Raw genomic sequence first — 72,089 nt, 5'->3', positions numbered from 1 at the left:
ACATTGTTGCAACATGAGGTTGTTGCAATAGGATTTATGACTTAAAGCATCAGCCATGACATTGGCTTTGCCTGGGGTGTAGGTGATTCCTAAGTCGTAATCCGAGATCAACTCCAACCAACGTCTCTGTCTGAGATTCAGATCCGGTTGAGTGAAGATATACTTGAGACTCTGATGGTCAGTGTTGATTTCGCAACGGTTACCAAGAAGGTAATGTCACCAAGTCTTAAGTGCATAGACTACGGCTGCAAGCTCCAGATCATGTGTAGGATAATTTTCCTCATGTGGATGCAACTGTCGAGATGCATAGGCAATCACATGACGTTCCTGCATAATAATGCAACCTAGTCCTTGACACGAAGCGTCGCAATAGATAACAAAGTCTTTAGTGAAATCCGGTGGCACGAGTATGGGCGCAGAAGTCAGGCGTCTTTTCAGTTCCTGAAAACTATGCTCACACTGTGGGGTCCACTCAAACCTTTTATCTTTGTTGAGAAGCTCTGTGAGGGGTTTGGCCACTTTGGAGAAGTTTTCAACGAAGCGGCGACAATAACTCACTAGACCAAAGAAACTCCTAACTTGTTTGACCGTTTTGGGTGGAGTCCAATCGAGAACGGCTTTGACTCTCTCGGGATTGACAGCAATGCCCTTACCAGATATTACATGGCCTAGATAGGTCACTTCTGGCAACCAAAATTCACACTTGGAGAACTTGGCGTAAAGGAGGTGCTCTCTGAGTTTTTCTAACACGAGTCTAAGATGTTCGACATGTTCTTCCTCGTTCTTCGAGTAAATAAGAATATCATCAAGATAAACCACAAAGAACTTATCTAAGTACTCCAGAAAGATCGAGTTCATCAAGCGGGAGAAAGTAGCTGGAGCATTGGTTAGGCCGAAAGACATCACGGTTTACTCGTATTGACCATAACGAGTGACAAAGGCCATTTTGGGGATGTCCCCATTTCTGATCTTGATTTGGTGGTAGCCTAACCTCAAATCCATCTTGGAAAAGACTGAGGATCCAGCGAGTTGATCATACAGGTCGTTGATCCTGGGGAGCGGATACTTGTTCTTTATCGTGACCAAATTAACGGGACGATAATCTACAACCATCCGATCCGTACCATCCTTCTTCTTGACGAAGAGGACAGGACAAGCCCAAGGAGAAGAACTGGGACGGATGAAACCCTTTTGCAAGGACTCCTCAAGCTGTTTCTTAAGCTCGGCTAACTCCAAAGGTGCCATCTTGTATGGTCTCCTAGAGATTGGAACAGTTCTTGGGATAAGTTCTATGACAAACTCAACATCTCTGTCAGGTGGGACACTTGGCAGTTCTTCTGGAAAAACATCCGGGAAGTCACGGACTACCAGAATATATTCAAGGTCTGGAAGAGGGCTGGCATTAAGAGAATAGAGTTGACGCCTTGCAACTCTAGTAGAGACAGTGACTATTTTGCCAGATGGATGTGTAAGTTGAACAGATCTGGTGTAACAATCGATCTTGGCATGATGAGCTGTCATCCAGTCCATACCCAAGATGATGTTAATATCTGAGGACTTGAGAGATATCAAAGAAGCAAGGAATACCAGTCTGTCAACAAGGATTTCATTACCATGGCTTACCTTGGAGGTTTGCCATTTGGAACCAGGAGTCTGGATTATTAGTGGAGTTGGCATATCACAAAATGACATTTCGTGCAACCGAGCATAACCTTCGGATATGAAAGAGTGGGATGCTCCAGTATCGAACAGAATTGAAGCTGGGTGACAATTGACAAGAAGCGTACCCAGTACGATGTCGGGATCATCTTGAACTTCTGAAGCTGAGACATGGTGCACACATGCTCGTTCAATGGAGGCTGGCTTGGTACTGATCATCTTGACTGATGGCTTTTCATGGCCAACAGACCTCTCAGACTGGGGTGGAGCATAACTGGACTGAGGGCAGTCACGTGCATAGTGTCCTGGTTCTCCGCAGGTGAAGCAAGTTCCTGAGGTAGGACGTGGACCTACATTGGCAAGTGGTCCACTAATAGGCCTGGGTGGAGCACGTTGCTGAGTTGGGTGAGGCGCCACATCGGATGGCCTCGGTGCATATTGAGGTGGCAGAGCTGAGTTCGGAATCCAAATCCGTCGCTTTTGAGAGCCAGAGCGGGAGGAAGAACCCAGATCACGGTTGTGCTTACGAGACTCCTCGTAAGTGAGCTAAGTTGTCTCTGCATTAATGGCCTTGTTCACAAGAGCCTGGAAAGTATCACAATCATGCAGGTGGAGATCACGATGCAACTTAGGGTTGAGACCCTTCCGGAACCTAACCTGCTTCTTAGCATCCGTGGACACTTCTTCTGTAGCATAGCGGGCGAGGTTTCCAAACTCTCTACTGTAAGCATCAACAGGCAGCTTACCCTGGGTAAAACTACAGAACTCTTCGCTCTTGCAGTCAATGAGAGCCTGAGGAATGTGGTGCTCCCGAAAAGCCTCGGTGAAATCCTTCCAGGTAGGAATCTGGCCAGCTGGAAGCATCGCCTCATAGATCTGCCACCAAATACTAGCAGGACCTTCCAGGTGATAGGTAGCATAGGTGACCTTGTCACCTTCAGCTACGTTCGCAGAATGCAACTTGTGAGTGATGCTTCGGAGCCAGTCATCTGCATCGAGTGGCTCAATGGAGTGATGGAAGGTGGGTGGTTTCAGACCAATGAAGTCGGTGATGGAAACCAACTTCTTACGCTGATGTGCAGTGTTCTGCTCAATCTGTGCCAGCAAGCGGTTAGTCTCACGCTTATTCCTCTCGGACGCTAACAAGAACTCTGCCATCAAAGGCAGGTTAGGAGGATCCTCGTCCCTACCATCTCCGTGGTTCTTGCTATGAGCAACTGAACCTCGGTTAGCAGACGACATCCTGGCACGGAAACCAAGGAAACAAGGATGGAATTAGCATCGACATAAGGATGCGGGATGTAATGCAAAAGCATTGGAAACTCCTGAAATCCTAGGACAATTTCGGCAGCATAACGGCTGTAAATGCTCAAAATAATTTTTGAGACATTCATCAAAGGAATAGCATAATCAATCAGCATCATAATATCAAGGTTCTGGGTCAAACTGAGGACACACTGAAGTAGTAGAATTGTACGGAGACACAACCCAACAATCCTATGACTTTACGGTTTAGTAACACGTCATCCTGAGAGATAGAGGAGAAACCTAGGCCTTAACCCTCATAGAAAAGAAGAGCCTGACTCATAAAGAATGACATGAGGTAAAGGAGTAAAAAAGAGCCTTACGTTCCCTTACACAATCAATTCCCTTATATAACTAAAGCATTTCTAGACTCAACTTCGACCAGTTTGGCTTGGTAATCCTACAGTCAGTCAGGCTCTGATACCAACGCTGTCGGGACCCTAATCCTAAGTCACACCGATCTAGCATATAACACTTAATATCACTTTGCGGCCTCACGCATGGTAATCCCACGGGTGACACCTTACCTGGCCTGGGACCATTTGCGCCTTTTGGCTCACGTATATGATAGTGTCGCTAGCATCCATATGACAGAGAACCCGGGCCGACATGACTAGTCGTGAACCCAAAGCAGCACTAACTTACAGGGACATGCATACATGAATCTACCTCGAGCATGTCGGTCAACAGTGTATGAATCCGGGCTGTAGCACTGGGCTAACAGGACTCCAGGAACCCAGGCTGTAGCAGGCTAGGTAGGACTCCGAATGTCACCACGTGACATTTCCCCGAAGGGACGGACACAGGAACGAAGTGAATCACATGCCGGCCAGTCAAGTGTTCTGGAGCAGTAGTGCTAGGCTAGCAGGACTCCGGTGAACCGGGCTGTAGCAGACTACTATGGCTCATGGAAGCACAAGACTACATTTCCCCATAAGAGAGACTACCAGAGGTAAACAACTAGGTTGTCGGATCCCACACATAGCGATACACGTTACACGTACGCATAACATGCAAGTATGTGCTGTACAACATGGCATCATAACATAACTCAAACTCATATAGATAAAGGCCCAGAAGAGCCACATAGCATTCAATACAAACAGGGGTCTCATGACCCATCATTCAGAGCATACAAGCAACGGAAGCATTACATGTCTGAGTACAGACAACTACAAAAGAAGAAGAATAAGAAGCCTGACTAAACACGACCCTCCCAAGGGTACAAGATCGTAGCTGGGATACAAGCTACTCATCAAAGTCACTAGTGTAACCAACTGCAAAACATAAATAAGCAAACGTGAGTACAAAGGTACTCAGCAAGTCTTACATCAGAACTATCTACATACGCAACATTATCAACAAAGGGGGTGGTGGAGTTTTAACAGCAGCAAGCCAGCTTTGACTCAGTGGCTAATGTATACTACGGGTATCAGAAACTTCTTTGAGGTGAGAAGACGCACACGAGTCCACATATTCACCATATCAATACTCCACTATGGATTCGTTCCCGTCTCCCTACGAGAAGGCCATCCATAGCACTCATGCTTATCTTGCGGATTTTAGAGTATCCACTTCAAGTTGTCTATGTACTTTGAATAGATAATATTGACCCTGCAGGGGTGTAATTCTTCACACACGCTCTCGCCACTTATAGCCCTATACACGTCATGTACCTCGGCAACCTTTAAGCGGAAGCCGGGCGAGGGTGTCGGCCATGACCTGACTAACCACACAAGTCTCTCGTCTAGGTTTATCGCCTATTCGGGTTCCATCCGCAAGGAGATCCGGCCGGGGTGTCGCTCATGGCCCCAAACGATGTGTGCAGGGTTCCCAAGCCCACCATCGGGGTGCCACTTGGTACACCGTGCCACGGTGCCTAGTCTGTCCCAAGCCCGTCCCGTCGGACACCACCTGGTACACAAATAGCACTACCTACAAACGCCAGAGACTAGTTGCAACTCCTGGACAGAGATTAAGTGAATTAATAAGCTGAGAGGAGCCGGATAACCGGAACCCAATGTGTGGTAGTAACTGGACTTGGATAACATACACAGAACTCAGTGCTTAGGGACGGTTCCAATGAGACAACCCACCATGTACTCCTACATGGCCTCTCATCACTACCTTCACCAAAACGTGTTCACACACTTAGCCTTTGTCGGTAGGACATGTTCACCACTCCGATTCATTCCCGATGAATCAGACCTGACACAACTCTAAGCATAGCTGGCATAAAGAAAACAAGCATGGATGAGCAGGCACATCAATGCTCAAGCAACTCCTACTCATGCTAGTGGGTTTCAACTATTTACTGTGGCAATGACAGGTCATGCAGAGGAATGGGTTCAGCTACCGCAGCAGAAAGTAGCAGTTTGAATCGTTGTTGTCCTAATGCAATAAAAGGAGCAGGAGCGAGAGAGTGGGATTTATCGAGATGCTCAGGGGGGTTTGCTTGCCTGATAGATCCATGAAGAAGCACTGCTCCTCAGACAGGTACTCGTGACACCTTTCGGAGTAGAACCTATCGAGAAGGGACGGTGCCGGCAATCAATAAACAACCATATGCAACAATATGATGTATGAAGATGACATTTCAAAGATGCTACGATTTTCCCTAATGCATCTAACATCAATTTGGTTGAAGTCCATATGAACCAAGGGTTCATATGCAAACCCCAAATTAAGTATATAACATGCCATTATTATGTTTTCACTTATACAGTGGGTATAAGTTGGATTTTTCTGATAATTTTTCATATATAAATTATTTCATTTGGAGTTAAGGTTGAATTTCTATGATTTTTAGAAGTTTTAACTATTTTCTGAAATTCTCCGAATTATTTAAAATCCAGAAAATCAATTACTGCGTCAGCGTGATGTCACAGAGGCGTCAGCAGGGCTGACCAGGTCAAACCTGACATGTGGGGGCCACACGTCAGTGACACAATGGTTAAGACCGGGTCAAACCCGCACTGACCAGGGTTTGACTTGGCCTGGGGCCCACTATGAGCGGCTGGTGGGGTGGATTAGGCTGCGGGATTAGCGCTAATGACAGCCACGTCGGCGCCCGCCAGAGTTGGCCGGCGGCGACCAAACCGCGCGGTGGACGCTCGCCGGAAACGCTGCTCCGGCGTCCATTCGACGTGCGGATGGGTGCTGAGGGTGGCTGGCGCTCGCGCGCATCTAACAGAGCAGGTGGGAGGCCGTGGGGTGGACGGAGCTCACCGGAGCAGGGCTCGCGACGGCGCCCGGAGCTCGGTTGATGCGGGTTAGGCACTGCAGGGCGCTAGGGGGGCTGCGATTAGGCGCGTTGGACTCGTGGGGGTGCGGTGAGCTCAGTGGTAAGCTTGGACGTGTGCTTGCACGGCTGTAGCTGCGGTGGCAACATGGCCGGCGGCGAGGAGCAATCGGCTCCGATGGCCATGGTGGCTAGAAGGCGCGGACGAGCACGGGAAGAGAGGGGAAAGAAACAGGAGCTCACGGCGAATCCAGCAGAGTCAACGGCGAGGCCGGGGAGGGTCTAGAGCTCGCGAATCCACGCCGGCGAGCTTCGTTGGCCGATGATGAAGAAGATGGAGATGGCGTTGATGCAGAGCTTCCGAGGTCGCCTTGCTCATTGAGGACGTAGCAGGCGGCGAGGCGGAGCTCTGGGACAAGATGAGAGGCCCAGAGGGGCACGGTGGCTATGGTGAACGGCGTCAGTGGCGACGAGCAGGTTCGGGGTGCTGCTGGGAGAGGACAGAGGAGGGGGAGGAGCGAGAGGAAGTGAGAGGGCGGTCGGGGAGACTGCATGGCGTCGTCCTGGGCGTCGAGGCAGCAGCGGGAAGCAGGAGGTGGCGTGCGGCGGTCGTGCGCGTGTCGGGCACGCGCCGTGCATCCGACTGGCGGGAGGAAGAAAACCTCCCTGCCCCTGGTGGGCTGGGCCGGCCAGATGGGCTGCCAGGTGAGCGCCAGGTAAGGGTTTTCTATTTTTTGTTTTTCTTTTTTGTCTTCTGTTTTGCATCTAAAACAAATGTTAAAACATTTCCATAAATGTTGAAAATATTTGTGGCATCTAGATATAATATTCCAGAGGCCCTACCAATTCCCAACATTTTTGGAGCCATTAAAATATTTATATAATTTAAACAGCTCCAAATCAAATATTTATGCATTGATTAAAAAAATCCAAAATGTGTAGCAAAAATGTGCATCACCTCTGGTTGTTGTTCCCAACATTATCCAAAGACCATGAGCATTTTTGAAAAGCATTTTGGGTTCTTTGAAATTCCATTTTTAATTTGAACCTATTTGAATTTGTTTTGGTGCTAGGGTTTGAAACATCCCCATTTCAACTTCATTTGAAATTTAAACATGATGCACAAAGCAAGCCTAGGTCATACCAGCACTAGGGATGTGACAGCGGAGCCGGCGATGTCCTCTGTCTCGTTACCGGCAGGCGGCGCCTCGGCGGAGCAGGGGAAATCCCCGTCCCCCCTCGTTGCCGGAGGGTGGGGCCTCGGCGGAGCCAGCGGTGTCCTCTGCCTCGTTGTTGGCGCCACGGGGCCTCTGCGGAGCAGGGCCTCGTTGACGCCAGCGAAGCGGGGACTCGTCGGAGCCTACATTGTCCTCTGCCTCCTCCTTGGTCTCGCCAAACAGTGCATCGCCCACTTCATCACCCTCTTTGTAGGCGGCCGCAGACTCCGCCACCCACATGCGGTACCGCCAGCGCTCGAGGCGGCCCTCGCGGGCGGAGCAGTATGAGTCGAGCAGCGCCTCCTGCTCTGCTCGCTCCGCGGCGATCTGCTCCTTTGCCTGCAAGTACTCCTGGAGCAGATGGTGGTTGTAGGCGGCGTCGGCCTGCGCCTGCCGGAACTGCTCCTCGCGCTTCTGCCTCATCGTGTCCATATATTGGGCACGGGCCTCGCCGATGGTCATGTTGTAATGCACCGGCAAGGATGGCGTTGAGGAGGGGGTTGGCGCCGGATCATCGACTACCATGTTCTCCATTGGGACGTCGTCGTCCTTCGGCTGCCTGCCTACCAGCCAGTCTACAGCAATGGCTGCCATCTCCTTGTGGTCCGTCGTCCGCCTGTCCCGAAGAGCACTGGAGCGTGAGGAAGCCATGGTGGGGAGTAGTGGTGTCGACAGGAGAAAGTGAACAGATGCGGATGACTGCGGCTATGGCTGGCACAACAGTTTATATAGCAATGGTGGACGGCGGAGGGACGGACGTGTGGTGTCGGAGTAGCCTCCTCGTAACCGTGTATCATTAACGTGGGTGGCAGAAGAATGGACAGACGACGCTTTTGTTGTTTTAAGGCGGAGAAATAGCTTGCACTGGGAAGCGGGGCGAGAGGCGCTGACCGTTTCGGGCGGAAAGCGCGTGCGGGCGAGGGAGGTGGTCTGTGTGGGCCAGAGCAGTCAGACTCGTGCTTGGCAGCGGGTCGGTCCAGCAGCTGGACATGCTGTCTTGCCAGCTAGCTCGCCGAGCTGAGCAACGACAATCAGATGATGGACGTAGCTTACGACCAGGAGCCGGCGCCACTGCCCAAGCCTGTTCATGTCGTGTTCACCATAGAGCAGGTGCGTCCGCACTTCAACGCCCTAATGGCGGAAGAGCTACCAGCGCAGGAGGACCTGTGCTGCAACCTCTGTCTCCTCAACGAGCATCGGTGATCAAGCGAACAACAATGTCGTCGCGGACATGTCGCCCTATGATTCAGGCTTCCCGAATTAGCAGCGGACGCTGTATCAGACCATCCGTAGGGCCCGTGAGGCCCTCTCTGTCGTCCTACGAGTTGTTGTAGTCGTTGTGGCGCTGTCGTCTCACGTTGTCAACATGGTCAACGGACATTGGTAACCCACAAGTATAGGGGATCGCAATAGTTTTCGAGGGTAGAGTATTCAACCCAAATTTATTGATTCGACACAAGGGGAGCCAAAGAATATTCTCAAGTATTAGCAGCTGAGTTGTCAATTCAACCACACCTGGAAACTTAATATCTACAGCAAAGTATTTAGTACCAGAGTAATATGATAGAAGTGGTAAAGGTAGCAAAAGGTAATGATAACAAAAGTAATGTTTTTGGTATTTTGTAGTGATTGTAACAATAGCAACGGAAAAGTAAATAAGTGAAGAACAATATATGGAAAGCTCGTACGCAATGGATCAGTAATAGGGAATTATGCCGGATGTGGTTCATCATGTAACAGTCATAACCTAGGGTTACACAGAACTAGCTCCAATTCATCAATGTAATGTGGGCATGTATTCGGAATAGTCATACGTGCTTATGGAAAAGAACTTGCATGACATCTTTTGTCCTACCCTCCAGTGGCAGCGGGGTCCTAGTGGAAACTAAGGGATATTAAGGCCTCCTTTTAATAGAGTAATGGATCAAAGTATTAACACATAGTGAATACATGAACTCCTCAAACTACGGTCATCGCCGGGAGTGGCCCCGATTATTGTCACTTCGGGTTTGCCGGATCATAACACATAGTAGGTGACTGTAGACTTGCAAGATAGGATCAAGAACTCACATATATTCATGAAAACATAATAGGTTCAGATCTGAAATCATGGCACTCAGGCCCTAGTGACAAGCATTAAGCATAGCAAATTCATAGCAACATCAATCTCAGAACATAGTGGATACTAGGGATCAAACCCTAAGAAAACTAACTCAATTACATGATAAATATCATCCAACCCATCACTGTCCAGCAAGTCTACGATGGAATTACTCATGCACGGCGGTGAGCATGATGAAATTGGTGATGGAGGATGGTTGATGATGATGACGGCGACGGATTCCCCTCTCCGGGGCCCCGAACGGACTCCAGATCAGCCCTCCCGAGATGTTTTAGGGCTTGGCAGCGGCTTCATATCGTAAAACACGATAAATCCTTCTACTTTATTTTTTCTCTCCGAACACGAATATATAGTGTTGGAGTTGAGGTCGGAGGAGCTCGAGGGGGCCCATGAGGTAGGGGGCGCGCCCAGGGGGCAGGCGCGACCCCACCCTCGTGGCTAGGGTGTGGGCCCCCTGGTCTTGATCTTTTGCCATTATTTTTTATTATTTCCAAAAATATGCTCCGTGGAGTTTCCTATCATTCCGAGAACTTTTGTTTCTGCACATAAATAACACCATGGCAATTCTGCTGAAAACATCGTGAGTCCGGATTAGTTCCATTCAAATCATGCAATTTAGAGTCCAAAACAAGGGCAAAAGTGTTTTGAAAAAGTAGATATGATGGAGACGTATCAACTCCCCCAAGCTTAAACCTTTGCTTGTCCTCAAGCAATTCAGTTGACAAACTGAAAGTGATATACAAATACTTTTACAAACTTTGTTTGCTCTTGTTGCTGTAAATATGTAAAGCTAGCATTCAAGTTTTCAGCAAAGATTATGAACTAACCATATTCACAATAATGCTTAGGTCTCATGTTTACTCATATCAATGGCATAATCAACTAGCGAGCAATAATAATAAACTTGAATGACAACACTTTCTCAAAACAATCATAATATGATATGACAAGATGGTATCTCACTAGCCCTTTCTGAGACCGCAAAACATAAATGCAGAGCACCTTTAAAGATCAAGGACTGACTAGACATTGTAATTCATGGTAAAAGAGATCCAGTCAAGTCATAATCAATGTAAACTAATAGTAATGAATGCAAATGACAGTAGTGCTCTCCAATTGGTGCTTTTTAATAAGAGGATGAGGACTCAACATAAAAGTAAATAGATAGGCCCTTTGCAGAGGGAAGCAGGGATATGTAGAGGTGCCAGAGCTCGGTTTTGAAATAGAGGTGAATAATATTTTGAGCGATATACTTTCATTGTCAACATAACAACCAAGAGATGACGATATCTTCCATGCTACACACATTATAGGCGGTTCCCAAACAGAATGGTAAAGTTTATACTCCCCCTCCACCAACAAGAATCAATTCATGGCTTGCTCGAAACAATGAGTGCTTCCAACTAACAAGAGTCCCAGGGGGAGTTTTGTTTGCAATTATTTTGATTTGATTTGCATAAAGCATGGGACTAGGCATCCCGGTGACCAGCCATTTTCTCCTGAGTGAGGAGCAGAGTCCACTCCTCTTGAGAATAACCCGCCTAACATGGAAGATACGCACAACCGTAGTTGATACATGAGCTATTCGAGCATACAAAACAGGATATTTATTTGAAGGTTTAGAGTTTGGCACATACAAATTTACTTGGAACGGCAGGTAGATACCGTATATAGGTAGGTATGGTGGACTCATATGGAACAACTTTGTGGTTTATGGAGTTGGATGCACAAGAAGTATTCCCACTTAGTACAGGTGAAGGCGAGAAAAAGACTGGGAAGCGACCAGCTAGAGAGCGACAACAGTCATGAACATGCATTAAAATTAATCAACACCGAATGCAAGCATGAGTAGGATATAGTGCACCATGAACATAAATATCGTAGAGGCTACGTTGATTTTGTTTCAACTACATGCGTGAACATGTACCAAGTTAAGCCACTCGAATCGTTCAAAAGAGGATACCACCCTATCATACCACATCACAACCATTTTAACAGCATGTTGGCACACAAGGTAAACCATTATAAGCTCCTAGCTAATTAAGCATGGAATAAGAAACTATGATCTCTAGTTGTCATTGGAAAAATGTTTATTCATAATAGGCTGAATCAGGAACGATGAACTAATCATATTTACAAAAACAATAGAGGTCGAGTTCATACTAGCTTTTCTCATCTCAGTCAGTCCACCATATATCGTCAAAATTGCCTTTCACTTGCACGACCGAACGATGTGGATAATAATAATAGTGCGCGTGCATTGGACTAAGCTGGAATCTGCAAGCATTCATTAAACAGGAGAAGACAAGGCAATATGGGATCTTTTGTCAGATCAACAATAATGCATATAAGAGCCACTTCAACAATTTAATTATGGTCTTCTCCTATCGACCCCCAAAGAAAAGAAAAGAAATAAAACTATTTACATGGGAAAGCTCCCAACAAGCAAAAGAAGAACAGGAAATATTTTTGGGGTTTCTTTTTAATTACTAGTACAAGCATGGAAATTAAGCTAATTAAAAGCTACAACCAATATTTTTTCTTAAGGTTTATTAAACACACAAGAAGAAAGCGTAAAAAGGAAATAAACTAGCATGGATACTACAATGAAAAAGTATGAGCACCGACATCTAGCAATGAGTGTGTGAACATGAATGTAATGTTGGTGAGAAATACGTACTCCCCCAAGCTTAGGCTTTTAGCCAAAGTTGGTCTATGGCCACGGTTGGCCTGGTGGATATCCATAGTAATAGTTAGGGTCGTACTGGGATGCAGCAGTCATTGCATCGTGGGCTGCAGCTTAGAGGCGAGCTATCTCAGCCCTCCTCTTATACTCTTCCGCCTCCTCTTTGGTTATAGAATATCTCCCTTTTGCATGAAAATCAAAGAAAGTAGAAGCAGGGAGACCGACGTGATAGGTGCGTCGTCTGTCAAAGATTAGTCGGTACTGGAGGAACTGATCGTTCCTCTCAACAAACTGATGACGAACCATAGCCTCATAATCCAAATAAGTAGGAGGCAACTCAATATCATCCTCACGTATGGTTATACCAAGAAAATTAGCTATGCGGGTTGCATAAATTCCACCGAAGAAATCTCGATTAAATCTATTAAGATGCAACCTGCGTGCAAAAATGGCTCCCAAATTATAAGATTTATCTCCTACCATAGCACTTCTAAGAATATCGAGGTTAGGGACACACATGTGACATGCTTCATCTTTACCATTAATGCATCTACCTATGAATAGAGCAAAATAATGTATAGCAGGAAAGTGAATGCTCCCTATGGTAGCTTGTGCTATATCTCTAGATTCCTCCACAGTTATACTACCAAGAAAATCTCTAAATTTAGATTTGCGAGGTTCACTAGTACTACCCCATTGTGGAAGTTTGCAAGCAGTGCTAAAGTGCGCTAAGTCCTAGTGTAAGAATTTTCATAAAGATCAATCATGACAGTTTGAGAATTACATGAAGATGAAAATTCAGACCTCCCCACAAAGGAACTAGTGAGATAGTGGTACTGACGACATTTTTCTTCCTCGAAGCTCACAAGATCAGCGTTACGCAAATATGCGTTAAATTCTTCCTTAATTCTTGCTCGATCCATGAAGTCCTCTGAAGGCCATTCACAAGGCCGCACTGGAGCGTCCCTTGGTGGCTCATCATCAGCATCACGCATTGCAAGCCTGGGTTCTTGTTTCCTTAAAGAACCACCTTGGTACATTTTCCTAAACATATTTCTTCCTCTGAAAAATTTCTGAAATTTTTAGTAACTTCAAATAAAAGTGAACCAAACTCAACGAAATTGATAGCAACTACTTCTACAAGTGCCTAGAGCCTATATCATGCATCAAAACTACTTGGAACCACATAAATTTGACATGCAAGATCAAGAACAGGGTCACATAAGCAGCAAAAATATGCAAGGAATAAAGCACTAGAACAAAAACTAATTGGACCAATGGAGGAGTCACATACCAAGGAACAATCCCCCAAAGCAGTTTTGTGAGAGGTGCTTTGAGCAAGGAGATCGAAAATCGCAGCAAAATGAGCTAGAACTCGTGCTTGAGCTGGATAATGGTGTTTGTGGGAGGAAGAAGGAGTGTGTGGGTGTAGGAATAAGTGGAGGAGGGCCACCGTGCCCCACGAGGCAGGGGGCGCCTAGGGGGGTAGGGCGCGCCCTCCACCCTCGTGGCCAGGTGGATGCCCCCCTGCTGTGTTATCAGTGCCAAATATTCTCAAATATTCCAGAAAAAATCATATTTAAATTTCAGGCATTTGGGGAACTTTTATTTTCGGGGTATTTTTATATTACACGGATAATTCAGATAACAGACAGGAAATAATGTTTTTTATTTATTTAATATAAATAACAGAAAGTAAAAAGAAGTTATAGAGAGTTGTGTTTTCTAACTTCATCCATCTCATGATCATCAAAAGGAATCCATTAACAAGGTTGATCAGGTCTTGTTAACAGACTCATTCCGAATAACATGGAACCAGAGAATTTCGAATAACACTAAGTTACCTCAATGGGGATATGCCCATCCCCAATAATTAGAATATCATATTTCTTCTTGACAGTAGGTAGAGGAAATTCAAAACCTCCAAAAATAATCGATGAAATTTTTCCAATAGAATTGATACTATGAACTTGAGGTTGTTTCCTCAGAAAGTGTACCATATGCTCATTACGATTAACATGAAAAGTGACATTGGCTTTGTTGCAATCAATAACAGCCCCTGCAGTATTCAAAATGGGTCTTCCAAGAATAATGGACATACTATCGTCCTCGGGAATATCAAGGATAACAAAGTCCGTTAAAATAGTAACGTTTGCAGCCACAACAGGCACATCCTCACAAATACCGACAGGTACAGCAGTTGATTTATCAGCCATTTGCAAAGATATTTCAGTAGGTGTCAACTTATTCAAATCAAGTCTACGATATAAAGAGAGAGGAATAACACTAACACCGGCTCCAAGATCACATAAAGCAGTTTTAACATAGTTTCTTTTAATGGAGCATGGTATAGTGGATACTCCTGGATCTCCAACTTTCTTTGGTATTCCACCCTTAAAAGTATAAATAGCAAGCATGGTGGAAATTTCAGCTTTTGGTATCTTTCTTTTATTAGTAACAATTTCTTTCATGTACTTAGCATAAGGATTCATTTTAAGCATATCAGTTAATCGCATATGCAAAAAGATAGGTCTAATCATTTCAACAAAAGCGCTCAAAATCCTCGTCATCCTTTTTCTTGGATGGTTTGGGAGGAAAAGGCATGGGTTTCTGAACCCAAGGTTCTCTTTCTTTACCATGTTTCTTAGCAACAATGTCCCTCTTATCATAACGTTGATTCATTGATTGTGGGTTATCAAGATCAACAACAGGTTCAATTTCTATATCATTATCATTGCTAGGTTGAGCATCAACATGAACATTATCATTAACATTATCACTAGTTTCAGGTTCATTACCAGATTGTGTTTCAGCATCAGAAATAAAAGTATCATTTGGATTCTCAGGTGTATCAATAACAGGTTCACTAGAAGCATGCAAAGTCCTATCATTTTTCTTTTTCTTCCTTTTAGGAGGACTGGGTGCATCTATATTATTTCTCTAAGAATCTTGCTCAATTCTCTTAGGGTGGACTTCAGGATACAAAGGTTCCTGAGTCATTTTACCAGTTCTAGTAGCCACTCCAACAGCAAAATCATTATTATTACTATTCAATTCATCGAGCAAATCATTTTGAGCTTTAAGTACTTGTTCTACTTGAGTGGTAACCATAGAAGCATGTTTACTAATAAGTTTAAGTTCACCTTTGACATTAGCCATATAATCACCCAAGTGTTCAAGCATATCAGCACTACATTTTAATTCTGTACCAAAATAAGCATTGAAGTCGTCTTGCTTAACCATAAATTTATCAAACTCACCTAAGCATGGGCTAGCAAACTTAGTAAATGGGATTTCAGCTTTATCATATCTATAGAGAGAATTTACCTTCACTACCTGTGTCGGGTTATCAAGACCATGTATTTCTTCAATAGGAGATGGATTAAAATTATGCATTTCTTCGACAGGCGGTAAATTAAGACCATGTATTTCTTCAATAGGAGGTAAATTCTTAACATCTTCAGCTTTAATACCCTTTTCTTTCATGGATTTCTTTGCCTCTTGCATATCTTCAAGACTGAGAAATAGAACACCTCTCTTCTTCGTAGTTGGTTTAGGAATAGGCTCAGGAAGTATCCAATTATTTTCATTAGTCAACATATTGTTTAATAGAATTTCAGCTTCATACGGTGTTCTTTCCCTGAAAACAGAACCAGCACAACTTTCTAGGTAGTCTCTGGAAGCATCGCTTAGTCCATTATAAAAGATATCAAGTATTTCATTTTTCTTAAGAGGATGATCAGGCAAAGCATTAAGTAATTGGATAAGCCTCCCCCAAGCTTTTGGGAGACTCTGTTCTTCAATTTGCACAAAATTATATATATCCCTTAAGGCAGCTTGTTTCTTATGAGCAAGGAAATATTTAGTAGAGAAGTAATAAATCATATCCTGGGGACTACGCACACAACCAGGATCAAGAGAATTAAACCATATCTTAGCATCACCCTTTAATTAGAACGGAAATATTTTAAGGATATAAAAGTAGCGAGTTCTCTCATCATTAGTGAATAGGGTGGCTATATCATTTAATTTAGTAAGATGTGCCACAACAGTTTCAGATTCATAGACATAAAAAGGATCAGATTCAACCAAAGTAATTATATCAGGATCAACAGAAAATTCATAATCCTTATTAGTGACATAGATAGGTGAAGTAGCAAAAGCAGGGTCAGGTTTCATTCTAGCATTAAGGATTGCTGCTTCCATTTAGCTAATAACCTCTTTAGATCATATCTATCATTGCAAGCTAAAATAGCTCTAGTAGCTTCTTCATCCATAACATAACCCTCAGGAACAACAGGCAATTCATATTTATTTGGGGGAGAGTCTTCATCATCACTTTCATTAGTATTATCAATTTCAATAATTTCATTCTCTCTAACCCTAGCAAGTTGTTCATCAATAAATCACCAAGTGGCATAGTAGTATCAAGAATAGAAGTAGTTTCATCATAAGTATCATGCATAGCAAAAGTGGCATCATTAATAACATGCGACATATCAGAATAAATAGCAGAAGCAGGTTTAGGTGTCGCAAGCTTACTCAAAACAGAAGGTGAATCAAGTGCAGAGCTAGATGGCAGTCCTTTACCTCCCCTCATAGTTGAGGGTTAAATCTTGGTTCTTGGATCTTTTAAGTTCTTCATAATGATAAGAAGATATAAATCCCAAGTGACTCAAAGAATAGAGTAATGCTCCCCGGCAACGGAGCCAGAAAAGAGTCTTGATAACCCACAAGTATAGGGGATCGCAACAGTTTTCAAGGGTAGAGTATTCAACCCAAATTTATTTATTCGACACAAGGGGATCCAAAGAATATTCTCAAGTTTTAGCAGCTGAGTTGTCAATTCAACCACACCTGGAAACTTAATATCTGCAGCAAAGTATTTAGTAGCAAAGTAATATGATAGTAGTGGTAACGGTAGCAAAAGGTAATGATAACAAAAGTAATGTTTGTGGTATTTTGTAGTGATTGTAACAATAGCAACCGAAAAGTAAATAAGCGAAGAACAATATATGGAAAGCGCGTACGCAATGGATCGGTGATAGAGAATTATGCCGGATGCGGTTCATCATGTAACAGTCATAACCTAGGGTGACAGAGAACTAGCTCCAATTCATCAATGTAATGTAGGCATGTATTACGAATATAGTCATGTGTGCTTATGGAAAAGAACTTGCATGCCATCTTTTGTCCTACCCTCCCGTGGCAGTAGGGTCCTAGCGGAAACTAAGGGATATTAAGGCCTTCTTTTAATAGAGTACCAGACCAAAGCATTAACACATAATGAATACATGAACTCCTCAAACTACGGTCATCATCGGGAGTGGTCCCGATTATTGTCACTTCGGGGTTGCCGGATCATAACACATAGTAGGTGACTATAGACTTGCAAGATAGGATTAACAACTCACATATATTCATGAAAACATAATAGGTTCAGATCTGAAATCGTGGCACTCGGGACCTAGTGACAGGCATTAAGCATAGCAAAGTTATCGCAACATCAATCTCAGAACATAGTGGATACTAGGGATCAAACCCTAACAAAACTAACTCGGTTACATGATAAATCTCATCCAACCCATCACCGTCCAGCAAGCCTATGATGGAATTACTCATGCACGGCGGTGAGCATCATGAAATTGGTATTGGAGGATTGTTGATGATGATGACGGCGACGAATTCCCCTCTCCGGAGCCCTAAACGGACTCCAGATCAGCCCTCCCGAGAGGTTTTAGGGCTTGGCGGCGGCTTCATATTGTAAAACGCGATGAATCCTTCTCCTTTATTTTTTCTCTCCGAACACGAATATATAGAGTTGCAGTTGAGGTCGGAGGAGCTCCAGGGGGCCTACGATGTAGTGGGGTGCGCCCAGGGGGGGCAGGCGTGCCCCCACCCTCGTGGATAGGGTGTGGGCCCCTGGTCTTGATCTTTTGCAAGTATTTTTTATTATTTCGAAAAATACACTCCATGGAGTTTCAGGTCATTCTGAGAACTTTTGTTTCTGCACATAAATAACACCATGGCAATTCTGCTGAAAACAGCGTCAGTCCGGGTTAGTTCCATTCAAATCATGCAAGTTAGAGTCCAAAACAAGGGCAAAAGTGTTTGGAAAAGGAGATACGATGGAGATGTATCAGACATGAGGATGAGGAGATGACTTTACTTGGAGAGGATGACAGTGGGGACCCACCAGGGCCATAACCGCATGTACGCAAGTGCCTCCTTATTAGTATATAAACCTGTACTTTTTTTTGCTTCCTCCTGGTTTCCTGACATCACGGTCCCACACCATTGTCAACCTATGTAGTCAATAAATGAGAGAATTGCACAAGAAGCGCCCGACAGCTGGGACCAAGCAACTCGATCAGTATTTATGTTTTTGAGGTGTGAGCACTGCAGAGTTTTTCTTGAGCGATGTTTAGCCCAGATATTAATTTTTCTCCTTTGAACAACAACGAAAACATCGCTGCAGGTATAAACTGGGCGGGTTGTGGCCCGTCTAGCCCAGGCTAGATATCCAACCCAGATATTAATTTTTTTTCAAGCTGAAAATGGCTAGCCCAGCTATACTTTTTTTAGGATTACCCAGGCAAGGTCAAATTGTTATTCTCCGCCCCGCTGGGCTGCAAATCTTTCCTAGGAGGGATGCATTAGGCTTAACAAGAAAATGGTCTTTAAGAAATAATAAATGGGATGTAATTATAAAAACTGGGCAATAACTATGAAAAATGCACCAAACACGTAATTACTTTATAAAATATTATTTTTGGATATTGAAAATTTTAATTTCATTAATTGTTGCGAGCGCTATGTTTCGTTGGATTTTTACGTAATATAAATTTATATTGAAATTGTATTTAATCTGTCTAGAAATTTTGGGATAAAAATATTTCGGATCCCATCAAAATGTGGGAAATTTTAATGAATTCTGTTTTGAACGGTTGGTTGAAATGGGTTGTACTTTTAACAAACTGTAAATGGGCTATAGTAAATTTCATTAGAATTCAAAAATTGGCTGCACATTCTAAAAAATCTCAAATGGGCTATAAGTTCTCTACCACACACTTGTGGCCTTACTAAGTTAACGCGTCCCCTTAAAAAAAGAGAGTTGACGCAAATGCAAGGCTTTGTCAACTTATAGTCAACACACAGTTCTAGCAGCAGTGGCCGTTGGATGTCCATCCAACGGATGTCGTGCTTCTTCTTCAATCTCGGATATTCTAGCTTCACCCGCCCAAAAAATGATTCCTCCCCCTGACATCTGGGGCGCACCATTTCGGAAGCTGACCTGTGGGCCTACTAAGTTGACGCGTACCAAGGGCTTTGTCAACTTAGTCAATATAAACGATTCTAGCTGGAGCGATCATACGATGTCCATCCAATGGCCGTCTTCTTGCTCCAGCCCCCCAAAGAAGCGCCGTTCATGCCGCCTGCTCCTGCCTCCCGTGGTCGGATGTGCTGCCGCGGAGGCCTCACCGCCCCCTACTACTCCCACCGTTGGCCAGGCCATCCCTCCACTCACCCACACCCCCTATTATTCTGCGGTGACGACAGCCTCACACCGCAGCCGAACCAGTGAACCCTCGTACTCCTCTCCGCGTGGGTATCCACTGCCGCTTCTTCCCTGGCTACGCGTCATCCCCTTCCTAGGCCTCGTCGTCATCCACCGTCGTGGTGCTCTCGGCGTGGTCAAATGGTCAACGACCGACTTCCATCGGAAGAGTACTATACGTGGAGAAGCTGACAGCTGGGTCCACGGCAGCCGCAAGGATGTGCCTCCTTATTACGCGCAAAATAATTATTCCTCCACGTCACAGCGAGGACCCACCGAACGGGCCACCGTATTTCGCGAAAAAAACGTTTCCCCCCTGACTGCCGGGACCCACCAGCTACATCTTCGCACGCAAGGAAGTGCGTTCGGGCAAAAAAAGTTTCACCCCCTGACTGTTGTGACCCACCAGCTACATCTTCGCACCCAAGGAAGTGCCTGACAGTCGGGACCCACCTGGTCGAAGCATACATAGCGTTGTCATTCTGGTCGCGAACGTGTACGTACATACTGGTCCATGTAGAGGCGCGCATGTGTCGTAGTAGAGGCGCGCATGTAGCATGTACACGTACGTACAGCGGCCAGTGTGCAAGAAAGAAAATACGGCCACGTACGTACATATGGGAAAGATCTCGAATGCCTACTCGCGCATACGTACGGCCAGGGCTCATGTACATGGCTGGGTCGAAACGGAGAAACACTGTCGTCGTCGTGTTCATGGGGAACCAACCGGCTAGGTCGGAATGGAATGTGTCGTCGTGTTCATCGGAAGGGCTTGGACGGAACAGCCGATGGAAACGAGGCCTGGCATACCGCACAACGGAGGAAACGGCCTTGTGTTCGACCGGCCACGTTCGAAATGGCATCCTGTTCATCTAGAGGGGTCTGGCGTACCACAAAACGGAGGAAACGGACCTCCTACGGTCGGAACGGGGTCCTGTTGATCGGGAGGGGTGTGGCGTACCGCAAAATGGAGGAAACAGACTTGTGTTGGAGCGCTACGGTCGAAACGGGGGTCCTATTCATCGGGAGGGGTGTGGCGTACCGCAAAACGGGACTCCACGGGATACTGTTCATCTCCACCGTCGACCCCCTCCAGCCACCACGGGATATTGTTCATCCACCGTCGACCTCCTCCAGCGTCCACCTGCAACTGTTCATCCACGGGCTCCTGTTCATCCATCCTCCACCGCGTGCTAATCCACCTGCTACTATTCAACCAGCCCTCTCCACACGGGCTCCTGTTCAACCACCCCTCCACAGGTTGCTATTCATCCAGCCCTCCATTGTCTACTGTTCATCCAGCCCTCCACGGGCTGCTATTTATCCATCCCTCCACCGTCTACTGTTCATCCAGCCCTCCACGGGGTTGTCCTATTCATCCAGCCCTCCACGGGGTCGTGTTCATCCAGCCCCAACCGGCTCGATTAATCGGGGTCATGTTCATCCAGAGGAAACCCGCTGGGTCCTGTTCATCCAACCCCACCGGGAACTGTTCATCCAAACCCCCCCAGCAACGCTCACTGTTCATTTAGAGGCAGCATCGATTGGCTTCAGTTAGCACCAGTAGCGAAGGAATCGCTCGATCGGGTTCTGTTAACAGCCATCGATCGATCGCTCGGGTTTAGTAACGCATAGTGTCGGTGTCAAAACCGGCGGATCTCGGGTAGGGGGTCCCGAACTGTGCGTCTAGGATCGATGGTAACAGGAGGCAGGGGACACGAAGTTTTACCCAGGTTCGGGCCCTCTTGATGGAGGTAAAACCCTACGTCCTGCTTGATTAATATTGATGATATGGGTAGTACAAGAGTTGATCTACCATGAGATCGTAGAGGCTAAACCCTAGAAGCTAGCCTATGGTATGATTGTATGTATATATAATCTATCGACTAGCCTGGCCCTGGTTTATATAATGCACCAGAGGCCCAGGTTAACAAGAGTCCTAGCCGAATACGCCGGTGGGGAGAAGTCCTTGTCTTGATCGCCAGGTCTTGTGGAATCTTCCTTGTATGCGGCAGTTGTCCGAACTGGCCCATGAGTATACGGCCACGGGGGTCCTCGGCCCAATCTATCAGATCGGGAGATGACGTGTTGAGTACCCCCTAGTCCAGGACACCGTCAGTAGCCCCCTGAACCGGTCTTCAAGTTAGGGACGCTCCTCGATTCTTCCGAACTGTTCTTCATCTTCGGTCGTCGGTCTTGAAAACTGGTTCAACAAATCTTCTCATCTTCGATCTTGAGGATCGCCGAAATGAATTCGACAAGTTTATACATCGGGTATCCGAGGAGCCCCTTTAAGTTTCCAGCCTTTATTAATGCCTTGTTATTTTTATGCCACACCTCGGGTTTGAAATTGTTCCCGGGAGGCAGCGTCCTCTTGCGTCCGAGCTCCAACGCCGGACTGCATTCGAGGTATCTTTTGCAGCCGAGCACCAACGCCGGACCGCTTCCCAGCTCTAATGCCAGAATGTATCCGAGCTCCAACGCCGGACTATGTATCCGAGCTCCAACGCCGGACTGTATCCGAGCTCCAACGCCGGACTATGTATCCGAGCTCCAACGCCGGACTGTATCCGAGGTGTCGTAAATCACCTTGGTTCAAAGAAGTTTGAAGGAGTTTAGCCGAGCTTAATGCCGGAAATGCCCTCTATGGAGCCAGCCACTAACGCCCGAGCTTTATGCCGGACTGCTTCCGAGGTGGTGCACCACCCCGAATGTGGGCCGATTTTTGTTAATATTTTTTATTGGTGCAATTTATTCTTTGCCGAGATATATAGCCAGTAGCCCTCAAGGTGTGTATCGGTCTATAACCCGAGATGCGCCTGAAGGATGATGTAAGACCGCTGATCCCAGTAGCCGCTGAGACTCAGGTTGATTTGCAAAATTGGCCTGAGGATCAAGTCCAAGCTCCGCAGAATACTTTGGGATACTAAAAGCGGCGTGCTCAGTCCTCGAGACTCAGGTTGGGTGTGGCCGACCAACCTGAGGATCAAAATCTCCTCGGAAACTATATTGCACATAAAATTTTCTGCATTGGACAACCAATGCAGTAGCCCCCGAGACACTGGTCGTGTGGTAACACCAGATCAGGGGATCAATGTGCCCCTTTAATATTTGTAAATAATAAGCCCGAAGCCCAGTAGCCCCCGAGCCTTAATGCGGGCACGAGTGGCCGAATTAAGGATCAATATCCATAGTAAAATCACAAATTATGTGTAATGACTCTTATTTATCCAAGTACTTTACGTCATTAATGCTCGGATCCGCATTGTACAAAACTTTGTTGACCGACCATCGGCTTCCACCTCCTCGGCCAGTAGCCAAGGAGTGTTTGTCCTACTTTATAAAGCCTTTATGAGGGCAAAGATTTACAACAAACCAGGCAATCTGGCCATACGGTTTTATAAACAAAGGTACGCAGAGAGTTATATTACTATTTAACAGAAGAAATGTCTTCCAAAGAAAATAGTCCCGCTATCGGTTCCTTTCTTTGGGTTGTAATGCTAAGCATGATCATTAAACCTCAGCTCTAATGTAAGACAAAAATATTGAGGATTTAGTATGGGAGGCCAGTTAATAGCCCCCGGTAATGTTCGGCGACAGTCGGGGTCAAGCCGTAAACACTTCGGCCAATGTTATGAATGGCCCATCATTTAACATAGTCATCGGATCGCTGACCAGTTTACGCTTATTGTGAAAGTCAGTTTTCGGCTTTCTCCACTGAGGTGCTTAACCATGTGAGCTGGAAGCACAATCGCAGTGGTTCTCCCTTTGCACGCCTAGCCGAACAAAACGGAACGTAGGAAGCAAGTGCAGGATCCGGGCAACCCAACTATTGACCGAAGACACAATTCAAAACCGATGCATATATAGCAATATCTGAGAATGTTTTTGCCGAATCCCTAAGGGTGTCCGGCGTTGCACTGCGAGACTAATGCTGGAAAAGCACAAATAGTTTAACAGTGCCAAAAAGCTTGGAAAACCAAGAAACATTAGTAAAAACATGACGTCCGAACAATATCAAGTGTTCGGTGCCAATCCGAAAGTTGGTCTTAGAAAAAAGAAGTGCTTCTGTCGTGCTTTAACATGATACATCCTATCTCAAGACTTCGAGTGGGTCAGCCTACGGCTTCAACCTCCTATACCGAGGGCGGAGTACTTCTCATCAGGCCAGTTTAGCAAACTAAACTCTAGCGGCTTTGAGAGAGAAATTAGGCTCCCTGGCTAGTGACCGCACACTCGTGTCGAAAAAAGGAGTGATAAATAATAATAATAAAACTTTGCAACGACTAAGAAGAAGAACACTTATTATAAAATGGCTCAAGTAAACTTACGAGCCCCCAAGTTACTTAGGTAGAAGAATGATTGCATGTACCGAAGTACTTATATCATATCTATGTTCAACTGAACTTTAAACGCGTCTTAACCGACCGTCAGCTTCTCCCTCTTCGGTCAAGGACTGAAAAGTGTTATGTACTCCATCGGTCGAGAATATCGACGGTGTTTCCAATAACCAGGCAATCAGGCCATAAGGCTGTAACAGACAAAGCGCGCTCAGGGAACTTATGCTATATTACCATGAAGTGTAAGAAGCATCTTCGAAGAAAATAGTGCCCCCACCGATACCTTTCTTCGGTGCTCATTGTTATTATGAGACTTGTGCAATAGATTTTTTATACTCATGAGTTCCGTTGTGTGCCGACCATCATTGAAAACTATAAGAGCGCTAGCTTTCGGCTTCACCCAGTCTGAGGTCCGGCTCGGGCGACCCGATCGTGATAATCGCAGAGGTGCTCCCTTTACTCCCTAGCCGAACAATCGAGAACGTAGGGGTAAACACAGGAGCGAGGCAACCCAGCTTGCAAATCGCTTAAGTCAATATGGTGCATATTGTGGCATAATACACGAACAAGGAACGAAGCCGTACAAGTATAATCACATGCAAGAGGAAAAGCTTCATAAAGGAAACCCCCAAGTGAATTGGGTCCTTGAATTTGTGTGTCACAAACAAAGTTTGGACAATGAAAAAAATTTACAAGCAACTTTTTCCAAAAAAGTATAATGCTTGGTCGAACCGAACACAAGTTAGAAATTAAAGCTTTGAGCATGAAAGTGACTTAGCTGGTTAATGTGTTCGGTATTGATGACACGGTCAGAGCTTGATGCGGGGCAAGGTTCCATCCCCCAAGCCGGTCCCGAGGTGGCGGAGCGGAGAGCTCAACACGACGAAGTGGTGACATAACACGGTCAATGCAGACCGGCAGAGTGACGCCAAAGTCCCCGGATCATTTTCCTGTGCACAAAAAATAGTGCAAACCGGAGATAATAGTAATAATGATAATTAAAAAAATGTTGCATAATAAATAATTTATGCAAAGTGAGCAATAAAAGAAATATGGCCCGGCGCCGAAGTCAATGTCGATGCAGGGCGTCGACGTGATGCGGTAAAGGCGTGGCAAAGCCTGAATTCACAGGTCGGTCTGAGTTCCGGATGCGGCATTCGCCGGACTATGTACGGAGACTGACCGGACCACCATGCGACCGTCGTTAATGCGGCCACCATTTGATAGACCTGTGTACATATGATGGAAAAACCACAGTAATAATCCTTGGGAAAAATTGAACCCAAACAAGCAAAAAATACTAGGACTAATAGCACCTGGTTTATTTTTTGTACCAATCCGAAGGAAGGTGATTCCCAAAATTGGGACTCGATCCGCACACCCATTACCGGAGTAGGTTGATGAAGAGATGGCGAAGCCTCGATGTCAGCCGATGAGTCGAAGTAGGTCGGCGTGATGGACACCAGCTTGAAGAAGCAATAGTGCGGCCCTGCCGATGCAGGTCGTGACGTGTTCGATGCCGGCTTGATGAAGCGACAGTGCGGTGATGCCGGTATGCCCGCTCCGTGTAATCCGTGGGGCGGCGATGTTGGTGATGATTTATCCTTCGCGATGCCGGACTCTTGCTCGGCTTGCCGAGATGATGATCCGAAGAAGTTGAGCTCAGCTCAACAAAGTGACGACGTGTCTAGCGCAGGTCGGCAGCCGTGGAGCAATATTGCCGGACTGGTTTGACACCAGCATGATGTTGAAGATCATGTTCAAAAGATCTTAAAGTTAGTGGGATGTGTTCAGAAACAAAACACAATACCCCATACAAAACTTCCTTCAAAAGGGATGTCCGAAATCCTGTTCATAAAAAAGACGAACTCGGGTCGGATTCGTTTTCGCGCAGAAAACAGATCTGAAAAGTGATGCACTAATCGGAAGGTTCCCGGAGTTTGGACGGTCGGATTGAGCTGAAATTTTGAGAGGTGCTAGATATAGGAATTCTGCAGCCGATCAACGATTGGATCTTTCAAAGGACATCCGAGCTAGAAGCTGGACACCATGCCCTAAACTCGTCCAGATTCCCGTCCAGATTTGACAGGGCTCCGGTATATCATAGATTGCTAGAGATTCCTCCATCGGAACTCGACGAAATTTTCCAGGGTTGTTGTAGACTCGATTCCGCACAATTCGACCAAAGCGATCATTAAAGCGACGCTCGAGGAGGCGGTGGCGGCGGATACGCGTTTGCTGTCCGGAAAAACAGCACAGTCGCCCGAGAGCAATGTTGACGTTGAGCCCCCGAGCTCCATGGACGATTCCTCCATTATCTTGATAGAGATCGGAGTTGGTGTTGATGAAGGCCCTCGTCTGAACATGGTGATCCGAACACGGGGCGCAGTTCTTGGTCGAACCAAGGTGACCAGTCGAGCTGGTCACGAGGATGCCGAAGTCGCAGTTGATCTGCAGGCGAGCCATCGATCCTTTTGTCGATCACACAGCGGAACCCTCAATGAAAGCACCAATGTCGGTGTCAAAACCGGCGGATCTCGGGTAGGGGGTCCCGAACTGTGCGTCTAGGATCGATGGTAATAGGAGGCAGGGGACACGAAGTTTTACCCAGGTTCGGGCCCTCTTGATGGAGGTAAAACCCTACGTCCTGCTTGATTAATATTGATGATATGGGTAGTACAAGAGTTGATCTACCATGAGATCGTAGAGGATAAACCCTAGAAGCTAGCCTATGGTATGATTGTATGTATATATAATCTATCGACTAGCCTGGCCCTGGTTTATATAATGCACCAGAGGCCCAGGTTAACAAGAGTCCTAGCCGAATACGCCGGTGGGGAGAAGTCCTTGTCTTGATCGCCAAGTCTTGTGGAATCTTCCTTGTATGCAGCAGTTGTCCGAACTGGCCCATGAGTATACAGCCACGGGGGTCTTCGGCCCAATCTATCAGATCGGGAGATGACGTGTTGAGTACCCCCTAGTCCAGGACACCGTCACGTAGCCTCCAGTGCAATCGCTCGGGTTCAATAGGCGAACGCCTCGCTCGGGTTCAATTAGCGCCCAACGCCTCGCATCCACGCATGTGCGTGTACGAGAGAAATGTGCAACCTCCGTGCATCGCTCGGCCCCGACCACCCACCGTAACCGGGAACACTCCGATATTTTCCTCGCCCTCGGTTCTACCACGGTTTTTTCCTTCATGGACGGCCCAAAGAATGTCATGCAGCTGCGTCTCCGACCTGCCCAAGACAAAAAGCCCATTTTCTGTCATGATTTTTTGTCATAGAAGTAGGAGCCCACCACATCTACGATGATACCTGGTTTTGTCACAATTATCGTCATAGAAGTGTCATAAGTATGACAGAAAAAAATTCGTTCGGCCCAAAATGTCATGGATGTATCTTTTTTTGTAGTGACTCAATGATTTGCTAGTCCAATTGGTAGTAGTATTGTGTCACCAACACATATGTTACAAGTTTAAGATTACAGAAGGAAAAAAGGATTACAAGGGACTGGCGATGATTACGGCATCCTGAGAGATCGTGAGAAGACTTAGTGCTCTACAAGTGCATCGTCTCTTAGCATGTTATCATAGAAGGTAGAGACAACTACCACAATGCATTGTTTTCTATGAGTTGTATTTGAATTTAATGATTTGTTGTGCGAGTGAGGAACAGGCGCCGATACATAGAGGATAAAGATGGCTTAGTGATACGGCTCCGTCGTATCTATAATTTTTTATTGTTCCATGCCAATATTATAAAACTTTTTGCAACATTTTATATTATTTTTTGGGACTAACATATTGAGCCAATGCCCAGTGCCAGTTCCTGTTTGTTGCATTTTTTTTGTTTCATAGAATATCCATATCAAACAAAGTCCAAACACGATAAGAATTTACAGAGATTTATTTTGGAATATATGTGATTTTTGGGAGGTGCAATCAACGCAAATAGAGGCCCACGCTCACCACTACCCACCAGGGCACGACCTACCCCCCTAGTGCGTGGTGGTACCTAGTGGGTACCCTGTAAGTCGGTCAGGGCTCTTCTTCTGCCACAAGGAGGCTTATATCCAAAAAATTGTGTTAAAATTTCAGCGCAGTTCGAGTCACGGATCTCTGGATATTTATGAAACGGTTTTCCGCTAGAAAAGAGGAGCGCGAAATAGAAGAGAACAGAGAGATAGATCCAATCTAGGAGGGGAACCTGCCCCTCCGCGGCCATGGAGGCCAAGGACCAGAGGGTAAATCCTCCTCTCATCTAGGGGGGAGGCCAAGGAAGAAGAAGGTCGGGGCTCTCTCCCCATCTCTCATGGTGGCACCTGAGTGCCGTCGGGGCAAGGATCGTGAGGGCGATCTACATCAACAACCTCGCTACCGTCAACACCAACTTTATTCCCCTCTATGCAAAGGTGTAACCTCTCTATTACCGCTGCAAATCCCTACTTAAACATGGTGCTCAGCACTATATATTATTATCCAATGATATGTTGTTATCCTATGATATGTGGTTATCCTATGATGTTTGAGTAGATCTGTTTTGTCCTATGGGTTGATTGATGATCATGATTGGTTCGAGTTGTATATTTTATTTTGGTGTTGTCCTACGGTGCCCTCTGTGTCGCGCGAACGTGAGGGATCCCCTCTATAGGGTGTTGCAATAGGTTCATGATTCCCTTATGGTGGGTGGTGTGAGTGATTGAAACACATACCCGTGTAGGTGGGTTGTTGCGTATGGGATAAAGAGGACTTGATACTTAATACTATGGTTGGGGAGCAAGTGCTTCATCGCCCGGTGCAGGCGCCATGGCCCATCGGCAGCGATATCGCCGTGCCAATCCTTCGGCGCATAATGGACAGATTGCAGAGAAAGTGTGATGAGAAGTTTTCCATCCACCATGCAAAAGATCAAGAGCTGCTAGGCGGCATGATCGACGACCTATCCGAAGAGCCACCATCACCAGCACTCATCGAGAGCCTCATGCCCCGCAAGGAATGGGCAGAGGACCTCTGTGATTCAGTTATGAGATAGCCAGCCTGCAGCTTCATCATTGCCAGCGACAACCATGTCAACCTCGATCTTGATGATGTGGTAGATAGGCTCGAGCTCATCCTTGGTGGAGTTTACGTCCCCGACGAAGTAGAACATAGCCAACGTGATATCTTGAGGATTCAGGTGATGGACAAAATTTGCTACCAAGGCAGAGAAATGGAAATGGAGCGGTTCCACGGGCGTTCCATGGACGCGATTTCACGCTGTGAAGTTCTACTAGAAGAGGCCCAACAACCCAAAGAGCCTCCCAAGTGCCAGCAGTTCCGTAGGTGGAGACGGGCACCATGGCCGTGTGTCAGGACACTCGGTATGAACAGCCACAAGGTCGTAATGCTGATCATGGAGTCCGAGAAGACCATCATCGGAAGGCCGCCAGCTCAGCCTTTTAGCCTATTTTTTGACAGAAAGACTATAAGGGAACTGCCTACAGTATAATTGGTGCAACAAACCCAAATTTCAAGTACCGTTCCTTTTAGCCTATATTTTATTATTATTGCATGCAAATGTCGCATATGGACATTTTAAGTCACTACGCATATGTAGCTCGTGTGTGTTTTGGGCGTTGCCGCATGTGGCATCCTAAATTATCTTGAATATGTAAGACAATTATTAACCGGTGCCACTGTAAATTTGCCTCAACGGCGAGCAGAGAGCGCGTAGGGATCACAGAGTGAAACATGCCGCAGGCGCTTCTATGGCAAGAAAAATACACGGACGGACACGAGCATGGCACGCCTCGGCCGCCTCAACAACTAGCTAGGCGCATGGGGGGCCGCAAGCAGAGCGCGTGCTCGGGCGCCTGAACGGCAAGCAACCACACCTGCATATTGCCATTCTAGTCAACCTTCTGGCACCCCGTGGGAGGCATGACGGGCCATCCATTGGACACGATGGTGATATCTGGACCATGTGTGATAGTGCGCAGACACGTACACATCCGAGAACACGGGCCCACGTACGCCATCCGGGAACCATTTCGGCCTTCAAGCCCAGAAACATCAATAAATTTGAGCTTGTTTCTCGTCACATTCTAGATTACCACGCAATAAGTAATTGCAAATTGGTTCACAATGATCAAACCTAAATGTGTTCCCACTTAGCACTGGTCTATAAAAACTACCCACCTAGAAACTACTTCACAATTCCTCTCCTCACCACCCAAAAAATAGGTATTTCCTATCAAGTCGTTCTGCCAAGACCGGTAGGAGGAGTTTCGGGTTGGCATATAACCAAAGAGCTAAGACCGAGGCCGCGGAAGAACTGGAGAGGTCTCGCCGCTACGTGGCAGTCGCAGTAGCAATGTCCTAGCGTGCCGCGGATCCTCGAACGATCTATCACCAGCAGGCGAGTCCTCTCACAAGCGCACTCGCTGCGCCGGTGAGCACAATGAGCGGGCGGTCTGAAGTCTTTGTCCAGCAACGATGACAGTCTCGCTAGCCTAACTAAGGAGTAGGAGTTGGTAAACGACTTCGTGAACTCATCAAGAATAGCGATGGCTCGGTTGAGAAGGCAATCGGCTTCGTCGTTCAACTCATGGGTGACAATGTAGAGCTCCTCAACGTGCTCTCCAAGAAGGAGGAGGAGGAAGCTGCCAGCTGGAAGAAGCTGCATGAGCAAAGAAGTGCCTCGGGGATGACATTGAAAGCGGTCGCTGGGGAACTAACAGGTGACTTGAGGAAGCTCTGCATCGAGCGCGAGCTAGAGGTGGAGGAACTCATGGCTGCTGTCAAGCAAAGTCGTGATGATTTTAAGGATCTGGAGGAACTCGTCACTCGGCGATCCATCGGGGAGTGGAGATAGTACGGTCCCAAATCATTGTCTATGATTTCCTTCTTCTCTTGCCCCTATGTCTTTCGGGCGTTGCCGCATGTGGCATTTTAACTTATCCAGAATATGTAATGTAACATCCCAATTTTCCTAATTAGGATGATAATAGATCATTCATATGCATCTCATAGTTTTATTTGCATTATTTTCTTTTTTGGAATATTCAAATCATTATGCAACTCAAGGAAATTTATTGAAGTGGACATAACATGACTTCTTCGCTATTTAAAAATGTTCATAATGTGAGGAAAATTATTTGGAGTTCACCTGATTTAATTTGTCAATTTTATAAACTGCAAATTATTTTATTTGAGTTTTATAGTGTTGTTTGTGTGGCGTATTGCAAAAAAAAATCCAAAATTGCATTAGAGATGGAACTAGTGTTCCTGTACTATATACTAGTGTTATTATTTTTACTGTGTCTTTATAATATTTTAGGATTATTCTGGTATTTTTTTACCAACTAATTTTATTCTATAGATTTTGTTCAAAAAAAAGACCGAAGTGTTGCAGCCCCGCGGCCCAGCACCCAAGTGCCAATGCCCACGACCCACTTGGCCTCCCGAAGCGGTACACATCGCCAACCCCATAGCCCTTCGCCGCCCCAACCGCTGACTAGAGGGACCCGCCCATGCCCGGTTCCACCCTAACCCAAGTCGGACACTGCCGCACGCACGCACGGATGCACGCACACTGAGGCCAAGCTCGACTCAAGCTCACGCTCCTGGTCCACCTCGTGGGCGTCCGATTCACCGCACGCAAGGCAAAGCCGTAGGGGAAACCTCCCAAGGCCTTTTCCCCACCCTTCCTCGTTTGCACGCAGCTGCTGGGTGTTTTGGATCTGGCCGGAGGAGCTCAAGACCGCCATCGTTCACCGGTCGATTCCATCGCCGTTAGTAAGCCGTTGTCGCCGTAGTTCGTTCCTTTGGATTCCCCACCCGAAGCCGCATTCTCCTGATATCTTCATGTTGCCGAAAGCGTCGCAGAGCAAAGGGAACGATCCCACCCGATGTCTTTGAAGCAACCGAATTTCACGTCTTCGCCACCGCCGCTCAAGGGTGCCTCGTCACCATTGGGCACCACTAGGGGTGGGCATATTAACCGAGCACCGAACTACCGAATCGAAAAACCCAAGACCGAAGCCGAAAAGACCGAAACCAAATTTTTTGGTCCTTAGTTCAGTCTGCACTTTGTAAAAACTGAAATTAATTTAGGAATTTCGGTCTTGTACTTTAGTTAACCGAAGTAACCGATGATACCGATTAGATGTGAACATGGAAAAATCTCTATGTAAAACCGGCCCACGCACATCCCAACACCTCAAGCCGTTGCTCCTCCTGTATGTACGTGCCTCCTCCAGCGGCCTATCCTACTAACCTCATCCTCCACTCCTGATCAATTCCCCCTCCTTACCCTAGCATTGCCAGTGCGCTGCCTCTCCTTCTCCTCGCTTTGACCCCGACGGGCGAAGGTGGTGGCCTCCGGCCTGGGCATATCCCTTCCCTCTGATCTCTCACCTCCTCTTCGATTGCTTGATTCTAGCATATTTTTCTATTTCTATATTATTTGGAGCTTCTTGATAAGCTCGTGAGATCTTAATGAGTTCACATGATGGTTCTTACTAAAAGGATCTGATTTTTCTACTCACGGGGTCTACTTCTTATGTTTAAGTTCAGAAGTGTACCTATTTTTGTTTTCACTCTGATATATCGGTCAATTCGGCCTTAACCGAGGACCGACCTGAAATCTCGTTCCCCCGAATGCCCGGTTAGCAGTTTTTCAGATCACCGATCAGTCATTATTTTTCCAAAACCGAATTTGTTCAAAACACAAAGAACCAGACCCAACGGTTCGGTTTAACCGAACACAAACCAATATGGATATCCTCTCGGTTATGGAATTTGAAGAAATGTTTGAGTAGCAGGGCCATGTTCTGGGTTTTGACGTCGATCACAGCAAGTCCACCCTTGCTCTTGGGTCTACACACCAGTTCCCATGCTGCAAGTGAGTTGTTTTTGACCCCCCTCATCAGTGTTTTTGGCCCACAAACAATATCTGTGCAACCTGTCCAGAATGCTCGACCACCTTTGGATGCAGCTTGATCGTGCACATGGCGTATACAAGCATCGAAGTGATGGTCGAGTTGACCAACGTGAGATTGGCCCCGGACGACATCAAGGATAGGGCAGTAGACAGCTTTCTCTCAACCCGATGAACCATCGGCATGAGCTCTAGTAGAGGTGGTGTCGTGGTGCCCATGGGGAGTCCAAGGTAGGTGAAGGGAAGGGAGCCAATTGTGCAACCAAATATGTGCACCAGCACTTTCGCTCGCTGCGGGGCCAGGTTGATGGTTATCAAGGTGGACTTGTCAAAGTTGATCCACAATCCCACTGAGGTAGCTTAATCCACCAGGATGGACTTCATCCGAGCAGCTTGGTTAGAGCAAGCAGGCATCCCCAGGATCGTCTCATCTGCGTACTAAACGACCAGATAATCATACCTCCGATTAAAAGGGAAGGGAAGACTGAGAAGATGTTGAGAAAATGCATCATCGATCGCTTCTTGGAGTAGATCTCCGGCGAGGACAAAAATCTGTGTTGAAAAGGGATCGCCCTGCCTCACACCACACTTGCATTGGAGCTTTCTGCCAGGTACTACATTTAAAAGGACCGATGAAACACTAGAAGAAAAAATACATTCCATCCATCCCAACCATCTATCATCAAAACACATGTGCCTCATGATCTCCAACATCGGTTCCTGCTCGATTGTATTCAAAGGTCCACACCAGGAAATCTTGAATAGTTCACTATTTAATGAACCCACATTGGTTCCTGTGTATGATTTTCAGAATCATTTTCTGCAGGTGGTTGGCTAGTATTTTCATGATGATTTTCAGACAACAATTCAACAAAGTGATGGGTATGTAGCCATTGGCTATCTCCGGGGAAGCAATTTTTGGTATTAAAGTGATATACCTTTCACTAATATATCCAACTGACCATCATAAAAATCTTGACACATTTTATAGAAATCATCCTTGACAATCTGCCAGCAGCTCTTAACAAAGCAGCCATTGAAACCGTCAGGTCCGGGAGCCCGGTCGGCTGGCATCTCCTTTACTACGGCATCGATCTCTTCCTTATTAAAAGGGGTAGATAGCTCTTCAAAACCATGCTACCTTTTTCAGATGTATGCCATGTATGTGTAGCCATGGTTGAAACACCCCCATTCATTCTCTTCCTATCAGTTTTCTTGGATTCATTTATTTGACTAAATGATAACATATGCCCCATGGTTAATTAGTACCTAAAATGCTACCTTTGGTTTGTGAAAAAGATCTAGAGTGGTTTCTGTAGCTGCTGTTATGTTTGATTGATTCAGTTATGTAGTAGGATAGTTCCAGTGAATTTTACTAAATGGTTTTGTAGCTTTACTTTGTGAAAATGCCTCAATTGGTTTATCTAAAATTTCTTGTATGTTGGGAGTTGGAGCATACTTGGCACATGAGCCTTGCCGTGAGTGGTGGTGCAACGGTGCCCTCGACAAGAAGGGAAATGGCCAAACACGAGTAAGTCACCAAAGATGACTGGAAGCATGATACGTCTCCAATGTATCCATAATTTTTTATTGTTCCATGCTATTATCTATTATATCAAACGAAGTCCAAACGGAATTAAACTTTACAATGATTTTTCTTGGACCAGAAGACACCCACGAAACTTGGAGATGAAGTCAGAGGAGTCCCGAGGCGGCCACAAGCCTCTGGGGCGTGCCTTAGGGGGCGCCCTGAGGGCTTGTGGGCCCCTCAGAGCTCCTCTAACCTTAATCTTTGGCCTATAAATTCACAAATATTCCCAAACAAATGGAAGCGTCCACCAAAATACTTTTCCGCCCCGCAAGCCTCTATTTCCGCGAGATCCCATCTTTGGGCGTTTTCCAGCATCCTGTCGGAGGGGGATTCGATCACAGAGGGCATCTACATCAACTCTATTTCCCTACCGATGAAGCGTGAGTAGTTTACCACAGACCTATGGGTATATAGCTAGTAGCTAGATGGCTTCTTCTCTTTCTTTGATCTTCAATACAATGTTCTCCTCGATGTTATAGGAGTTCTATCCGATATAATATTCTTTTGAAGTGTGGTTGTCGAGATCCGATGAATTGTGGATTTACGATCAGATTATCTATGAATATTATTTGAGTCTTTACTGAATTCTTATATGCATGATTTGATATCTTTATATTTCTCTTCAAATTATCAGTTTGGTTTGGCCAACTAGATTTGTATTTCTTTCAATGGGAGAGGTGCTTAGTTTTGGGTTCAATCTTGATATGTCCTCACCTAGTGAAAAAGTAGGGGTAGCAAGGCACGTATTGTATCATTGCCATCAAGGGTAAAAAGATGGGGTTTTCATCATATTTCTTGAGTTTATCCCTCTACATCACGTCATCTTAATTAATGCGTTACTCCATTCTTATGAACTTAATACTCTAGATGCACGCTGTATAGCGGTCGATGTGTGGAGTAATAGTAGTAGATGCAGAATCGTTTCTGTCTAGTTGACACGGATGTGATGCCTATATTCATAATCATTGCCTTGGATATCGTCATAACTTTGCGCTTTTCTATCATTTGCTCGATAGTAATTTGTTCACCCACCATATTATTTTCTTACAAGAGAGAATCCTCTAGTGAAACATATGGCCCCCAGGTCTATTTTCCATCTTTGCAAGTGACCGTGAAGGGATTGACAACCCCTTTATCATGTTGGGTGCAAGTGTTTGATTGTTTGTGCAGGTGCATAGATTGGAGACTTGCGTGTGTCTCCTATTGGATTGATACCTTGGTTCTTAACTGAGGGAAATACTTATCTCTACTTTGTTGCATCACCCTTTCCTCTTCAAGGGAAAAACCAACACAAGCTCAAGAAGTAGAAAAGCACTCAAAAGAGTTTACCATGCTGGAGCAATGTCAGGTACCTATTCTTCTTTTGTGTTGTGTGTTTTATATTTCTCTCAGAAACTCATTCCATAGTAAATTTGCAGGCTGTACGAGTGCAGTATATGAATATACTTGCGACCCTATTACTCTCAGGTAAATCACTAATTATTACACGCTCTTTCATAGTTGAAGTACCTACCAAAGGTAGTTATTTTATCCTTCTAACACGAGCAATGAACATTTTTTGCCATGAACTATGGTCACCTCATTGCTTCTTGATTTAAAAAATTCAGTAGAGGGTTGTAGCTATTTGGAGCTAACAGAGCAAGGATTCCAATTGGTCATACATGAAGTGATACTCTTGCAAGAGCTATGCAATTAAAGTTCATTTAATTACAGTTTCACCATATATGAAGTGATTCCAATTGGTCATACATGAAGTGATTCCAATTGGTCATATATGGAAAGGGTAAAACCTACCAATCTTGAGAGCATTAATGTAAAAAAAATGTAGCTAAGAAATCCAATGGAACTAATAAGGTAAATATGATCCTTTGTTGTAGACTTGCACTTATCTATTATTCATTACCCCGCTGCAAGCTCTTGGATGTGTACTGTGTATAAGTAAATTGTCTTTCCTTCTTGGTCCTTGGGACCAAATTGCTGAACGATTTTGGCATCTCCTGATTTTCCTTCTCCATGGTTTGCCATGTTCCATGGTCCGAATTTAGTTTTTTTTCTTGGTCTGAATTTTGTGCAAATTGATGGAACCCACACTGTTTGCAAGTTCGGTTTGCCTTTTCCTTAAAAGATTTGTACTATTGTATTTTTTTAATTGTCAAGGCAACAAAATACCAGTTATGTCATGTTTGCTTCTTTGATAGCAATTTATTGAGTGCTTATACCATAACTTTTCTTATATATGTACAGTAATTGTAATAGTAGCAACCTAAATTTATCATTCGCTTGAAAATAAAATATTTGTGAGGATAGAACGGCAATATAATCTTCACTCTGCCTTTCTTATAGATGTACCTAGGAGAAATGCATAATTAAGAAGAGCTATTTTCAGAACACCAATATCTATATCTCTATATATATGCGGAACTCAGAACTGTTTCTAAAGGTCGATGGATGAACTCCCTGCCCACCTCTGCTTTTTGTCAGTACATGATTGTGCACCTCCTATGCCCGCTTAATTGTGTGTTCATTTTGTTAATCAAGAAGCACATGATTTCCGCCTACACATTTCTCCTTTTGGGTAATATGTTTCCCTTTTGCTAATCTTCATTACTTGCCTACACATCTGTGCATACTCTTCACTAATGCTACTGATAACCAACAAGTATAGGGGATCGCAACAGTTTTCAAGGACATAGTATTAAACCCAAATTTATTGATTCGACACGAGGGGAGCCAAAGAATATTCATGAGTATTAGAAGCTGAGTTGTCAATTCAACCACACCTGAAAGACTTAATATCTGTAGCAAAGTTTTAGTAGCAAAGTAATATGGAAGTAACGGTAACAGTGGCAAAAGTAAAAGTAGCAGATTGTAGTGATTGGAACAGCAGTAGCAATGAAAGTAACTTAGCAAAGATCAATATGTGAAAAGCTCATAGGCATTGGATCAGAAATGATAATTATGTTGGATAATATTCATCATGTAGTAGTCATAACCTAGGATGACATAGAATAGTTCCAGTTCATCAATATAATGTAGGCATGTATTCCGTATATAGTCATACGTGCTTATATAAAAGAACTTGCATGACATCTTTTGTCCTAGCCTCCCATGGCAGCAGGGTCCTAATGGAAACTAAGGGATATTAAGGCCGCCTTTTAATAGAGAACTGGACCAAAGTAGTAGCACTTAGAGAATACATGAACTCCTCAAACTATGGTAATCACCAGAAAGAATCCCAATTATTGTCACCTTGGGGTATGCGGATAATAACTTGTAATAGGTGTCTACAACTTGCAAGATAGGATCAAGAACACAAATATATTCATGAAAACATAATAGTTTCAGATCTGAAATCATGGCACTCGGGACCTGGTGACAAGCATTAAGCATAGCAAAGCCATAGCAACATCAAACTCAGAACATAGTGGATACTAGGGATCAAACCCTAACAAAGCTAACTCGATTACATGATAAATCCTATCTCCCCCATCATCGTCCAGCAAGCCTATGTTGGAATTACTCTCTCCTGGCGGGGAGCATCATGAAATTGGTGTTGGAGGAAGGTTGATGATGATGACGATGTCGACGAACCCCCTCTCCGGAGCCCCGAACGGTTTCAGGACCAGCCCTCCTGATGAAGAACATGAGGTGGCGGCGGGTCTGTATCGTACAACGCGATGAATCCTTCTCTCTGGTTTTTCTCTCCCTGAAGAGGGTTATATGGAGTTGGAGTTGAGGTCGGAGGAGGTCCATGGGGCCCACAAGCCCTGTAGGCGCGCCCTAGGGGGCGCGCCCCTAGGCTTGTGGCCACTGGGTAGACCCCCTCTGGTTAATTTTTGCGCTAGTATTTTTTATGTATTCCAAAAATATTCTCCATAAATTTTCAAGCTAATCCGAGTACTTTGATTTCTACACAAAAATAACACCATGGCAATTCTACTGAAACAGCGTCAGTCCGGGTTAGTTTCATTCAAATCATGCAAATTAGAGTCCAAAACAATGGCAAAAGAGTTTGGAAAAGTAGATACGACGGACACGTATCAACTCCCCCAAGTTTAACCCATTGCTTGTCCTCAAGCAATTCAGTTGACAAACTGAAAGTGACAAAGAAAAACTTCTACAAACTATGTTTGATCTTGTTGTTGCAAATATGTATTGCCAGTATTTAGGTTTTGAGCAAAGATTATGAACATAAATGCAGAGCACGCCTGAAGATCAAGGACTTACTAGACATGATAATTCATGGCAAAAGAGATCCCATCACATTCATACTCAACATCAATTTATAACAAAGCATAGAAATGACAGTGGTGCTCTCCAGCTGATGCTTTTTATAAGAAGATGATGACTCAGCAATAAATGTAAATAGATAGGCCCTTCGCAGAGTGAAGCAGGCATTTGTAGAGGTGCCAGAGCTCGGAGCTTTTAAAATAGACATAAATATAATTTTGAGCGGTATGCTTTCATTGTCAACATAACAATCAAGAGATCTCACCATATTTCATGCTAGATACATTATAGGTGGTACCCAAACAGAATGGTAAAGTTTTTAATCCCCCTCCACCAATGATCACACTCCACGGCTAGCCGAATTCCCGGGTGCTATCCATACCAACAACTGTCCCGAGGGAGTTTTGTTTTATAATTATATTTTTATTTGATTTCGAGCATGGAACTGGGCATCCCAATTACCATCCATTTTCTCATGAATGACAAGTGAATAAACACTCAGCGTGAGAATGACCCACCTAGCATGGAAGATACTGATAGCCCCCAGTCACTACATGAGCGATTCAAGCATACAAAACGGATTATTATTTGAACGTTTAGAGTTTGGCACATGCAAATTTACTTGGAACAACAGGTAAATACCGCATATAGGTTGGTATCTGATGGCTACTACTCAACTTTATTCTTGTAGACTCGTGCTGGGCCTCCAAGCGCAGAGTTTTGTAGGATAGTGGAAATTTTCCCTCAAGTGGATGACCTAAGGTTTATCAATCCGTGGGAGGCGTAGGATGAAGATGGTCTCTCTCAAACAACCATGTAACCAAATTGCAAAGAGTCTCTTGTGTGCCCAACACACCAAATACAATGGTAATTTGTATTGGCGCACTAGTTCGGTGAAGAGTTTGTGATACAATCGTAGTAATGATAGTAGATATGGATTTATGTGGTAGGAACAATAAAAATAGCAAGGTAGAAATTGATAAAATGGAGCACAAACGGTATTGCAATTCTTGAAAATGAGGCCTAGGGTCCGTACTTTCGCTAGTGCAATCTCTCAACAATGCTAATATAGTTGGATCATATAACCATCCCTCAACACCTGTTTTTGGTGATGGTGTTGCATAAAATACCTACTTTACAAGTTTGTTGCACAAAACACCATATTTTGGGGTAATCCATTGCGGATAGGTCTAATCCATCATTTGGGTGTGTTGACATGATTCCCAACAAGTCAACCGGTGGAAAAAATGGCCACATCAGCAGCCAACTAGAACTGTTAGTGCCTAACAATCCTTTGCTTCGACTGAGCTGAATTTTCCCCAAAATATTAGTGAGTTCATTTATGATTTATTGAATAATTTTTTAATTTTCTAAATGTGAAATTATGAACAAGAAAGTTGACCAACAAAAGTCCTGCATCCATTCTTAAACCCTTCGATTGGAGCTGAGATATTTACCAATGAAAGGCATGCATCCATTCTTAAACCCTTTGATTTGCGCATGTAGAACAAACAAAAGATCATGAATCCTTGTCTTTTTTAGTTTTGTTGATAGGACGGATTGTCCATACATGAAATCTAGAACTAGGAGATTTTCCATTACTGTGCGCAAACAATCTCTGATACAGGGTTGACCCTAAGGGGGGCAAGAGGCGGCCACTAATACATCTCAGACTTATCTATAATTTTTTATTGTTTCATGCCCTTGAATACCATTTTGTATTCGTCTGCTTCATGTAATCTTATCTGATGTTACCCATCTCTCAGATCCGGCTTAGTAAACCAAGCAACCACCTGTCATAATAGTACCTGTGAGATCTTTCTTTGGAGCCTTCAAATGCAATAGCTAGCTGCCCAACGGCCAATGCCACAAGCAAATCTCCATTTTCCAACATTTAGGTTCCTAAACAAATATACACAGTCAACAACAAAATTTCCACCTAAAAATATAGGGTTTCAGGCCGGGGGATGGGGGTACCTAACCAACAGTTAGAGGTAGGGGAAGACGGGCAAACCTTGGGGTGGGGAGGGGGTGGGGAGACAGGATTACTCGATGACGTGGGAGAGCTGCTTAGGCTCCATCACCCACAGCCACTTTGCCAGCGGCTGCCGCGTCCTGCTCTTCTATGTGATGTGTTATGTGCAAGAAAAATGCAAAAGTGACCCAATAAATAATAAATGCACTCTCTAATATTCTGGGAGAAATTCAACTCAATTGGAGCAAATGATTGTGAGATATTGACAATTCTAGTTGGATGTTAATGTGGCCGGTTTTTCTTTTTTCCGTCGGCGCACTTAGAAACTGGATCCACTTGTCAGGATCATGTCAACAGATCTAAATGATGGATTAGAGCTAGCTGCAATGAAATAACCCCAATATATGGTGTTTTGTGAAACAAACCAGTAAAGTGGGTCTTTTGGGCAACCCCATCCCCAAAAGTAGGAGGTTTGTGCAATTTCCTCGAACATGCGATGAAGAATCACTCTGAAGTTCCTATCCAGCGGAGAACATAAGAAGAAATTGTTTTTTTTGGGTACGAAACCACCTCAAAGATATTATTTTCGATCAATCTATCCTAGATTTGTACTAAAATAACACCAAGCTATTCTTTCTGATCGATCTAACCAAGAGTTCGTACTAAAATAACACCATAGGATACACATGAACCAACTCTAATGTCACCTAGATACTCCAATGTCACCGCGAGTATCCGTGAGCTGATTATGCGATGTGCATCAAACAGTTTTAGATTCATAATACTGAATCCAACACAAAGAACCTCAAAGAGTGCCCCAAGATTTCTATCGGAGAAACAATGACTAGAATGCGCATCAACCCCTATGCATAGATTACCCCAATGTCACCTCGGGAATCCGCAAGTTGAGTGCCAAGAGATAGATCAAGTGCTCTCAAAATCAACAAAGTATTCAATCTAATAAAAAAATAAAATCTCAAAGGGAAAACTCAATTCATCACTGCAAGATTGAGAGAGGGAAACATCATATGATCTGTAACACCCACGATGCGGCTATATCTCCCACATGTCGAGGCACGACTCAGAGGCATAACCGCATGGTGGTTTTGTCGCAAGAGGGGTAATCTTCACACTATCCCATGTACTGAATAAGAGAGGGATAAAGTGTTGTTTTACAATCGCCACTTCACACGAATAACAAGTTAAGCATACATCATTCAGAGTACAATCATGGTCCGACTACGGAACCAAAATAAAAGAGGACAACCCCAAATGCTAGATCCCCGATCGTCCCAACTGGGCTCCACTACTGATCAACATGAAACAAAATATCGTAATGACCAAAGTCCTCGTCGAACTCCCACTTGAGTTCGGTACATCACCTGCACCGGTATCATCGGCACCTGCAACTGTTTGGAAGTATTTGTGAGTCACGAGGACTCAGCAATCTCACACCCACGAGATCAAGACTATTTAAGCTTATGGGTAGGATAAGGTAATGAGGTGGAGCTGCAGCAAGTGATAAGCAAATATGGTGGCTAACATATGCAAATAAGAGCAAGAAGAGAAGCAATGCAACAGTCGATAAGCTAGAAGTGATCCTGAAACTACTTATGTCCATACATAACCCAAACCGTGTTCACTTCCCGGACTCCGCCAAAAAGAGACGATCACGACTACACACGCGGTTGATGCATTTTAATTAAGTCAAGTGTCAAGTTCTCTACAACCGGACATAAACAAATTCCCATATGCCACATAACCATGGGCACGGCTCTCGAAAGTTTATACCCTGTAGGGGTGTCCCAACTTAGCCCATCACAAGCTCTCACGGTCAACGAAGGATATTCCTTCTCCCAGAAAGACCCGATCTGTCTCGGAATCTCGGTTACAAGACATTTCGACAATGGTAAAACAAGACCAGCAAAGCCGCCCGATGTGCCGACAAATCCCAATAGGAGTCGCACATATCTCGTTCTCAGGGCACACCGAATGGGCCAGACGTCGGGTTGGCTTAGGTGGACCAACACTCAGAGGAGCACTGGCCCGGGGGTTTAAAATAAAGATGACCCTCGGGCTCGCGAAAACCCAAGGGAAAAGGCTTAGGTGGCAAATGTTAAAACCAAGGTTGGGCCTTGTTGGAGGAGTTTTATTCAAAGCGAACTGTCAAGGGGGCCCCATAACCCCAACCGCGTTAGGAACACAAAATCAAGGAACGTAACACTGGTATGATGGAAACTAGGGCGGTAAGAGTGGAAAAAATCACCAGGCATAAGGTCGAGCCTTCCACCCTTTGCCAAGTATATAGATGCATTAATTAAATAAGAGATAATATGATATCCCAACATATCCATGTTCCAACCTGGAACAACTCCAATTTCACCTGCAACTAACAACACTATAAGAGGGGCCGAGCAAAGCGGTAACATAGCCAAACAACGGTTTGCTAGGATGGTTGAAAAAGGTTAGAGGCTATCATGGCAATTTGGGAGGCTTGATAAACAAGTGGTAGGTAGCGCGACATAGCGATAGAGAAAACCACTAGCAAGAAAAGATAGAAATGATTTCGAGGGTATGATCATCTTTCCTGAAATCCCGCAAGGAAGAAGAACGAGTCCATGAAGAGGACGAACCAACGTAGTCGAACGGATCCTCACAAACGCAACGTTACCAAAACTATCAAGGAGAAGCGACACTGAAAAGGAGCAAACAACATGGTAAACAACCATCACATAAGCATAGTATGAAGCATAATCAACCATGATGCATGTCCAGTTTAAAGAGTCATGGCATGGTAAAGTGCACAAACAATACTACAAATTAAGTAGAGATCAATATGCAACGAGTTGCATATTGATGAAACACCACATGACTTATTTAGTTCTCTCCCGTTTATATACTCAACAATATTAAATGTTGGTTAGCATGGCAAGGGGTGAATCATAATAAAACTACCTATCTAGGCAAGTTTAAATGAGGCCGGAACAACAAGCAACAAGTCCGGAAAAATCCTCATATGCATATTATGAATTTGGTACTGTTCTGCACTAAACCATATTTTAGAGTTGTTAAACATGCAAGATGAGTGCACCATGTTATACTAGGCATTTATCTACCCCATTTACACATATAATTTATTTAAAACCGAGCTACGGTTATTAAGTTATGAAATAAAACATTTTAGCATGGCATTTAAGCAAAATAAATCAAACGGCATTTTAAACATTTTTAAACATGGATGAAAGTTGGTTAATATGAATCTACACAAAATTCAAAACATTTTACTTATATAAGTTTTTACCTATGATGCATGGTTGTGTAGTTATTAAATGCATGAAAATTAGGCGGTTTTATGAAAAACAACAGTCTTGTGGATATATAGCTAAAATCTCATAACTGAAAAACAGGAATTGGGCTGACACTAAGGCGGACTGGGCTGGGGGAGCTGCTCACGTTGGGCCAATAGGCCAAGTAGGAAGCAAAGCGGTGGGCGTGCGGATCTCGGCCGCGAGGTGAGGCCGAAGGAGCCGGCGATGCTGGGCCTTAGCGCCAAAGTGGCCTATTTGCGTGGTTGCGGTCAACGCGTGCCACCGCCGCTCAAGGGTGCCTCGTCACCGTTGGGCACCACCAGGGGTGGGCATATTAACCTAGCACCGAACTACCGAATCAAAAAACACGGGACCAAAGCCAAAAAGACCGAAACCAAAAAATTTCATCCTTAGTTTAGTCTGTACTTTTTAAAAAATGAAATTAATTTAGGAATTCTGGTCTTGTACTTTAGTTAACCGAAGTAACCAATGATACCAATTAGATGTGCAAATGGAAAAATCTCTACGTAAATGCCGGCCCATACACATCCCAAAATCTCAAGCCGTTGCTCCTCCTATATGTACGTGCCTCCTCCAGCGGCCTATCCTACTAACCTCATCCTCCACACCCGATCAATTCCCTACTCCTTACCCTAGCACCGCCAGTGCGCCGCCTCTCCTTATCCTTGCTTTGACCCCAACGGGCGAAGGTGGTGGCCTCCGGCCTACGCATATCTCTTCCCTCTGATCTCCCGCCTCCTCTTCGATTGCTTGGTGCTAGCATATTTTTCTATTTCTATATGATTTGGCGCTTCTTGATAAGCTCGTGAGATCCTAGTGAGTTCACGTGATGGTTCTTGCTAAAAGGATCTAATTTTTCTACTCACGGGATCTACTTCTTATGTGTACAGAAGGTTAATTTGATGATTAAGTTCAGAAGTGTGCCTATTTTTGTTTTCTCTCTGATATATCGGTCAATTCGGCCTTAACCGAGGACCGACCTGAAATCTCGTTCCCCCGAATGCCTGGTTAGCAGTTTTTTAGATCACTGATCGGTCATTATTTTTCCAAAACCGAATTTGTTCAAAACACAAAGAACTAGACCGAACGGTTCGGTTTAACCGAACACAAACCAATATGGATATCCTCTCGATTATAGAATTTGAAGAGATGTTTGAGGATCAGGGCCATGTTCTGGGTTTTTGACATCGATCACACTAAGTCCACCCTTACTCTTGGGTCTACAGACCAGTTCCCATGTTGCAAGTGAGTTGTTTTTGACCCCCTTGTCAGTGTTTTTGGCCCACAAACAATATCTGTGCAACCTGTCCAAATGCTCGACCACCTTTGGATGCAGCTTGATCGTGCACATGGCGTATACAAGAATCGAAGTGATGGTCGAATTGACCAACGTGAGCTTGGCCCCAGACGACATCAAGGATAGGGCAGTAGACAACTTTCTCTCAACCCGATGAACCATCAGCATGAGCTCCAGGAGAGGTGGTCTCGTGGTGCCCATGGGTGTCGGTGTCAAAACCGGCGGATCTTGGGTATGGCGTCCCAAACTGTGCGTCTAAGGTTGATGGTAATAGGAGACAAGGGATACAATGTTTACCCAGGTTCGGGCCCTCTCTGTGGAGGTAATACCCTATGTCCTGCTTGATTGATATTGATGAATATGAGTGTTACAAGAGTCGATCTACCTCGAGATCGTAATGGCTAAACCCTAGAGGTCTAGCATGTATGGCTATGATAATGAGTATCCTCTATCCGAACTAAGTCCTCCGGTTTATATAGACATCGGGAGGATCTAGGGTTACATAAGGTCGCTTACAAAGAAAGGAATCTACATATTCGGTCACCAAGCTTGCCTTCCACGCCAAGGAGAGTCCTATCCGAACACGAGTAAAGTCTTCGGTCTTCGTACCTTCACAGCCATCAGTCCGGCCCATAGCTAACAGGCCGGACACCCGAGGACCCCTTAATCCAGGACTCCCTCAGTCGCCCCCGAACCAGGCTTCAATGACGAGGTGTTCGGCGCGCATATTGTCTTCGGCATTCCAGGGCGGGTTCCTCCTCCGACGTCCTCCAAGTAGGGTGTTCGGCTTTCAATTCAGTGTCGCACCCCTCGGCTTCTGTGCATTTATGACTTCATCTTCCACGTGTCAGGCGAATGTGGATAGTCAGGGTATTTTTTGCAAATATCACCCTAGCCCTGCAAGAAAGAGTGTCTATTTAAAGAGATTGGATCTCAGATCCTTTCAGCATCACGCAAAGAAAATCCGCAGGCACTGCCAGGCCAAACCATTCCAACATGGCCAATATTCCCAGCTCCTCTTCTCATTCCAACCAATTAGCGAATTAGTGAAGCTGCAAACGCAAGGATTTCTTCCTCCTGCAGATCTGGTCTCTGTTCGAGCAGGATTGGCCTCCTTCAACGGAAAAACCTAGGCGGAGGATTTCCCCAATCCGTCTGTGGGAAAACGAGTGTGCTTCGTCCCCTATCTGCTGCGGGGCGTGGGGTTCCCAATTCACCCATTCCTTCGAGGGCTTCTAGAGTACTACGGCCTCAAGCTACATAATTTTACTCCGGCCTCCGTTCTACACATCGCGGGCTATGTCGCTTTATGCGAACTATTCCTGGGTTGCGAGGCCCATTTTGATTTGTGGAGAAGACTATTTTGCCTCGTCCCTCACAATCAAGGTGGGTCAATTTTTGAAGTGGGGGGAGCCGAAGTGTGGCGCATCGCCGGGACCGGATACCTGTCCGGCACGCCGAAGAAAGGTCCCGAAGAGTGGCCGTCTGAATGGTTCTACATCGACGACGTCGCTCTACCCGACCCTGTCCGCATGGTCCTCCCCGAGTTTTCAAATGCTCCGCTGAAGAAACTCCATAGCTGGCATCCTCGGAGCCTCGAGGAAGAGGATAGCGCAGAGATCATCCTGCTACTTGGCAAGATTAAGACGCTTGCCCAGTCCGGATAGTCAATAGCCGAGGTGATGGAGATTTCGATAATGCGGGGGGTCCAGCCACTTCAATACAGAGGGCTTCCCATGTGGCAGTATAATGGAGAAGATGACGCCTCACGCTATGGCCGAAATGGCCCAAAGACTCCTGCCTCCCTAGCCAAAATATCGGGCGAGCTGTATAAAGGGGAGAAGGAGGAGTTCACCCATCTCCAAATCTGAGACGGGTTTTCCATGTATAATCCTCCCAGCTGGGTAAGGTTCAGCTCCACTATTTTATTCTTGTCCATGAATCATTCTTGACAGGCAGCGTCTTATCTAGCTCATAACAGGAATGGCGAAAGTTTGTCTAGGGGATCCATGACCCTGCCCCTTAGCCGGAGAATCGCAATCGGGATCTTGACCCCAGATATAAGGAAGATCCGGACATATTTGTTGACCTTGAGGATGGAGTATTTTATCAAATGAGCTACGATGGTACATATGTACCCATTATCACCGATTACCCCGGCCTCGTACCTGCTTCACGTGTAAGTAATCCGAAGACACCTTATCCAAAAGAGTTTTCTCATTCCTCCTTACCCACCGCACTGTCCTGTGCTTAGAAGGGGAAGCGTTCAGCGCGCCATGCTACGCCGGGAGCGTCTCCAAAGAAAGCGTCCCCCATACCAGGCAAGCCTTCCAAGAGGAAGACAAAGAAAGATACGGCCGAGCCTTCATCAAAGAGGTATGAATTTGCAAGTATGCTCCTTGGCAGTCACATCCAACTGTAACCTTTCCGTGTACCCTTTATCGGGAAAAAGGTGTGCTGGACTATATCCAGGGGTCCGACCGGTCATAATTCCCGCAGCCAGGATTCAAATCCTGCCAGGAAGATGGGGGCTGAAGCGGGGGTGATGCCGGACTGTCCTCCATCGAAGGATTCAGATGATGTATCCGTCACCAACTCGGAAGTGGAGAGCGCCATGAATCATTGGCGCCGCAGGGCCATTTTACAAGACCCTGGTTTTCAGAAGAGTCATTTAATGCGTATATCGGAGATGCTCGAGATGGGCTTAACAGAGCCATTAAATAGCATTTAAAAGAGGTGCAGGTAAGTTTGTTTTGTTTGACAATGATAACCATAAAACAGTAGCCCCCGAGAGTTAAAGTAGTTGAAACAACTGATTTAAGGATCAATGTACAACCAGGTGCTTACGGAGAAGAACACCATGTTAACTCACGAACTAGAAAAGTGTCAGCGCCAACTGTCTGCTGCCAATGCCGAACTGGAGAAATGCAAGAAGGCATCCCCCGGTAATGTTACCCTCCATCGAGAAATCATAATTGTACACTAACAATGCTAATCTGGTTGCTTATCTTTGTATTGGATCGTTAGAACAACTGCGGGGGCAGTTGGACACTGCTCGAGGCGAAGAACACGGAGCCAAAAAACTGCTAGCAGCGGGCGAGCATGTGTTAACAAAAGTCATTCAGGAGAAAAAGAAGCTCTAGGATTCGAACACCAAACTGGGCGAAGAACTGAAAGACGTGCGAGCTCAGCTAGCTGACTCCGTGAAGGAAAACAAAAAACAGTTGGCATATTCGGTATGTGACCGCATTTATCTTATAACAGTTTGGAAGTAACAATAGTTGATATAGCTGTGATTGCAGGTATATTGACGGGCCGTCCTGAAGAGGAGGTGTCCGGATCATCAAGTGATCTTCTGCAAGAGTTGGCGCAGTTGCACGAGCGAGCTCGGCTGGCAATGCAGAGCGTAGCCAAGGCCTTATGGCCATCCGACTCCCCTCCAGGGAGTATGGAGAAGCTTGTAGAGTTGTTCAAATGAGCGCGGTGGTGTATCCGACTGTGGAAGATATCGGCCTATCGGGAGGGTGTGCGAGAAGCCTGGGCCATGATAAAAACATGATATACCAAGCTTGATCCGAATCACATGGCCCGGGTCAGGCTGATAGGGTCAAATGGGGAAGAAATTTCTGTTAGTTTAATATATGGCCAAGTAGAGGTGGCTGCTAGATACTCCCAATAGATTGTAAATTAGACCGCATGTTGGACGGTATAGAGGAGGAAGTTTTTGAGTCCTAGGTGACTATGTACGTTCCTTCTAACTGGATAATAAAAATAATTGTCATGGCCGACCTTTTCACTACGACCTCTAGACCCGAAGGTGCGGAGTGTTTCCGAATACCCTTACGGCAGAATATACAGGGGTATGCATGGGAACCAGGCGTAGGGGTCATAGTTGCTTGAACAGACAATGTGTATCCGGCTAGTTATGTTATATTACATTATGTAAGAAACATCTTCTAGAGAGAATAGTTCCGTTAAGGGTTCCTTTCCCTGGGTGTGCATGCGTTTAATGTGCATGTCCGAATTGTGATTGAAAAAATCACAGAGTAAGTAACTTCTGGGGTTTCACAATGAAGTGAATGCGAAAACATCTTTAATTCGCCAACCAAATATTCCCTTAAGAACGCTAGCTTTCGGCTTCACCCAGTCTGAGGTACACATCCGGATGACCCGGCAGTAACAATCGCAGAGGTGCTCCCTTTATGCCCTAGCCGAACTAATGGGAACATAGGGCATAAGCAAAGGAGCCAGGCAACCCAGCTTGGCCAAAACTTAAGTCATATCGATGCATATAGTGGCGAAGAAAAGGTACATATGGAAAAACGCATATGTGGTCAGCTTGATGCTCAAAGAATAATAGCAAGCTTCTGTACGAGCAGCCCCCAGGTATAATGAACGTACAATGCAGAGGTGTACGCATCAGGTAAGGATGGTCTAGCCGTACTGAAACCATAAGGCTAAAGAGAAAAACGAAAGAAAAAGATAAAAAATGAAAAGAGAGAAAAAATAACGTTAATAACAGGAGGGAGTAGACGAACATAGTAGATCGGCGCTAGGCATAAAATCATCGTAGTCTGGCCGCATTCCAGGGGTTCGGCTCCAGGTGATAATCTGACGCATCACATAGGCGGTACGCTCCTCCGGTGAGAACTTCGTCAATGATGAAGGGACGCCCCCACTTGGGCTTGAGCTTGTCCTTTTTCTTCTCCGACAGGCGTAGAACGAGTTCACCAACATTATAAGTCTTGGCCCGCACCTCTCTGCTTTGATACCTATAAGCCTGCTGTTGATAAAATGTGGAACGGGCTTTTGCGACGTCACGCTCCTCCTCCAAGGCATCTAGGCTGTCCTGCCGATCAATCTCGGCTTCTCTCTCTTCATACATGCGCACTCAAGGTGAGTCATGAATAATATCGCAGGGTAACACTGCTTCTGCACCGTACACCATGAAGAAAGGTGTATATCCAGTAGTGCGGTTGGGCGTGGTCCGCAGCCCCTAGAGTACGGAGTCAAGTTCCTCCACCCAATGCTTATCTGATTCTTTCAAAGACCGCACTAGTCTAGGTTTGACGCCGCTCATAATAAGACCATTCGCCCGTTCGACTTGACCGTTTGTCTGCGGGTGGTAGACCGAGGCGTAATCGAGTTTAATACCGAGATTAGCACACCATGTTTTCAGTTCATCGGTTGTGAAATTAGGGCCGTTATCGGTTATTATGCTATGTGGGACACCATAATGGTGTACCACGCCGGATATGAAATCTATTACCATCCCGGCTTCGGCCATTTTGACTGGTTTGGCCTCTATCCACTTAGTGGATTTATCCACCATGACCAGCAGATACTTTCTCTTATGGCTTCCTTCTTTAAGGGGTCCGACCATATCTAGTCCCCAGACCGCAAAAGGCCAAGTGATGGGGATTGTTTGTAAGGCAGTGGGGGGCATATGGCTTTGGTTGGCGAAGAGTTGGCATCCGACGCAATGTTGGACAAGGTCATGTGCATCTGCTTGGGTCGTGATACGTCCATTTTGCATCATGCTTTTATATTGATATTTATTGCATTATGGACTGTTATTTCACTTTATGTCACAATACTTATGACTATTCTCTCTTATTTTACAAGGTTTACATAAAGAGGGAGAATGCCAGCAGCTGGAATTCTGGTCTGGAAAAGGAGCAAATATTAGAGACCTATTCTGCGCAACTCCAAAAGTCCTGAAACTTCACGGAACGTCTTAAAAGAAATAAAGAAAAATCCACGCCAAAGATGAAGGTCAGGGGGCCCACACCCTGCTCATGAGGGTGGGGGGCGCCCCCCCTAGGGCGCGCCCCCCTATCTCATGGGCCCCCTGGTGGCTCTCCGATGCCCATCTTGTCCTATATGAGGTATTTCAATGAGAAAAATAAGAGGGAGGAACTTTTCGGGACGAGACTCCGCCGCCACGAGGCAGAACCTTGGCGGATCCAATCTAGAGCTCCGGCAGAGCTGTTCTGCCGGGGATACTTCCTTCCCGGAGGGGGAAATCATCACCATCGTCATCACCAACGCTCCTCTCATCGGGAGAGGGCAATCTCCATCAACATCTTCACCAGCACCATCTCATCTCCAAACCCTAGTTCATCTCTTGTATCCAATTCTTGTCTCAAAGTCCGGGATTGGTGCTAGTAGATTGCTAGTAGTGTTGATTACTCCTTGTAGTTGATGCTAGTTGGTTTAATTGGTGGAAGATCATATGTTCAGATCCTATATGCATATTATTACCCCTCTGATTATGAACATGAATATGCTTTGTGAGTAATTATGTTCGTTCCTGAGGACAAGGGAGAAGTCTAGCTATGAGTAGTCATGTGAATTTGGTATTCGTCTGATATTTTGATATGATGTATGTTGTCTAGCCTCTAGTGGTGTTATGTGAACGTCGACTACATAACACTTCACCATTATTTGGGCCTAGAGGAAGGCATTGGGAAGTAATAAGTAGATGATGGGTTGCTAGAGTGACAGAAGCTTAAACCCTAGTTTATGCGTTGCTTCGTAAGGGGTTGATTTGGATCCATATGTTTCATGCTATGGTTAGGTTTACCTTAATACTTTTGTTGTAGTTGCGGATGCTTGCAATAGAGGTTAATCATAAGTGGGATGCTTGTTCTAGTAAGAACAATACCCAAGCACCGGTCCACCCACATATCAAATTATCAAAGTATCGAACGTGAATCATATGAACGTGATGAAAACTAGCTTGACGATATTCCCATGTGTCCTCGGGAGCACTTTTCCTATTATAAGAGTTTGTTCTGGCTTGTCCTTTGCTACAAAAGGATTGGGACACCTTGCTGCACTTTATTTACTTTTGTTACTTGTTGCTCGTTACAATTTATCATATCACAAAACTATCTGTTACCACTTATTTCAGTACTTGCAGAGAATACCTTGCTGAAAACCGCTTATCATTTCCTTCTGCTCCTCGTTGGGTTCGACACTCTTACTTATCGAAAGGACTACGACAGATCCCCTATACTTGGGGGTCATCAAGACTCTTTTCTGGCACCGTTGCCGGGGAGTGTAGCGCCTTTGGTAGGTGGAATTTGGTACGGAAAAATTTATATAGTGTGCTGAAATTTATTGTCACTTGTTACTATGGAATGTAATTCTCTGAGGGGCTTGTTCGGGGTATCTTCACCCCGTCCAGTAGAGCAAAGAGTTTCTCCTCAACCTACTGAACCTATTGAAAATGAAACTCCTTTTGAATTTCCTGTGGCTATGATGGAAAAACTGCTAGCTAATCCTTTTACAGGAGATGGAACAAAGCATCCTGATGAGCACTTAATATATGTGGATGAATTTTGTGGATTATTTAAGCTTGCAGGTATACCCAATGATGTTGCTAACAAGAAGGTCTTCCCTTTATCTTTGAAGGGAGACACATTGATATGGTATTGGCTATGTGATGATATGAGATCATGGGACTATAAAAGATTGAAGCTGGAATTTCATCAAAAGTATTACCCTATGCATCTTGTTCGTCGTGATTGCAATTATATATATAATTTCTGGCCTCGCGAAGGAGAAAGCATCGCTCAAGCTTGGGGGAGGCTTAAATCAATGTTATATTCTTGCCCCAATCATGAGCTCTCGAGAGAAATAATTATGCAAAGTTTTTATGCTCGGCTTTCTGAAAACAATTGCAACATGCTCGATACTTCTTGTGCTGGCTCTTTTATGATGAAGACTATTGAATTCAGATGGAATTTATTGGATAGAATTAAACGCAACTTTGAATATTGGGACCTCGACGAAGGTATGGAGTCAGTTATGACACGTAAGTTTAATTGTGTTAAATCTTTTATGGATACCGATATTTTCTGTAAGTTTAGCACTAAATATGGACTTGACTCTGAGATAGTAGCTTCTTTATGTGAATCTTTTGCTACTTATGTTGATCTCCCTAAGGAGAAGTGGTTTAAATATCATCCTGCCATAGAAGTAAAAGTAGCTTCACCTTTCCATAGAAGTTGAAGAAAAGACTGTCACTTATAATGATCCTATTGTTACTACTTCTTATATTAAGAAATCACCTTTCCCTGTTAGAATACAGGATCATGCTAAAGCTTCAACTGTTATTCGTAAAAGCAATATTAGAACTTATACACCTCCTGAGCAAGTTAAAATAGAACCTAATATTGCTATTGTTAAAGATCTCTTGTCTAATAATATTGATGGGCATGTTATTCAGTTAGAAGGTGAAACTGCTAGAATTGCTAAACCTTGTGCTAAAGATAAACATAGACCCGTGGTAGGCGTGCCTGTTATTTCTGTTAAAATAGGGGATCATTGTTATCATGGCTTATGTGATATGGGTGCTAGTGCTAGTGTTATACCGCATACTTTATATGAAGAAATTAAGAATGAAATTGCACCTACTGAGTTAGAAGATATTGATGTCACAATTAAACATGCCAATAGAGATACTATTTCAGTAATGGGAATTGTTAGAGATGTTGAAGTCTTGTGTGGGAAAACTAAATATCCTGCTGATTTTCTTGTTCTTGGTTCCCCACAAGATAGTTTTTGTCCCATTATATTTGGTAGACCCTTCTTAAATACTGTCAATGATACCATAGATTGCACAAAGAATGTTGTTACTGTTGGCTTGGATGATATGGTTCATGAGTTTAATTTCTCTAAATTTAGTAAACAACATCGTTAGGAAGAATTACCTAGTAAGGATGAAATTCTTGGTCTTGCTTCTATTGCAGTACCTCCTAGCTATCCTTTAGAACACTATTTGCTAGACCATGAAAATGATATGTTCATGAATGAAAGAAGGGAAATAGATGAAGTATTCTTTAAACAGGAACCTGTTCTGAAACACAACTTGCTTGTTGAAATCTTAGGGGATCCTCCTCCACCCAAGCGTGATCCCGTGTTCGAGCTTAAACCTTTGCCTGATAATCTTAAATATGCTTATCTTGATGAAAAGAAGATATATCCTGTTATTATTAGTGCTAACCTTTGAGAGCATGAAGAAGAAAGATTATTGAAAACTCTGAAGAAGCATCGTGATGCTATTGGATATACTCTTGATGATCTTAAGGGAATTAGTCCCACTCTATGCCAACATAAAATAAATTTGGAAGTAGATGCCAAACCAGTTCGTGATCCTCAACGACGTCTGAATCCTAAAATGAAAGAAGTGGTAAGAAAAGAAATACTAAAGCTTCTGGAGGCAGGTATAATCTACCCCGTTGCTGATAGTGAGTGGGTAAGTCATGTCCATTGTGTCCCTAAGAAGGGAGGTATTACTGTTGTTCCTAATGATAAAGATGAATTGATTCCACAAAGAATTATCACAGGTTATAGGATGGTAATTGATTTCCGCAAATTAAATAAAGCTACTAAGAAAGATCATTACCCCTTACCTTTTATTGATCAAATGCTATAAAGATTATGCAAACACACACACTATTGCTTTCTAGATGGTTATTCTGGTTTCTCTCAAATACCTGTGCCGGCTAAAGATCAATCAAAGACTACTTTTACATGCCCTTTTGGTACTTTTGCTTATAGACGTATGCCTTTTGGTTTATGTAATGCACCTGCTACCTTTTAAAGATGCATGATGGCTATATTCTGTGACTTTTATGAAAAGATTTGTGAGGTTTTCATGGACGACTTTTCTGTCTATGGTTCCTCTTTTGATGATTGCTTGAGCAATCTTGATCGAGTGTTGTAGAGATGTGAAGAAACTAATCTTGTCTTGAATTGGGAAAAATGCCACTTTATGGTTAATGAAGGTATTGTTTTGGGGCACAAAGTTTCTCAAAGAGGTATTGAAGTTGATAAAGCCAAGGTTGATGCTATTGAAAAGATGCCATGTCCCAAGGACATCAAAGGTATAAGAAGTTTCCTTGGTCATGCAGGGTTTTATAGGAGGTTCATTAAGGACTTCTCAAAAATTTCTTGGCCTCTGACTAATTTATTGCAAAAATATATACCATTTGTCTTTGATGATGATTGTGTAGAAGCATTTGAAATACTTAAGAAAGCATTAGTCTCTGCACCTATTGTTCAGCCACCTGATTGGAATTTACCCTTTGAAATTATGTGTGATGCTAGTGATTATGCTGTAGGTGCTGTTCGAGGGCAAAGAGTCAATAATAAATTAAATGTTATTCATTATGCTAGTAAGACTCTAGACAATGCTCAAAGAAATTATGCTACTACTGAAAAAGAACTTTTAGCAGTTGTATTTGCTTATGATAAGTTTAGATCTTATATTGTTGATTCTAAAGTAACTATTCAAACAGATCATGCTGCTATTAAATATCTTATGGAAAATAAAGATGCTAAACCTAGACTTATTAGATGTGTTCTCTTGCTACAAGAATTTGATTTGCATATTGTTGATAGAAAGGGAGCTGAGAAACCCGTTGCAGACAACTTGTCTAGGTTAGAAAATATTCTTCATGACCCACTACCTATTAATGATGACTTTCCTGATGAGCAATTAAATGTTATAAGTACTTCTCGTAGTACTCCATGGTATGCTGATTATGCTAATTATATTGTTGCTAAGTTTATACCACCTAGGTTCACATACGAACAAAAGAAAAAGTTCTTCGATGATTTGAGACATTACTTTTGGGATGACCCACATCTTTATAAAGAAGGGGTAGATGGTGTTATTAGGCATTGTGTACCTGAGCATGAACAGGAACAGATCATACGCAAGTGTCATTCTGAGTCTTATGGAGGACACCACGCTAGAGATAGAACTGCACATAAGGTATTGCAATCTGGTTTTTATTGGCCTACTCTCTTCAAGGATGCCTGTAAGTTTGTCTTGTCTTGTGATGAATGTCAAAGAATTGGTAATATTAGTAGACGTCAAGAAATGCCTATGAATTATTCACTTGTTATTGAACTGTTTGATGTTTGGGGCTTTGATTATATGGGACCTTTTCCTGCCTCTAATGGATACACACATATTTTAGTTGATGTTGATTATGTTACTAAGTGGGTAGAAGCTATTCCAACTAGTAGTGCTGATCATAACACTTCAATTAAAATGCTTAAAGAAGTTATTTTCTCGAGGTTTGGAGTCCCTAGATATTTAATGGCTGATGGTGGTTCACACTTTATTCATGGTGCTTTCCGTAAAATGCTTGCTAAATATGATGTTAATCATAGAATTGCATCCCCTTATCACCCACAATCTAGTGGTCAAGTAGAGTTGAGCAATGGAGAGCTCAAATTAATTTTGCAAAAGACTTCTAACAGGCCTAGAAATAATTGGTCTAAGAAACTTGATGATGCATTATGGGCTTATAGAACTGCATACAAAAATCCTATGGGTATGTCCCCGTATAAAATGGTCTATGGAAAAGCATGTCACTTACCTCTCGAACTAGAACACAAGGCATATTGGGCTATTAAAGAGCTCAACTATGATTTTAATCTTGCCGGTGAGAAGAGGTTATTTGATATTAGCTCACTTGATGAATGGAGAACCCAAGCTTATGAAAATGTGAAGTTGTTTAAAGAAAAAGTTAAAAGATGGCATGACAAAAGGATACAAAAGCGTGAGTTTAATGTAGGTGATTATGTATTGCTATACAACTCTCATTTAAGATTTTTTGCAGGAAAACTTCTCTCTAAATGGGAAGGCCCCGATGTTATCGAAGAGGTCTATCGTTCCGGTGCCATAAAGATCAACAACTTCGAAGGCACAAATCCGAAGGTGGTAAACGGTCAAAGAATTAAACATTATATCTCAGGTAATCCCATAAATGTTGAAACCAATATTATTGAAACCATAACCCCGGAGGAATACATAATGGACACTTTCTGGAACGTTTCAGACTCCGAAAAGGAATAGGTATGTGGTACAGTAAGTAAACCGATTCCAAAACAATTTTTAAGGAAATATTTCTCCGTTTTGGAATATTTGGAAAAATAGTAAAATAAGTAGCAATCCGGGAAGGACACGAGGGCCCCACGAGGGTGGTGGGCGCGCCCTACCCCCCCGGGCGCGCCCCCCTACCTCGTGAGCGCCTCGTGTGCCTTCCGGACTCCATTTTCTTGCACATTACGTATTTTGGTCGGTAAAAATTCATTATATATTCTCCCGAAGGTTTTGCTCCCGTATCACGCAAACCTCCTCTCTTCTTGTTTCGAGCTGTTTTCTGTCAAGGTTTTCCAGGCCAGGCATCATGCCGTCTCCCTCCTCCAACAATGGTGACAACGATGCTTGGCTAATGAAGATAGATCTGAAAAGGGAAGAACCCACGAATGTCAACAAGGATGGAAGGATCAAGAAGGCCACAGAGGATCAAGCTCCAGCAGCAGAAGACACCCTTCAAATTGATCATAACCTTCTTACCCCAACTGAGATCGAAGCTTTCAAGATGATTGAGTTAGCTCGTGTTCAAAACAAGTATCTCAAACAAGAAAATATTTTGTTGAAGGCGCATATTGTCGCACTCAAGGGCATTGTTCGCAAGCTGGAGGACCTCTTACGCTCGATGTGCGATTATCCGTCACCGCCACCTTCTTCACCAACCAAGGATATATAATCACATGGGTATGGGCACTCCCCTTGGCAACTGCCAAGCTTGGGGGAGGTGCCCCGGTATCGTATCACCATCACAACTCCTATCTTTACCGTTTTCTTAGTTCGATCCTATTAGTAGTATCTTGATCTAGTAGAATAAAGTTTATGGCATGATCTAGTTTTGAGTTTTGCTTTATGATCCCTCTATGTAATCGAGTCCGTGAGTTATATAAAATAAAGATTAGTGTTGAGTCAAGGGCTTGATTATTTTGCCATGATCTTGGGTGAATAAAAGAAAGAAGAAAAGAATAAAAGAAACAAAAAGTTCATATTGATCTTATTGAGAGTAATGACTTCACATAGAAAGAGTATGATGATTAAAAGTTGTTGGGAGTTGGCAGACATAGCTTTGGTCATTGTTGCAATTAATAGGAAGTAATAAGGAAAGAGAGGTTTCACATATAGATATATCATCATTGACATCTTTTATGATTGGGAGCACTCATTAAAATATGACATGCTAAAGAGTTGATATTGGACAAGGAAGACAACGTAATGAGTTATGTCTTTCTTATATCTGAGATAAAGTATGTTGTCATGGTTCCTCTAACTTGTTGAGCTTGCCTTTCCCCCCTCATGCTAGCCAAATTCTGAGCACCAAGTAGAAATGCTACTTGTGCTTCCAAATATCCCTAAACCAGTTTTGCCATGAGAGTCCACCATATCTACCTATGGATTGAGTAAGATCCTTCAAGTAAGTTGTCATCGGTGCAAAGCAATAAAAATTGCTCTAAATATGTATGATTCATTGGTGTGGGAGAAATAAGCTTTATACGATCTTGTGATGTGGAAGTAATAAAAGCGACAGACTGCATAATAAAGGTTAAAATCACAAGGGGCAATATAAAGTGACGTTCTTTCGCATTGGGATTTTATACATCCAACCATAAAAGCGCATGGCAACCTCTGGTTCCCTCTGCGAAGGTCCTATCCTTTATTATTATCTTCTACCTTATGCAAGAGTCATGGTGATCTTCACCTTTTCTTTTTTATTTTATCCTTTGGCAAGCTCAGCATGTTGGAAAGAACATGATATATATATAACTGGATGTAGGGGAGCATGAACCATTATTGTTGACATTACCCTTGAGGTAAAAGGTTTTGGGGCAAAACTATAAGCCCCTATCTTTCTCTGTGTCCTATTAAAACTCTGTAACCACAAGTATCGCGTGAGTGTTAGCAATTATGGAGGACTAAATGATAGTTGAGTATGTGGACTTGCTTTTCAGCTCTGACATAGACTCTTTCCGATGTTATGATAAATTGCAATTGCTTCAATGACTGAGATTATAGTTTGTCAGAGTCCAATAAGGTTTATGATTTATACTTTTGCATTGTGAATAGATCATCACTTGAACATAAGTAATCATATGACAAAACCTATATATGTTGATGTTATAAGACTAATCATGATGCCTTCATGTCTGTATTTTTATCGACGCCTCTACCTCTAAACATGAGGACATATTTATTGTTATCGGCTTTTCGCTTGAGGACAAGCGAGGTCTAAGCTTGGGGGAGTTGATACGTCCATTTTGCATCATGCTTTTATACCGATATTTATTGCATTATGGACTGTTATTTCACTTTATGTCACAATACTTATGGCTATTCTCTCTTATTTTACAATGTTTACATAAAGAGGGAGAATGCCGGCAGCTGGAATTCTGGTCTGGAAAAGGAGCAAATATTAGAGACCTATTCTGCGCAATTCCAAAAGTCCTGAAACTCCACGGAACGTCTTAAAAGAAATAAAGAAAAATCCACGCCAAAGATGAAGGCTAGGGGGCCCACACCATGCTCACGAGGGTGGGGGCGCCCCCCCCTAGGGCGTGCCCCCCTATCTCGTGGGCCCCCTGGTGGCTCTCTGATGCCCATCTTATCCTATATGAGGTCTTTCGATGAGAAAAAAAGAGGGAGGAACTTTTTGGGACGAGACTCCGCTGCCACGAGGCGGAACCTTGGTGGATCCAATCTAGAACTCCGGCAGAGCTGTTCTGTCGGGGATACTTCCTTCCCGGAGGGGAAAATCATCACCATTGTCATCACCAACCCTCCTCTCATCGGGAGAGGGCAATCTCCATCAACATCTTCACCAGCACCATCTCATCTCCAAACCCTAGTTCATCTCTTGTATCCAATTCTTGTCTAAATGTCCGGGATTGGTGCTACTAGGTTGCTAGTAGTGTTGATTACTCCTTGTAGTTGATGCTAGTTGGTTTAATTGGTGGAAGATCATATGTTCACATCCTATATGCATATTATTACCCCTCTGATTATGAACATGAATATGCTTTGTGAGTAATTACGTTCGTTCCTGAGGACAAGGGAGAAGTCTAGCTATGATTAGTCATGTGAATTTGGTATTCGTTTGATATTTTGATAAGATGTATGTTGTCTAGCCTCTGGTGGAATTATGTGAATGTCGACTACATAACACTTCACCATTATTTGGGCCTAGAGGAAGGTATTGGGAAGTAATAAGTAGATGATGGGTTGCTAGAGTGACAGAAGCTTAAACCCTAGTTTATGTGTTGCTTCGTAAGGGGCTGATTTGGATCCATATGTTTCATGCTATGGTTAGGTTTACCTTAATACTTTTGTTGTAGTTGTGGATGCTTGCAATAGAGGTTAATCATAAGTGGGATGCTTGTTCAAGTAAGAACAGTACCCAAGCACCGGTCCACCCACATATCAAATTATCAAAGTATCGAACGCGAATCATATGAACATGATGAAAATTAGCTTGACGATATTCCCATGTGTCCTCGGGAGCGCTTTTCCTATTATAAGAGTTTGTTCTGGCTTGTCCTTTGCTACAAAAGGATTGGGACACCTTGTTGCACTTTATTGACTTTTGTTACTTGTTGCTTGTTACAATTTATCATATCACGAAATTATCTGTTACCACTTATTTCAGTACTTGCAAAGAATACCTTGCTGAAAACCGCTTATCATTTCCTTCTGCTCCTCGTTGGGTTCGACACTCTTACTTATCGAAAGGACTACGATAGATCCCCTATACTTGTGGGTCATCAGACCGTCGGCCAATAAAACCCTATACGGAAGGCCTTGCTAACAAGGGCCCGAGTTGCGGCATGGTGACCGCCAAGCCCGGCGTGAATCTCGGCCAAGAGCTTCCGCCCTCTTCCTCGGAGATACATCTTTGAAAAACTCCGGTAGCGCTTTTCTTATACAGCTCTCCGTCATGAACCTTTTAGGCCTTCGAACGCCGGAAAATGTAGCAGGCCTCATTCTGGTCCTCAGGAAACTCCTTCCTGTTAAGGTAGGCCAGGAAGGGTTCGGTCCATGGGGCAATGACTGCCATGATGAGATGCGTCGATGGTGTTACTTTGGTGGCTGAGCCTCCGATGATGTCGGTGTTTACGGAATCTGGGTTATGTTCGGATCCGGACTAGTGTTGCCGTTTTCCCCCTGCCACACCACGGATTGCTTAAAAAGACTTTCCAGAAAGATATTAGGTGGGACAGGGTCGTGCTTAGCACCGATACAAGAAAGAACGTCCGCCGCTTGATTAATTTCTCGAGCCACATGATGGAACTCGAGCCCCTCGAACCGGGCCGACATTTTTTGGACTGCGTTACGATAAGCTGCCATCTTCGGATCTCTGGCGTCGAAGTCTCCATTTATTTGAGATCCCCGCGCACTTCTAGGCGTTGTATGCCCATGGAGGAAGCCATCCGGAGACCATGTAATAAGGCCTCGTATTCGGCTATGTTATTGGAATCTGTGTTATTGGAATCTGTGTATGCCAATAGGGGACGTTAAAACAACGCCCGCTCCTAGCCCTGGCAGCATTTTAGAGCCATCTAAATACATAACCCAATTGGAATATGTGCCGTACTCTTTAGGGAGTTCGGCCTCTGTCCACTCGGCGATGAATTCAGCCAGTACTTGGGATTTAATAGCTCGTCATGGTTTGTATGTAATGTCGAATGGGAGGAGCTCAATGTCCCAATTGGCAATCCGGCCCATGGCATCGTGGTTATATATAATGTCATTGAGTGGTACTTCAGAAGCCACCGTAATCGAACACTCCTAGAAGTAGTGATGGAGCTTTCGAGATGCCATGAAGACCGCATATGCTATCTTTTGATAATGGGGGTACCGGGATTTGCATGGTGTAAGGACAGTGGATACGTAGTATACTAGCTTCTGAAGCGGGAATTTATGTCCGTCAGGTTCTCGTTCAACGATGAGTACGGCGCTCACCACCTGTCACACCCTAGCTAGTTCAAGCATTAGAGTGTGCATCATGTTTAAATTCCTCTTAAATTTGAAATGGGGAAGGCAGAAACCCCTTACACCCCCCTGGAAACAACTAGGGTTTACTAAATTTTTTTTCAATGAACCTGAAATGCCCTTCTAAAAAGTTCACCCTCTTTGTCTTGGGTTAGAACCTCTGGCAAAATTGGTGCACAATTTTCTAGGTCAACAGAAGGTCATTGAATTAAATCATAAGTATTTGAATTTGGGCATTTAAATGCTATAAAATAATTTAAATGCTCAAATAATTCTGGAAATAAATGTTTGCTGTTGGAAATATTCTAAACAGAGCCCACAATTATTTTCAGGATTTTTGGAAACGTTTTAGTATTTTTAATAAAGCCCAACAGTTGTAGTTAAATAGAAAAAGAAAACAAATCAGAAAAGGAGAGAGAGGGAGAAGCCCACCTGGGCCTTACCTGTGCTTGCCGGCCCACCTGGCCTGTGCAGTCGTCACCCACCTCTGCCAGTAGGCAGAGGCGTGTCGTCGGCGCGTGCTCCCGCGGCCACCTCCTACTTCCACCTCCTGCTGCCTCCTCGTCCCCATCCGAGCGCCATGGAGACGCCCGGCACCTCCCTGCACTCCTCCCCTCTCTCCCCCTCGTCTCCCTCACCCTCTCCCGTGATGGCCGAGCGCGATCCTCGCCGCCGTTCGCCAAAGTTGCCACCAGAGCCACCCCCTCTCCTCCCTGACGTGCCCGTGAGCTCCGCCTCCATCGTCTACGCCTCCCCGTCGACTCACGCAACGCCGGACGCCTCCAAGCGCCTCCCCGACGCCTTCTTCTTCCTCGGTCTACCGAGATCGCCGGCAAAGCCCCAACAACGTCCGACCTCCCCCGAGCCCGCTGAGATGCGTCCTGCAACCGTCGTGAGCTCCTCTGCCAATCCCCCCTCTTCTCTGCTTCGTTTGCCCGCCGTAGACGCCGCCCCCTTGCTCACCGTAGCACGCCGCCGCACGAGCTCGACGGCGGCGTCACTCCGGTGGCCTTTTGGTCAAGCGTGGGTGCTTAACGCACTCCCTGCACCTCGCAGCGCCTCGCTAGCACGTCCGTTTTCCCCCTAGCTCGCTGCAGCAGCAAAATCACCAACGGCCGAGCTCCGGCCGCCGCTACGAGCTCGACTCCGGCGAGCTCGCTCCACCCCAGCTCCTCCCACTTGCCCCACTAGATGAGCGCGAGCCCCATCTATACGTAGGACAAAACCGCGGTCGAATTGGTCGCCTGTGGCCGATTTCTGAAGCTCTCCGCCGCCTCGGCCTCGCCGGCGGCTCAATGCCGGCGGGATTAACCCCGCTGACCAGGGGTTTGACCCCAGTTTGACTCCGCCTAAGACACTGATAGGTGGGGCCAGCTCCTAACTTTTTAAGATTAGTTTAAATTAGAGCTAATCACTCTGTTAGAGGCTAATGACGTCGTCAATTAACCCTCTCTCACTGACATGTGGGCCCAGGGCCTAACTAACCCAGTTTAGTGCTAACTAAACACTAACTAACTCTGTTAGTTAGCTGAGAGACTGACAGAAGGGGCCCACCAGTCAGGTTTGACCTAGGCTGGCGCCTTTGACCCGCTGACGTCACAGTGACGCAGTGCTGACGCATTAACTCAATTACTGGATTTATTCTTTAATAGAAAATTCCAGAAAATAGTCAAAACTTCTAAAAATCATAGAAAATCAACCATGGCTCCAAATGCAAATATTTATATATTAAAAATGATCAGAAAAATTCAATCTATCCATCTATAATGGTTTCATGCATGACAAAACAAGTTAACCTTGCTGTTTAAGTAGAATAAGGTTATCACTAATAAGGCCATGTTTAATGAGCTACTATTTGAATCTTTGATTCAAATGAGTTCACCCCCTTCTGTTTTAGCTTGCATTAGGCCAAGACACTTTCATCTTGCCATGTCATAGCATGCATCATATTGTTGCATATTGCCATGTGATGATTATGTTCGGTGTGTCTCTCGTGGTAGGTTCTGCCTCCGAGGATAACCCCGAGTATCCGTCTGAAGGGCAGTACCCTACTACCACTACAACAGGCAAGCAACCCATTGATCATTCCAATACAAAATCATGTTCTCGCTTCTGCTCTTGTTTACTGCATTAAGACAACGCGATTCAAACTGCTGTGTGCTACGGTAGTTGAACCCTTATCCTCTGCATGACCTTTCATTGCCACAGTAACTAGATGAAATCCACTAGCATGTGTAGGAGTTGATTGAGCCATGTATGTGATTCCTACCTTGCTATGCCTGCTATGCTTAGAGTTGGGTCAGGTATGGTTCATCTGGGTGATGGGCTAGAGTGAAATCTTTATGTCGGTAATGTGAGGAATGTGTTGAACATGTTTTGGTAAAGGTATCAATGAGAGGCCATGTAGGAGTACATGGTGGGTTGTTTCATTGAGACCGTCCATAAGAACTGAGATCTGTATGTGTGATTTAAGATGCAGTTACTACCGTACGTTGGGCCCGAAACCAATGGACCCTCTCGGCTTCTTAATCACCCTAGTACTCTGTCCAGGAGTTGCAAATAGTTTCTGGTGTTTGTAGGTTATGTGTTGGCGGCCGTGCGTAGCGCTGACCCTAGGGGTGGGCTATGTTGCGGTAGATACACCGTGGTCGGGTATGCCGGGTGCCCGTTTGGCATCTCGGGACCCTGTTCACATCGTTCAGGGCCGTATGTGGAAACCTCGGCCGGACTCCCTGCGGATGGAACCTGGATAGGCGATAAACCTGGACTAGAGACTTGAGTGTTTAGGTAGGCCGTGGCTGACACCCTCGTCGGGCTTCCGCTTGAAGGTTGCCGAATACATGTCGTGTAAACGGCAGTAAGTGGTGAAAGCATGTATGAAGAAGTACACGCCTGCAGGGTATAAAACTATTTGAATAGCCGCATCCGCGGTAAAGGACTACTTGGTTGCCTATATAGTTCATAGACAAGTTAAATGGATAATATTAAAAGTCTCAAGATAAGTGTGAGTACCGAGGATGGCCCTCACGTAGGATGACGAGAGAGGATCCCCGGTGGAGTATTGTGTTGGTGAGTAGTGGACTCGTGTGCGAAAACTATTTTACTAGTGGAGTTCCGTAGGATAGCTTAGCCAAGAGTCAAAGCTGGCTTGCTGCAATAACCCCACCACCTTCTTGAGAATGAGCATGTATAGTAGGCTCTGTTGTAAGACTTGCTGAGTAACTTTGTACTCATGTTTGCTTAATTACTATTTTCAGACGACAACACCGCCCCTCCGATGGGTTCTACGTAGACCTTGACGTCGACGAGTGACTAGCCACCCAGGTGGTGATCCTGGCCATGGAGGGCCCTATGTAGATAGCCAGGCTTTGAGAAGCCTTCTTTCTTTCTAGTGTCTGTACTCAGACTATTTACTTCCGCTTGTGCTTGTGTGATTGTATGACTTGAGTGTCGGGTCATGTGACCCCTATCTGTGTGAACTTGTTATGTATGGCTCTCTGGAGCCTTTAAATAAAGTACTTGAGTTGTAGAGTTTTGTTGTGATGCCATGTTGTATGTACTCATATCGGGCATATTGTGTCTATGATTGAAATGCTCGGTATGAGTGGGATCCGACAATCTAGTTGTTTATCCTTGGCAGCCTTTCTTATGGGGAAATGTAGTCTAGTGTTCCTCGAGCCATAGTAGTCCGCTACAGCCCGGTTCACCGGAGTCCTGCTAGCCTAGCACTACTGTTCAGGACACTTGACTGGCCGGCATGTGTTTCACTTCGTTCCTATGTCTGTCCCTTCGGGGAAATGTCACGCGGTGATTTCCGGAGTCCTGCCTAGCCTGTTACAGCCCGGGTTCCCCGGAGTCCTATTAGCCAAGTGCTACAGCCCGGAATCACTCACTGATGACCGACATGCTTGATGTGATTCATGTATGCCTGTCTCCATAGGTCTGTGCCACGTTGGGTTCACGACTAGCCATGTCGGCCCGGGTTCTCTGTCATATGGATGCTAGCGACACTATCATATACGTGAGCCAAAAGGCGCAAACGGTCCCGGGCCATGGTAAGGCGGCACCCGTGGAATACCGTGCGTGAGGCCGCAAAGTGATATGAGGTGTTACCAGCTAGATCGATGTGGCTTGGAATCGGGGTCTTGACACCACCTGATGTGTTGCCGATATGTATAATAACACCGGTTCGCCGGCGTTTGGTGCGGCCAGGATTGGATTGCTCGCCAGAAGGGTTTTTATTTGCTCCAGTCCGGCTGTTGCCACGTCCGTCCACTCGAAGTGATCAGTTTGCCGTAAAAGGCGATAGAGTGGCAGTGCCTTTTCTCCCAATCGGGAGATGAAGCGGCTTAGAGATGCCATGCAACCCGCGAGTTTTTGAACTTGTTTCAGGTCTATTGGCATAGCCAATTGCGACAAAGCTCAGATTTTGTCTGGATTTGCTTCGATTCCTCTATTGGAAATGAGGAAACCCAGCAGTTTTCCGGTCGGGACGCCGAAAACGCACTTTTCCGAATTGAGCTTAATGTCGTACACGCGGAGGTTGTCTAATGTGAGACGTAAATCGTCTATTTGTGTTTCGACGTGCCTAGTTTTGATGACGACGTCGTCCACATAAGCTTCAACTGTCTTGCCGATCTGTTTCTCCAAGCATGTCTGAATCATGCGTTGGTATGTGGCGCCGGCGTTCTTGAGCCCGATGGGCATGGTGTTGAAGCAGAATGGCCCATATGGGGTAATGAATGCGGTTGCAGCTCGGTCAAACTCTTTCATTTTGATTTGATGGTATCCGGAATATGCATCTAGGAGACACAGTGAGTTGCGTCCTGCGGTGGCATCAATGATTTGATCGATACGGGGGAGGGGGAAGGGATCCTGAGGGAAAGCTTTATTGAGGTCTTTAAAATCGACGCACAACCGCCAGGATTTGTCCTTCTTTGGTACCATGACCAGGATTGCCAGCCAGTTCGGATGTTTTATTTCTCTCATGAATCCAGCCTCAATTAGCTTGGCTAGCTCCTCCCCCATGGCTTGACGTTTGGGTTCGGAAAAGCGGCGCAGTATTTGCTTGACCGGTTTATATCCCTTTAGTATATTGAGCCTATGTTTGGCCAACTCGCGTGGGATTCCTGGCATATCAGAAGGGTGCCAGGAGAATATATCCCAATTCTCGTGCAGGAACTCTTGTAGCGCGTCGTCAACCATTGGGTCCAATTGTGCTCCGATGGATGCTGTCTTCTTGGGGTCCGTTGGATGGACTTGGAATCTTACTATTTCCTCCGCTGGTTTGAAGGAGGTGGATGTGGGTCGTTTGTCTAGGACCACATCATCCCTATCTACCGTAGAGCGCAGCGTGGCTAATTCTTCGGCCGCGAGGGCTTCAGATAATGCCTCGAGGGCCAAGGATGTGGTTTTGTTTTCGGCGCGGAGTGCTATGGACGGATCACTAGCTAGAGTGATTATACCATTGGGCCCAGGCATCTTAAGCTTCATGTATCCGTAATGGGGTACCGCTTGGAAGCGCGTAAATGCATCTCGCCCTAAGAGGGCGTGATACCTGCTATTGAAAGGGGCCACTTGGAAGGTTATTTCTTCTGACCGATAGTTCTCCCGCGTGCCGAATACCACGTCGAGTGTTATTTTTTCCACACACCGCGCCTCCCGACTGGGAATAATTCCTTGGAAGGTCGTGCTGCTTTCCTCAATGCGGCTCCTATCTATTTCCATTTTGTGGAGTGTTTCTTCATAGATGAGGTTTAGCCCACTGCCGCTGGCCATGAGGACCTTGGTGAGCCGAAAGCCGTCCACGATTGTACTGAGGACCAAGGTGGCTGGTGCTCGGACTGTCCTGTATTTTGGTTCGTTGCCGACATTAAAGGTTATAGCCATATCGTTCCAAGGGTTTATTGTTGCTATTTGACAGACTTCGGCGAGTCCTTGTAGTGCTCTTTTGTGCCTATTGTTTGAGGCGAATGCCTCGAAGACCGTCAGTACCTTGGGGGTGTTGTTCTGGGTTATTCTCGGTGAGGATATTTTGCCGCTCTTGGCTACTTGCCGGAGTATCCAACATGCTCTAAGGCTATGTGTTGGTATGTTATCCAGTGTTGCGTGTATTTTACATGGCCCATCGAGCCATCCTTCCAGAACGGTTCCACGCCCCATACTGGACTTGTATTTCTTTACTGTTGAGCTGGGCGTGTTGCAATGGTGCGCCCTTTTCACCTGAATGAGGGGTTCAGTGGGGACCGATGATTCCCAACGAGGTGCTTGAGTTTTCCAGGCGCTTTCCATTGCACTGTACTTCTGTATGATAGTTGCCAACTTAGCGAAGTGTAGGATGCGACGGCGATTGACGGCGTTGACGATTCCTCCGTCCCTGCAATTGTTGCGGAACACTGAGATAGCTTCCTCGTCACAGCAATCTTTAATATTGTTTTTAACAAGAAGGAATCTGGCCCAGAAGTGGTGGACCATTTCCTGAGACTATTGTTTTATGCTCGTGAGAGCGCTTGTATTCGGGTGGGTGGGTGGATTTAAATCTGAACCCTACCCCTGTTTTGGATCTGGAGTTTCAACGTCTTACGAACTTAACAGATCAGGCTCCAGGATGTCCGCTGATTTCTTAGGCCCGTCGTCCGATTCTATGTTTGGAGGGCAGGATGCTTCACCTTGCGGGTAGGTGTCCGGCTCTTCGAGACTAGAGATCCGGACATAGTCCGTCCTCAATATGTAGTAAGAGTTATTGACCCGCTCCTCGACTACCACAATCTGGTGGGTGATCGACGGAGATTTGATTTCTCTCTGATCGGGTATAAGCCCAATCCGAGTGTAGTATGTAGCGACCCCTAGGGTGGCGATGCGATCTAGGAGCTCGTTTAAAGACGAAAGCTCCGCTGGATCCATCTGCTTGGAGTATTCGAAGTCGATACGAAGGGGGTTTTCGATGACCTGAGAGGCCATCGTCGGCTTAATGGCCGAACTAGCGGTGATGGTAAAGCCGCCCATCCGGAGGGTTTGGCCTGGAGCCAGCGTTCCTTCGGTGGTGATATTATCCTTGAGAACAAGGTGAGACATCGATCTTGTTGTCGATGGCACAGTAGAACTCTCAATGAAAGCACCAATGTCGGTGTCAAAACTGGCGGATCTCGGGTAGGGGGTCCCAAACTATGCGTCTATGGTCGATGGTAACAAGAGACAAGGGACACGATGTTTACCCAGGTTCGGGCCCTCTCTATGGAGGTAATACCCTACATCCTTCTTGATTGATATTGATGAATATGAGTGTTACAAGCATCTATCTACCTCGAGATCGTAATGGCTAAACCCTAGAGGTCTAGCGTGTATGGCTATGATAATTAGTACCCTCCATCCGGACTAAGTCCTCTGGTTTATATAGACACTGGGAGGATCTAGGGTTACATAAGGTCGGTTACAAAGAAAGGAATCTACATATTCAGTCGCCAAGCTTGTCTTCCATGCCAAGGAGAATCCTATCCGGACACGAGTATAGTCTTCGGTCTTTGTACCTTCACAGCCCATCAGTCCGGCCCATGGCTAACAGGCCAGACGCCCGAGCACCCCTTAATCCAGGACTCCCTCAATGGGGAGTGCAAGGTAGGCGAAGGGAAGGGAGCCAACAGTGCAACCAAAGATGTGCACCAGCTCTTCTGCTTGCTGCGGGGTCTGGTTGATGGGTATCAATGTGGACTTGTGCAAGTTGATCCACAATCCCAGTGAGGTAGCTTAATCCACAAGGATGGACTTCATCCAAGCAGCTTGGTTAGAGCAAGTAGGCATCACCAGGATCGTCTCATCCGCGTAGTAAACCACCGGATAATCATACCTTCGATTACATGGGAAGGGAAGACTGAGAAGATGTTTAGCAAATGCATCATTGATTGCTTCTTGGAGTAGATCTGCGGGGAGGACAAAAATCAGTGGTGACAAGGGATTGCCCTGCCTCACACCACACTTGCATTGGAACTTTCTGCCGGATACTACATTTAAAAGGACCGAGGAAACACAGGAAGCAAAAATAGATTCCATCCAGCCCAACCATCTATCATCAAAACCCATGTGCCTCATGTTCTCCAACATCGGTTCATGCTCGATTGTATCGAAAGCCTTGGTGAAACCAAGTTTGAGGAGAATGGTCTGACGCGAAGATGTTTGACATTGATGGATGTATCCAAAGGTCCACGCCAGGCAATCTTGAATAGTTCACCCTGTAATGAACCCATATTGGTTCCTGTGTATGATTTTCATAATCACTTTCGCCAGGTGGTTGGCTAGTATTTTTGTGATGATTTTCAGACAACAATTCAACAAAGTGGATAACAATTCAACAAAGTGATGGGTCTGTAGCCATTGGCTGTCTCCGGGGAAGCAATTTTCGGTATCAAAGTGATATACCCTTCACTAATACTAGTGATATCCAACTAACTATCATAAAAATCTTGACACATTTTATAGAAATCATCCTTGACAATCTGCCAGCAGCTCTTAAGAAAGCAGCCATTGAAACCGTCAGGTCCGGGAGCCCGGTTGGTTGGCATCTCCTTGACTATGGCATCGATCTCTTCCTTAGAAAAAGGGGTAGATAGCTCTTCGAAACCATGCTACCTTTTTCAGATGTATGCCATGTATGTGTAGCCATGGTTGAAATGCCCCCATTCCTTTTCTTCCTATCAATTTTCTTTGATTCATTTATTTGACTAAATGATAATATATGCCCCATGGTTAATTAGTCCCTAAAATGCTACCTTTGGTTTGTGAAAAAGATCTGGAGTGGTTTCTGTAGCTGCTGTTATGTTTCATTGATTCAGTTATGTAGTAGGATAGTTCCAATGGATTTTACTAAATTGTTTTGTAGCTTTACTTTGTGAAAATTCCTCAATTGGTTTATCTAACATTTCTTGTCTGTTAGCAGCTGGAGCATACTTGGCAAATGAGCCTTGTTGTGAGTGGTGGTGCAACGGTGCCCTCGACAAGTAGGGCAATGGACAAACACGAGTAAGTCACCAAAGATGACTGGATGCATGATACGTCTCCAACGTATCTATAATTTTTTATTGTTCCATGCTATTATCTATTATATCAAACGGAGTCCAAACGGAACTAAACTTTACAATGATTTTTCTTGGACCAGAAGACACCCACGAAACTTGGAGATGAAGTCAGAGGAGTCCTGAGGCGGCCACAAGCCTTTGGGTCGCGCCCTAGGGGGGGCTGAGGGCTTTTGGGCCCCTCGGAGCTCCTCTAACCCTAATCTTTGGCCTATAAATTCACAAATATTCCCAAACAAACGGAAGCGTCCACCAAAATACTTTTCCGCCCCGCAAGCCTCTATTCCCGCGAGTTCTCATCTTGGGGCCTTTTCCAGCATACTGTCGGAGGGGGATTCGATCACAGAGGACATCTACATCAACTCTATTTCCCTACCGATGAAGCGTGAGTAGTTTACCACAGACCTATGGGTCCATAGATAGTAGCTAGATGGCTTCTTCTCTCTCTTTGATCTTCAATACAATATTCTCCTCGATGTTCTTGGAGTTCTATCCGATGTAATATTCTTTTGAAGTGTGTTTGTCAAGATCCAATGAATTGTGGATTTCTGATCAGATTATCTATGAATATTATTTGAGTCTTTATTGAATTCTTATATGCATGATTTGATATTCTTATATTTCTCTTCAAATTATCGTTTTGGTTTAGCCAACTAGATTGGTATTTCTTTCAA

Source organism: Triticum urartu, chromosome 6 (assembly GCF_003073215.2).
Source record: "Triticum urartu cultivar G1812 chromosome 6, Tu2.1, whole genome shotgun sequence".
In the NCBI taxonomy this organism is placed as follows: Eukaryota; Viridiplantae; Streptophyta; class Magnoliopsida; order Poales; family Poaceae; genus Triticum; species Triticum urartu.
The sequence above is the reverse complement of the archived record's forward strand: the minus strand, read 5'-3'. Positions refer to the sequence as shown.